We start from the raw sequence: 71,728 nt of genomic DNA on the forward strand, positions 1-71,728 counted from the left end.
CGTCAACACTGCTTTGTGCTCTGGAGACACAGGTGCCACCAAGGCAAGGGGCTCTTGTGAGGCTTGTAGTTTAAAGGTAAAGGAGGGGGTTGGAGAGGGGGTCAGATTTGAAAGACGGTGTGCACAGATGGTATCTAAGACAGAGAAGGGAGTGCAGGGAAAAGAGTGGAGCCTTGGAACACCCGAACTGGCCAGGGGAAGTATCTCACTCAAGTGTCTCTCTACCTGGCCATGGATGATTAGTTTATAGAGGGCTAGAAAGGCCCCACGCCTTTACCTTCATTTTAGGTGTCTCTGCAGGGCCACCTCAGGTTCAGGGCTTTCTGCTCCACAGGCTGAGGCCTCTGTTGAGACTAGATCAGCATCTCACCGTCTCTGCCCAGGCTTGCTGGTTTCACAAGGCTACTCTCTCTACCTAATCTGTGTTTCCAGGGGATCCTACTTAAAACGAGAGCGGTTGCACTTAGCAGATGCTCAATAGATAATTTTTGAATGTGTCCATGCTGCTGCTTCTTGCTGTCAAGCTTTACACACACACTCTACCCAGAGTCCTTTGAGGCCCTGTATACAGCAAACACCCAATAAATGCCCTGGTGGTAAGCACTGGAGAGAGAGGAGCTAGCGCTAGGGGGCACACAACAAACTTGGAAGGTCTTCCAGCTCGTCTCCGCTGCAGCCAGCGGGTGGAAGCGCCACCGGCCACCCGCCACCCGCCTCCCTGGACTAAGGCAGACTGTTGCGGGCGGGGCGGTCACTGATCCATCCGCTCTGCAGAAGGGTTACTTTTTTAAATGCCAAAATGGCGGAATTTTTTAAGATTTATTTTCCCCCGCTTTATAGCCAATTTTTTTAAAATCATATTTTCTGCCAAAAAATACTGAAAATCGATGGCGGCGGAAAGTTTGCCAAATGGCCTATGTAAACCCCAAACTCGCCCTCCACACCCTCTCATTAACGAAAACTCTTAAATGATTACATCTCTCTGGCAGGCCGAGCCTCTGCCCTCCCCGCGGCTCTGGATGCAGAGTGCAGCGCCCGTGGGCTCGCTCGCCCGGCATCCGGCATCCCGCAGTCCCCACCTGCAACGCCCGGCCCTGGTCTGAGAAGCCCACCACCCAGCCCGCAGCCGGTGCGACCGGCGCTGGGGAAGGACCTGGGGCGGCGCCCGCAGGACCCAGCACTCGCTGTGCCTCCCGGGACGAAGGTGTGACGTCCTGGGAGCACCCAGCCGGAGCCCACGACCATGCTTACCTGCAAGACTAGCGGGTGCCGCCCGCACCCAGCCACTGTGGGAGCCCGGCGCGGCGCGCGCCTGCGCACACGAGGGGGGGAGGCGGACCCCTTCCCTGCAGAGCGCGACGCCGAGCTCCTTAGCCCGAGGGTCTGCGCGGCCAGGCGCCCAGGTGGCAGTCTTTGACTTCGGTCGGAGCCCTGGGGGTGCAGGTTTAAATGCCTCTTTCCCCAGGAACCCGCTGGCTGTGCTGGAGAAGTGGGTGGGGATCCTAAGACTATCCTCAGAATCACGGAGTCGGGAGAAGCAGCCAGCCTGAGGACCTCCAGCTGAGTGGTCTGTACTAGGCAAGGCTCACCCCTGCAGACACTCGGGTTCCACATTTGGAGAGGGGGACTTCGGGAGTTTCGGGAAACTGTCCTAGGACATGTGAAAAGCGCGCACAGACGAGAGCAAGGAAGCCCGGCTGCCTTGGGCTTGCCTGGCATGAAGAACTCGAGCCGCGCCAGCTTCTGGGTGACCCTTGGCCACTGGCTGATGATGTGACCTGGAACATCACTGTACCTCCTGGGCTTCCATTCAACATTGGGAGACTATCATGCCGTATTTTAGAGTTCGATAATGGTTCCTTTTGTGTTGATTAGAGCAAATCATTGTTCCTCTGTGGCTTCCATTTCCTTAACTGATGTTTGGGTTCTACCAGACTTTTACTGGTGCCTATCCTACTCTGACATGGCGATATCAGAGACTTGACTCAGAAGTTTAAGCGACCTCACGCTCTAGGTGGAAGAAACCCCACCAGTTTTCAGTATCCCCAGTACCTAGCAGAGTGGGTACTAGTGTCTTCTGATTGACTATGTGAAAGAAGTCAACTCTTCCCTGCCTCAGTTCCTTCTTACACATTAATTTTATTCCCTTATTTTGCAGAAAAGGGAACAGGTCTATCTGACTCCTAGGTGGTAGCCATCAGCCAAATCTTCAGACTCTTAGTCCAGATGAAAAAATAGTTTATTTAAAAGGTAAATTCTCCCCATTGCTATGATTTAGTTTAAATTTATGTAGATTTTAACTTTTTACGTGCGTTCTGCCTTGTCTCAACGGTTTTAATCCCATTTTGTGTTTTTAGAGACAAGATTAGTCAGAAAAAGGATGGAGGTTGCCATAACCATTAATGCCTCTTTATACACACCAACACACACACACCTCTCAGTTTAATCTCTATCCACTTTGATAATTTAAGATTCCAAAATGGCTAGTGGTATACCTATTTGAACACATGGTTTCTCAATTACAAATCCATCTTTTAGTGATTCAAACAGATGCACCGAATTTGAGCAGGTGGGGCCCAGAAACAGCTCATAGAGAATTCAGTAGCTCTTATTTTTTTTTTTTTTTTCCATTTAAGTATCTAGTGGTTTTAATACCTGACTTGTTCATTCTAACACCTTCAGGGATGGAGGACCCCTTCCAAGCTGATGTGATAGACAGCTCTGGCCCTATGCTCAGTTTACAGGACCAGCCTGTTTTTAGGAGTGAGAAAGTCCAATACTTGCTTCATATTCCACTCCCTTCCCAAGAGTGGGCCCAGATGGTGCTGGCATACAGAAGTATGGAGGAAACTGCTCTCTGGAAGCAGCCCATACTTCCTGTTTCTATCAGAGTGTAATTTACTGATCCAGTAGCCCAGGGATCTCAGTATAGCAGGATTTTGTTTGCCCTTTGTGTGTGAAAACATCTGCTTCCACCGACAAGACAGACTATGCAAACTGGGAACCCTTCCAACACAGATACCCCAAAGGACTGCATAAAGATACACCACAGGACTTGGAGAGGTGTCTCAGTGGTTTAGAGCTCTTGTTGCTCTTGCTTAGGTATGTACTCAAATATCTGTAACTTCAGTTCCAAAGGATCTGATGTCATCTCACCTCTGAAGTCACAAGGCATGGTGCGCATGCATACATAAATACCTTACATACATTTCAGCAGAACATTCATACACATAAACTAAAAGCAAGCAAACACACAAGGATGGGAAGTAAATTTACTGATCCTGTTACAGGAAGTCGTCAGGAGCAGCACAGGGGGAAGGAAGTTGGCCCTGGCATTCCTCTTGTCTTAGAGGTAGTTTTTGGGGTAGGGCAGGGACCAGCTGCCAGTCTTGGGTTTTATCATTCACTTTGACTGTAGATTGGACAAGAGCCCTGGAGGTATTGTGGACTTGGAACTGAATTGTCCTGTCCTGTCTAACAACCAGACACTGGCCTAGGCAGTGGTGGTGCATGCCTTTAATCCCAGCATTCAGATAGCACCAGGTATATCACTGAGTTTGAGGCCAGCCCGGTCTACAGAGTAAGTTCCAGGACAGCTAGGGCTATACCGGGAAACCACTCACTTCACAATGGGGGCTCCTCTGAATTTGTCCTTCATTTCCCATGCTGGAGGGCGCAGTCATTCCAACTGCCTCCTTTTCCGTCTGGCTTGTTCTAAGTCTTTTCTCCTAAGCTTCTTGAGTTCCAGGAACTGTTAGCCCAAAGGTTAGTCATCTTATGCCAGAACCTAATTGCCCACTCATTGATTTCTGAGGTGATAGCAGTAACTCCACAGAACTACCCCACGTATGACTGGGGCTGGCTGCTTGATGATGCATAGTTCTTTCCCTGAACTGTCCTTCTGAAGTAGTCCTCAAGCTGTCAGCATCCTGAAGGGACTTAGGACACGGCCCCCCAAAAGTCACAAAGCTCTCTATGACCAAGCCACATCACAAGACCTCCTCCCCTTTAAATGTCATATTAACAGTTTCACTAATGTAATTCTGCCTCCCAAGTAGCTGGGATTGCAGGTATGAGTAACAAGCTCATCTGAGCCACTCTTAGGACTCTTACTGGTCTTTGGGAACCAGGAATCAGGACTGTGGCAACTACCCTCACTAGACTACACAGCTCTAGGAAAATACATTTGGGTTGGGGGTCAGATATCATTTTTCTTCATTTGGATGCACAGTGCTTGGTGGAGACAAATCATCCATGCAGAATCAAATCCCTAAGTTCTTATCATATGCACGGTAACTCTATGTTCATCCTTTCCTTGAAAAAGTATTGTGTGTATATGACACGAGTGCATGTATACATGTGCACGGCTCATGAATGGAGGTCAGTAAAATTTTGGGAGTCGGTTCTTTTCTTCCACCATGGGTCCCAGGATCAAACTCCTGATGCCATGCTTGTGCAACAAAAGCTTTTACCTGCTGTGCCATTTCCCTAGGCCTACCCTCTTGGCAGTCATACTGAAGCTAGAAAACTAATGCAAAATTGGTCCTGGGCAAGTCATTCACTTGTAGAATTAAAAGCGACAAAACACCATTAGCAGACCTGTCAAGTAGGAAGAACAGCACCTGCGCTGACTGAGACACCAATACAATTTGAGACTATCAGGGCACAAAGGCATATTCCTGTAGACCTGGTGACTCTGGGCTCCCCTGGGCAACGTAACAAGGCACCATATTGTTAAGGGGCTACCTTCAGACATGTTATGTCTGTGTTCTTGTATATGCCTGGGGCCCATGGAGGCCACAAGAGGGGCCCCTGGGGACTGGAGCTAAAATTGTGAGGTAGCATGTGGATGCTGGGACTTGAACCTGGGTCCTCTGGAAGGGCATCTCTCAGCTCTCAGCTGCTAAGCCATCTCTCTAGCTCTGAGATTGCTTTCTTTGTTTCAATTAAGACAGAGGGAGACTGGCCTGTTTGGATTGGACTGGTTTTTACCTGATTTCTTGAAGTCAGCCAAATAACTGACTGGGTTAGTAACTTTACCAGGAAAAGCTCCTCCACTTTTATAATGTTTACAACAGTCTGTTTTGTGTGAGCATACATATGCTCACATATCCAGAAGACAGCTTGCAGTTCTCCCATTAGACCAGACCAGTACCAAGGATTGAACTTAGGTTGTGTCAGACTTGGTGGCAATGTGCTTTTACATGTTGAGCCATCTCTTGGACTCGGATTTTGGTCAATTCTTTTGCGACCTAGTGCTTGAGCTCAATTCTAAACAAAGGCCTGTCAGCTTTTACAAGGAAGGAGAGCTCCAGATTTTGGCTCAGGAGACCACCCTCAGAATGAAGATGCTGCATCACATTTTTTGAACCCCCAGGGCATGGAAGCCTGGGATTTAAGCTGGATGTCTTAGTAGTGCAGGCTACCTGAAAGAACAGAAGGCCAAAAGAAACAAAAATTTCAGTATGTACTCAGGTCCTTTAAAAATGTACAAGGGGGTGCTGAAGAGATGAGATGGCCCAATGTTTAAAAGCACCTGGCTGCTCTTCCAGAGGTCCTGAGTTCAATTCCTAGCAACCACATGATAGCTCACAAATATCTATAATGTGATCCGATGCCCTCTTCTGCCATGGAGGTGTACATGCAGATAGGACACTCATATATACAATATTAAAAAAAATAAATAAAAAAGGACAAGGCTCCACATACTCAGGATAGGTAATGAAGTGGAGTAGACTCAAACATTCAGCTACAGGACATGGTGACAATGCAAGCTTAACTTCATCCAGTCCTGCAATCTCAAGCCCCACTGCTACTAATGAAACGGCCCTGGGCTCTTCATATGAGGTCATAAGCATTCTCAGAGCTCATCTGCCTTTCCAATGATACCTCCCACAAAACAGGCATTCAAAAATTTTTTGAGACAGGGTTTCGCTATGTAGAGACCTGGCTGTCCTAAAACTCACTTTGTAGAGTAGGCTAGCCTTAACTCAGATATCCACCTGCCTCTGCCTCTGGAGTGCTAGGGGTAAAAGTGTGTGCCACCATGCCCTGCTTTTTATCTAATTTTAAAATTCCCATTTTGTCCAGGAACTAGCACAGTGAAGTATACATCAGTAGAGATAAACCACTGAGGGGAAGATGAACAAGACTTTCCTTCTCCCTGTCCATCTTGTTTGCACATGGACTAGCAGTAAATATGAACATATGACCTGCCACTTAGCATAACAGTCCAATTACATAAAGACCTCATTTAGGAAACTTTGGAATTTTTTTTTCTTACACTCTGGTTAGCTCCAACTTCCTAAGCTGAGCCTTGCCCCCACTTAAGCCTTAGGCAATGATCCCAACGTTCAGTTACACTGACAACTATATTGCTTGTTTTTTATGCCTTTCAAGGGTCAAAGCACAGTAGTCACCAAACAGTAACTTGGGAGGGAAAGAAATGTGTACTGCTAAGGGAATCCAATACCTCTTCAGAATACTACCAAGTCCAGGAGATGGCTCAGTCAATTCTTGCTGCCAATTCTGATCAATTTGAGTTCAATTTCCAGAACTCATAGCAGGAGAGGACTTCTGAAAGCAATGTCTGGCATCACATACATACCAGCCAGATTGTTATTGGTTACGCAGCACTTTCCTCAAATTTGGATGTGGCTCCATTTAACGAGCTTCTTGCAGTGTCAGGTACTGAACCTAGGGGCTTGTGTGTGCTCTGCCAATACTACAGCTGTAAATATTCCTGGCCTGAGTGTGACTCAATGAAACTTCATTGAACTTATAGGCAGGTGCCACCACACTCAGCCCCAGGTATTGGGGCCAATGGAACTTGATGAGGAAATGACTGGAGCATGTGGCAATGGTCTGTGATGGCAGAGTTGTATTTTGAAGTGCTGGGTATCAAACCCATGGCTTCACACAGGCAAGGAAAGTGCTCTAACACTTAAATGCCCCTCAGGTCCATAACATTTTATTATAACCTATTAGAGGAACTCAACTGAGTGTAACCACAACTCCATAAAACTAGTTTGTGTCAAAATATAATAATCTCAGTACTCTTGACTCTTGAGGCGGTAGGACTGCTGAGTTGTAGGACAGCCCTGAATGCAGTGGTTACAAAAGGGACAAGGCAGGTGTAATAGTAAACGCCAGTATTACTGCCTAAAGGCCAAAAGTCCAGTCATCCTTATCTATAGTTGTTGAGATTATACAGACCAAACTAAAATAGGAACAAAAATTACCGTGAATAGTAATTGAACTTGGTAATTACTTGGTAATTGAACTCAAATTATTTTATACTTCAAGTAGTTTTCCTCAGACAAGGCATCTTGCTAACTATTACTGGCTGGCCTCGAATTTCTAGCAATCTCCTGCCTCAGTCTTCCATGCTAAACTTAATAAGAGTGTACCATACTACAAGCAGCCCGTTAGCTTGTGAGCTGCATGCCAATGAGGACTGAATCCACAGCTGTGCACATGCTAACACCAAGTGCTCAACCTGAGCTACTATGTTACGACGCCCCAGATTAATCCTGCAAACACAAGAAAGCCAAACTCCATAACAGGTTCCCCAACCACGTATCTGAAATCAGATCAACCACAGGCGAAGTTTCGAAGGACAAGATTAAGCAATGTGAACACAATGGTACTGAAAGATAACCTTGCAAAGCTTAAAGTGCCCTAATGTCCAGGATTAAAAACATTAGGTTAAAAGCTTTACAAAGTATTTGAAACTTCCTAATTTGAGAAATTGTGTTGAAAATGTTAACCACAGATACAAATGGACATGTTCATGAATAGTTACTAAATAAAGTCACATGAATAAGTTAGTAACACAAGACAAACCATCTACTGTTAGTCCCCAATTCCTGCTTTCTAGAGGTAAATGACTACTTATCAATGGCTAGCCAATGGTTAACTCCAATTAAAAAAAAAAAAAAAAAGAAAGAAAAGCCCCACCTGCCAACTATTTGGTGCCAAGGGACAACACAATAAATTCAGAACAAGTCTTTCCCTTGGTAAGCATTTTATTGAGATAAAGCATAAAATAGGTTAACAAAGTAGAAAAAAAGAATATTCAAGATGAAAGCAATGTTAACAGGAGGAGTGGGAACATAAAGGCTGAAGTAGGCAGGACTCAAACTGGCCATAAAGGCACTGTGGCATATCAAGAAACGCTATCATGTCCAATGGGACTCAAGATGTTCCCCACTTCTCTTGTGCTCTTTTATCGGTTGGTGCTGTTGATACTCCACCCAGGGCATCCACCAATGTGTGCAGGATGGGATTCTAAGATTCTGCGCATTAGTTGGCAGGGAACTGAATTCAATTGTCAGTAAGGAACTAAACATTTTGTCAGTCAATTCTGCTAAGGCCAATGCTTTAAATGCAGTAGTTTGTTTAGTGCATTTAATAACTAGGGTCTACAGGTATGAAATACCTGTAGATTTTTAGTAAAATGGCCTTTGTCCCCACTAGAAAAATTATAAGGGTGTTGGTATTTACCTATTCATTACATACTGAAAGTCAAATCTGTTAGCCTTTCCCCTTTAAAAGGCTGTGGCTCAGAAAGCTTTTAGTTTTCCCTGAAAACAAGAGAACTTTGGTCAAACCCAATTCTTAAAGAGCCATCACTTCTGGTATTGAACAGGCAAAATAGTAACTACAACCAGACACAATTTTCTTTAAATTCTGAAATGTACACTGGAAAAATAAAACTATTTCTTATCAACATCTAAACAAAGCATCAAAGAAAAGATGACTAAAGCAGCAGCTTTATTTGACACTATATTCTTAAAGTTAGTCTTTTAAGATTTTCTAACAGCATAAATTTCTTGAAAACACCCCCCCCTTTCCCTGTTCCCAAGTATTCCCAGTACTGACACCTAACCTAGGCCCTTGAATCTCCATTTTTCCACTCAGCCTTGTTTTATTGCATGTCCTCTAATTATTTAGTCCTACAAACCAAACCTATAAGACTATCATCTATTATAATCCAACCTTTGCTAGGTTATGTAGTGACAGCTGAGGAAGGTATTAAACTTAAGCCAATCCATCTACACCTTGAATAAAGAATGAGGTTAAGCATTTAGGATGAAATGACTTTAAAAATGTCTGAACAATGAAAGGGTTGTTAAGGTAATTCACTTATTGATTGCAGTCTCAACTAACTGGGCTTTTGGATGTATGGAAACTGCAAATTCAGTTATTCCTACAAGTTTGCACTATTTATTCTAACTTGGTTTCCACAGTATTCATAATGCCTTACTTATAAAGCACAAAGCATTTTAGTTTATCCATGTCACTGTTATTCAGACCAACCACAAATGCCCCACTGATAAAAGGGGACTGACTGTTGGGAAGAATTTTAACCAGCAAATACTTAACCAAATTAAGTCTGCTAAGCACCTGTTAAATATAATCATCTTTTAGCAGAAAATGAAGCACGCATGCTTTTCCACTTTGAATAAGATAACTAAATTTCTAATAAAAGAAAGGCTACTTCTGTTTTCTTTTAAACATTAAGGACCACCAAACCATACGCTAACACTAACCACGCTGACCCCTCCAGAACACAGGAAAACAAGATCCCAAGTACTAGGACCTACTTCTTGAGCTCAAATTGTAATCCTTTAGTTTCTTTTATTTAAAAACCTACTACTCAGACAAAAATCTTGTGGCATTAACTACAAAGTCCCTTTTACTATTAACTCAAGTTATTAAAGGGGTAGAAAAAAACTTTGGTAGATTTGATTAACAGCACAAAATAAAGTTATCCAAACTGAATAATTTATTGCTGGTCTGTGGCTTGCCTTGTTTTACACTTAAGTAGAATTTACACTGTCTCAACAAATGGCAGGTATCAACACTTACAGGGCCTTAGTAGTGACCTATTCAATAAGGCAATCATCTTGGTAGCAAACTTTTATTTAAATCTTACATAACTCAAGCTTTATAAAAAGCTAACATAATTGAAAATTTGGGTTTTCCCTCTTTTAAAGCCTGCAGTATCCAAAGCTTAAAACAGTTAATTAAAAAATAAGCAAACAAAACAACAAAACCCTGCAGCAGATCCTGCTGTAATACTTTAAAAAAATCTAAATGAGCTTAATCTTTACAAAAGTTATTTTAGCTCAAAAGCTGTAAAATCAAAATTATCTTAATTCTACAAAGAAGGGAGGGGGCTTCATACCACCATTTTAGAACCTCATCTTTTTCTCATTAAATTTGGCCACAAATCAAATTCCTGTGTTCCCTTTTCAGGAAATCCTCTTGAGGAAGAGGCCAAGTACAAACTTGGAAGAGTAACTGCCTAAGCAAGTAGGAAAGTGTTCCATTATAGTGTGCAAAGAACGTAGAGTTCAGGGTTAATCTCTGGAACTTGATCTGGACCTTGAACGAGATCTAGAACGGGACCTTGAAGCTCTTTTTGGCGGAGGGGACACAGAACGAGCCTTTGAGGGTGGAGCAGGCAGAGGTGAATGGGATCGAGACTGGCTCCGGGATCTGGATTTTGACTTTATATCTCCTTTTCCATTTTCTTTGGGGGACCGAGAACGTGACCTACTTCGGGACTTCCCATACTCATCCTTAGATCTGCTTCTTGAGTGTGAATGGGAACCCCGATCAGACTTGGGCTTAGATTTGCTCTTTGATCTGGACTTCCTGCCTTTCGAGCGGGACCGGGATCGACCTTTGCTCCGCGACCTAGATCTGTACAAAAAAAGTCAGATTTCTTTCAGTATCTTGTCAGAAAACCCATGTACTCCACCAAGAGGTAAAATTAAGAACTAAGAGTCCCACTACCACATTATTTACCTGGAGCGACTTTTTGAGATGCTTCGAGATCTACTGCGGCTGCTCCTGCGACTCCTACTCCGTGATCTTCTTCTAGACCGTGATCTAAAAACAATAGACATTGACATCTGAATCTCTTCAGGAATGTGTTTGAACTACTCAGCTATGGTTGGAGTATCTGCTTACTATAACCAAGCTGTAAGTACAATTAGGCAACAACTGAAAACTACAAGCTACCCCCAGCCCCTCATGTTACCTGGATCTACTTCCAGAGTAAGAGCGCCTATGGCTTGTTCGTGGCTTATCTTCAATAAGCCTAATATTTCTGCCATTTATTTCTGTGCCATCCAGTTTATCCAAAGCACGCTTCATGTCAGAGTAGGATCTAAATTCAATTACACCCTCATTTGTGCGTTCTTTGTGAGCATCTGCATATGTCACCTCTCCTGCTTGCCGCATGAAATCCTAAAAACAGTAAGACTGATAAGCCCCAGAAATCTAAAGCAAGACCATGTAGCACTAACTCTTAAGGAAAATAACTGCCATCTGTCAATTTAAACCCCAGGTACATACCTTTAAGTCTTGCCAACTGCAACGACTGGACAGATTTTCTACAATAAGCCTGTATTCTGTACGAACAGGTGGTCCGTATTTGTCTCTGCCTGAAGTTCTCCGACTGCTGTATCCACCTCCACCACCTTTATCACATGGAGGAAGTAATTAGATGCGTTGCAATGACAGGGATGACGTTTTTGAAAGTTAGTACAAACATAGCAACGTCTATTACTGGAGTAGGACTTTGCTATTATACCGCTAAACCCTCAATACATTTGTGATTTGCCACAAATTAAATTAAGGGCAAGTCAAATAGACTAAATCCAACTAACCCTCTCCTACAATCTGTTAGAGAGTGACTGCTCCTTTATTCAATTTACCTCGCTAAGTTTTATTTTACAGAACATTGTAAAATATAAAACTTAACTGATTACATGCATTTCTACATTTTACAAAAATTTTTACTAGTTACACTAAGTACTTACATCACAGTGTGAGGTTTTTGGTGGTGGTTTGGCCACAAAACACGCAAGGTAACAGTCACCTAGTTCAGATTAACCAGTTTTGTCTAACCCTTGGAATCCTCACCATCACCCTGCGTCTAATGGCAAAAGGCTGCTGTCGTCATGGCTTCCGGTAAGGTCAGCCAAAGGGTCATAGGGCAAGGGTCACACAATGTATGGAAAAGCCAAGGCCAATCAGGAAAGGCAGTCATCTTAGCCTCAGTGGACACAGCCTCAGCCCCATTGGTCACTTTCAAATTGAAACATCAAGGACTTGTTAAAAAGTTTGAATTCAACATGCAACAATTTCAACATTAAACATTTCATATAACCAAAATCCCCCAACCCCCTCCCAGTCACATGCCCCAACTAGTCCAAATACAGCATAAAGCTTATTTAGATTTATGTTGTGGTATTATACCACATTACTTAGTTTAAAACGACATTTTCTTTGGCCCCCGCCGGATCTCCCATCTTCCTAAGACTTATACTTCAAGCTCCTCCCTTTCCCCGCCCCCTGCCCCACCTCCGCCCCTGCCTTCCTTCAAACTTCCTCAATGCTAGCTAAAGCACTGACAGGTAAGCAAGGGGTAAGACTACAAATACAACCAACCCTCGCTTTCAGCGTTGGCAGAAGCCGTGTCAGTGCCAACGAGGGCCAACTGAAGCCACCCCTTCCAAACTTAAGCCAACCGGCCACCCGACCCGTTCCCCGCGCTCCGGTGTCCCACGGCTACCCGGGCATGCGTGGAGGCAGAGGGGCCCAGGAACACCCAGAGCCGACTAACCCCGGTCTCCGCGCCTGCCCGGGCTGGGGAGGTCCCACCCTACCCGCCCGGGTGACTGCCCCCCCCCCGCCTCCCCCCAGGTACCTAGGACGCGGAGCGCGCGGGGGTAGGACTCACTGCGGCTTCCGTAGCTGTAGCCATCGCGGTCGCGGCGCGGGCCCCGGGCGTGCTCTACGATCACGCGCTCGCCGCACAGCTCCTTGCTGTTCAGCTCGTAAACGGCGTCGTCCGCGTCGCGGGAGTCCTCGAACTCCACGAAACCGTACCTGCGGAGGGGCGGAGCGCGGGCCGCGCGCCGGCGGGCGTGTCGTTAGCCGGCGCCGCGCGCTCCCGCGGCCTCCCCCGCGCGCGCTCGAGGCGCCGCCGCCATTTTGGAGGCCCTGCCACGCGGCGCCGCGGCCTTGGGCCGACCCCGGGCCTGGCGGGCTCCCTCCGCCGCGGGGCGCGGTCGCCCGGACCCCGACTCACCCATTCTTGAGGTCGATTTCGAGGAGGCGGCCGTAGCCGCTGAAAAAGCGCTGGATGTCCTTCTCGCGGACGTTGTAGCTCAGGCGTCCTATGTAGACGCGCGGCATGGCCGTGGCGGGCGGTCCCCCGGAGGCTGGCGGCGGCGCGGCGGGCTGCGGGGCAGGGCTGCGGTGCGGGTGCGGGGACGGCGGGAGCCCGAACACGCGCCTCACACCGCAGCGGCGGCCGAGTCAGCCACACAATGGTGCGCGCGCGCGCCGGCCTGCGCTATAAGCGTCCGGGGGCGGGGCGCGGCGCGTGACGTCGGCGCGCAGCACGTTTCCTCCCCGCGCCGCGGACCGCCCCGGAGAGGCCGCGGGGGGCTGCGGCGCGTGCGGCGCTCGCTGCAAGCTGGGGTCGCTCCCGTCTGTGCTCCCTGGCGCCCGGCACCCGTCTCCGCGCACGGCCGAGACCGGGCCCCTTGGACCAGTGCTTTTTTAATAAGACGGCCTCGCGCCCCAGGCGCCCGAGAACGAGTCCTATTTCTCATTGGTCCTCAGGGCTGTCAGTCTGGGCCGTCTCGGTCTCTGATTGGCTCAGAAAAGAGGGTGCACCTAGCCTGCAGCGGTTGGCTCCCGCCGGTTTCGGTGGGAGCGTGTTCTTCGGAGTCTTCGGAGGCTTAGCTTCCCGGCGGCCTGCGACCTGGCCCCGAGGGCGCAGTGACCCTCGCGGGAGGTGCCGCGCCGCGTCCCGGTGACATCCTTCCCTGTGCTCTGACAGCTCCGAATCCCGCGCTCGCCGCGGCTGCTCACAAAGGGAGCGCGACAGGGCCCCACGCACCCAACAGGCGGATGCTCGGAGAGCCGAGTCCAGTCTGGCGGTCCTCCAGGAGCCGCGAGCCCCTTTCCTGCCCATCCGACCCTTAACCTGGTTGTCTCGGAAGGCACGGCGTTTACGGAGCAGCAATACACACGTAGGCGTTCTTGGAGGTGACGCCGAACGCTCTAGAGCCAGATAAACAGAACAACCCTCCCACCCCCAGGAGTAAGCTTAATTGACTTAGCAAGGAGCATGCCTTGCGGGGGGACTCAGGAATTTGCTTCAGTATGGCAGAGGAGTGGCTAGGAAGGAAAGGAAACTGAAAGCTGAGTGGGGTGTGACGGAAGCTGGGAGAAAAGGCTGTCCACCTGCACTCGAGGAACGTGTGTTCTGCCGCAGAGCACCCAAGACTGGCAAGAGGCGGTTCTGTCCTCTCGGGGCAGACCGGAAATGTAGATTGTAGCGAACAGGTCGTCCTTAAAGTTAGTCGTATAAACAATATGGGCTTTGAAAAAAAATTCGTGCAACATGGAATGAATTCAGCACATAACACTTTTCTCTTATCAAATTGTCAATTTAAAAAAAATTGTTAATATTTATTTGTGGGCTGCTGAGATGACTGAGGCAGGTAAAGATGCTTGTTGCCAAGCCCAAGGACCCGAGTTTGATTCTAGAGACCCACACGGTAGAAGGAAAGAAAAGAACACGATTCTTGCAAGTTGTCCTCCGACCTCCACGTGCTTGTCAATGCCCTCAATAAGTAACTAAACGTGATAACATTTTAAAATTACTGTTATAGCAAATATAGACACAAATAGGTATAAACACATAATATATTTATTACATATACGGCTTCCACACTAATTATTCGCCATTCATCCTATTAACATATTCTGTTCCCCTCTTCTACGTAGTTCCCTTTCTACTCATTACATCAACAGCACTGTGGGGAGGCTTGTTGCCGACCTAACTTGTACTTTGGAAGAACAGCATAAGGTGAAATGTAAAGCTGGCAAGCGTGCAACATGAGAGTTTATTATTTCTCTTTCAGTGGGTTGGGGGAGGGAGAAGACAGACAAGCCAGGTATGGCTGCTGATGTCTGAAAGGACCTTGGGAGCTGAGGTAGGAGGATTGCTTTGGGTTCTAGATTTGGCTACAGGGTGAGACATTATCTTTAAAAACAACAGGGAACGGAAGAGTCCATTGGGAAGGTGCTTACTGTGCGAGCTTGAGAAGCTGAGTTTGATCCCTTCCTGAATAATGGCACCTGAGGTGACCTTTGGCATCCACACTTGATGCACATGTACACAGTGAACTCACATGTACACTTTTGCGCACATACACAAAACCAAAAATGCCCAAATGAAAATCAGAGTTGGGTAGAGATTCTTTACTGGGTTTCCTGTATCTGCAGCCTTTGGATGCCCTAATATGGACCATCAGAGCCTCCATAATGAGGAGAGCAGGGTCTTATAATGAGAGCAGGTTCCTACAGGTCCACCTCCGACCCCTTTTGATTGTTTTGCTGTGTGGAATCCCAACTAACACAGCCACTCTAGAGTGTTCGTGTGGGACGGAGTGACTGTAGCAGGAGCTGCTCTGGACATACAGTTCCGACCTGGAAGGTGTCTGTGATAGAGTGAAGAGGAATCGTCAGTTAGGTAGGCCTCTGAAGTTTGCCTGACTGGGAGCTTTGGGTACGCGTTCCTAAGCCATTCCAAACCCTAGTTTAAAAACATCTGAACCAGGTGTGGTGCTGCACACCTGTAATGCCAGAAGGATCAGACTTCCTAGCAAAAGGATCAGTCTACTTAGCAAGGTGCTGGGGATATGGTTCAACGGTTGAGAGTGCATTCTGTTCTTGCAGAACACTTGGGCTCCATTTTTAGAATGAAAGTCAAATGTCTCACATTGCCTATAACTCTAGCTCCAGGGGGATCCATTGCTTCTGGCCTCTGCATACAAAGGTACATAACTCTACACACACACACACATACACACACACACACACACACACACACACACTCTTAGATAAAAATAAATATTAAAAAAAAAATCTTCAAATGTGCTCCAGCACTTGGAAGACAGAAGCAGGGGGATTTCTGTGATTTCAAGGCCAGCCTGGTCTACATAGTTCCAGGTCATCGAGGACTACACACTGAAACTCTGTCTCACGCAAACAAACAAACAAATATCCCCAGATAAAATAAAAAATTCAAAACCTCTGTACAAGAGTTCCTCAGCCTCCACACTGCTGGCATTTGGGCCAGATCATCTTATTTTATTTCTTTTGTCGTGGGCTGTGCTTTGAGTTATGGGACTTTGAGCAGCCTCCCTGAGCTCTGCCCATGCAGTGCCAGCAGCATACTCCCACTCCAGTGTGAGGGAAAAAAACACAAAGACTCAAGCCTTCAGATAGTAACAGATGCTGCTGAGGGACAGAATTGCCCCCGTAAGACCAGGTTCTGACGTGAGAGGGCTGCACCTGCCTCCCTTATGTTTGTTCGGTTAAGGATTAACTGGAGTATAAGATGTTACTAGACATCAAGGTTGTCATGCCTAAAGCAGACGTATGATGAACTAGTTAAATATCTGACATTACCTGAGTGATATGCCGAGGGCATTTAATGGTTACAGTGCAAGCATACAGTTTTTGTCATACCAAACACACAAATCTGGACCTACATGACCCAAGCCCATACCTGGCAACATGCTTGCAGTATGAACTTGTAGATAGACTCTGTCAGTGCTGCATGGGAAAGTGTGGAGGACTACATAGACACGTCTGTGAGGTGTTACAAGGTAGATGAAAACTCCAAGGAGGACGAGCTGCACATGTTCTGATTGGTTTTTGTATACAGTTTGTGTGATACTGGGGACCCGAATCCAGGGCTTTTTTTTTTTTTTGTATATGAGACAAATGCTCTTCCACCAAGCCCTACCCGCAGCCCTCAACTCCTTTATACCCCCCTATTCCTGCCAAGACAGGGTTTCACTATGTAGCCCTGGCTGGCTTGGAGCTAGCTCTGTAGACCAGGGTGACCTCAAACTCAGAGATCCACCTGCCTCTGCCTCCCGAGTGCTGGAAGTAAAGGCGTGCGCTGCCGCTGCCACCACCACCACCACCTGTCTCTTCAGACTGTAGAAATCTTTCCCCTTTTACTGTGTCTGCTTTTTAAGGCTGCTGTAGCAACATATCAGCTTGAAGCATTACAAATGTGTTATCTTCACTCATGAAGCTCAGAAGTCTGTACTGGTTTCCTGGCAAAAACAAAGGAGACAGTAAGACCTTCTCTTCTAGAGGCAGACTCTATTCCTTTTGCCTTCTCCAGTGTCTAGAGGTTATTTGCATTCTTGTGCTTGCGGTTCCTTCTGTCACAAGCCATTAACTTGGTGGGATCACATTTGTCACTTGGACTCCAATCCCTGCTTCTAATACCACATGTCTCTCTCTGAGCCAGTTACCTTCCAGCCTCTATGTGGACCCTGGTGGTGACATTGGCTCTGTAGTAGGGTTGTGTTTTGTTTTGTTTTGTTTTCCTCCTGGCCCCAAGATTCCAGAATAATGACCCATAAGACTCAATACAAATACCTAGGCCATATAGCTAGTCTTCTCTGACTAGCTTGTAACTTAAAATAGCCCATTTACACTAATTACATTCTGCCACATGTCTGTTTACCTCTGCTCAGGTACCATGCATCTGTCCTCCTCACATCTTCCTGGGTGAATCTCATGTGTTTGGCTCTATCCAGAATCCTTTTTGGCTGCCAGATGTCCCACCTTCTATTATACCCTTTCCTATAGGCCATAGGTTCTTTTTAAATTGACAGGCAACACATCCAGGCAATACACAAGATATCCTTTCTACAACTCCTCTTTTTAGTCTAATAAAGGCTCTTTTTCTTATATAATAACCTATATACAACAAGAACAATTATGAAACAATTATGAAATCTATCAGGTAAGAATTACATTCATAATGTCCAGTCCATTTCTATTTGTTAACTTAAGAGAAAGTACTCTACTATCTATCCTATCTTGGTGTTTTCAGAGTTCTGTACCTACATCATTTTTTATCCTTACTTGCATTACCAGTTTAAAAACTTTTTTTGGATATAAGACATTTTCTTAAATCCTAAACAATTTAAGCTTTATTGTAAGACTATAGCCATCTAGTGTTTAACCCATGAGAGATTTGAGACAGTATAAATATAACCTGAGCCAGGAAGTGCAGGAAAGCAGTTTCTGATACTATAAAATCAACAGACAGCTGGCTGCCTGGACAGTCCCCAAAATTTCTCTGTAATATCGGAGCAATGTTAGATTATTGACTTATAAGATGTTCTTTGCTTTAAGAGTAGATTTAAAAATCTACCCTTTTATCCTATTATTCCTATATGATATTCCTATATTTCCCCCTTTTCTTCTCCACTGCTTTTCCCTTATCTAAGAAAGGATAGGGAAAAGAAAAGAAGTCCTTGTGTGTAAGCTTCTATATCTTGTCTTCTCCCTGATCAAGACCTTCTTAATAACTTGTAACCAACTCCTTTTAATGACAAGCATCCATCACCCAATAGAATGACCAAAACCTACCCACCTTAACTTAAGGGAATGGATGCTGCTCTCTTGGAATTACTCCCTGATGATTTGATTCCTTTTTTGTTGGGGAGGGGGATTCCAAGATAATTGGAAAATTGGTTAAAAACGTTGCTGTAACATTTGTTGTCCAGTCTCTAAATGCTGTGAAAATGCAGGCTTAACTGGTGTCCTGTTTGGAACAGTCTGAAAGGTTGGACCAATTGGGATCAGCAGCTTTTTTGAAGCTGTCCTGGAAGCAAGCTTTGATGAAACAACAACTGAAGCAATCTGAGGCTGGATCAAGCAGGATGCTGGAATAAATGTGTTTCAGCATCTCAGCATCCTGGAGGATGAGTCTTGTCAAGGCCATCTCCATTCTATTGGTGTTTGGTCCTTTTATTCTGTAAACATATAAACCCTCACAAGTCAGATACAGTTCTGCAATTACATATGTATGGAATGTACAAGGTGCACAGATTAATTAAATATGGATTCTCTGCTCTTTGTTTGAGCAGGTGAAAGACACCTGTTTTTCTTTATAAGCTAGTTTGAACTGTATAACCAAACTGCAATATGAATCTTCATCCATGTCACATGAAAGAATGGCATGTACTAAAAAGTCATGAGGACTCTGTAGCCAAGAAGATTTATTGGCTATGCATAGACATTTAAGTCTCAGCCTCTTAGAGCTGTTGCCATGGAAGGATCATCATATACAGTACCTGCCTTGTTGGTCCTGCTGACCTCCCTCTTCCTGTCTGCAGCTAAGAACTTCAGGGGGTCTCCCCTTGTCAAATCTGATTTTCAACAATTTGGATGAAAGATATTTTCCTGTTGGAACAAATGCAAAATTTCCTTCCCAATCCAACATACCTCCTTTTTTCCATTCTGGAATTAGTACTTCTATAGGTTAATCTAATTTAGCAGTCTTTTCTAAAACCCAGTGATTTTTAACAGCTGCACTACCTACCTCATTGACTTTTAAAAAATTCAACAAAGCACCATTTACTATATCTCTGGGATATTCCTCATCCCTCTTCTGTTCTATCAGCACCTCTCTTACATTCTTGTTAGATCTCTCCACAATTGCTTGACCTACAGGATTGTAAGTTATATCTAACATTTTCTACGCCACATTGTCCAAAACGTTGTTGTATACATATGTTGAAGCATATGTATTCATATACATAGTGAATACATATGTTGAAGCATCATTAGCTTCCATCTGTAAAGGCATTTCTAAGATGGCCACCACTTCCAATAAATGTGCAACCTCAGAATCACCCTTCTCAGAAGTCAAGGTAAAAGCCCATTGGAATTCTGAATATGTATCAATAGTATGATGCATCAACATGTGTACATATGTTTACACACCCTACAAAATGAAACACATATGACATTGACCTAAGATAGCATCAAACATAATCTGTACTCTCAACTCAGAATACAGACCTTCACCTAGTAATTGATCCCTGATCCTTGACAATATAAATATTACATCCAGTCTGATGTGTTGGTTTATAACTGAGGCCTTTTTTTTTTTTAAATCTACCATCTCTGTGGACTTCAATTTTAATTCTTTAAGCCTTTGAAGAATTCTCTCATCAGGAACTACCTCATTTGATGTTATTGTAAGTTCCAGGTGAGATTCCTCTGAAGGTTCCATATTTTGATTCAGATAATTCTCCAACCTCTGTTCTATGGTCTCCAATCCACCAATCCATTATTCAGTCTCCTCTTCAAGTTTGTCCCATCTGATCCCTTCCAAAGAGGATGCACAAAACTGTAATTGTAACTGAAAAAAGTATTTGTATGTTAATAGAAACAAACTCAAACGGAATACAGATGCCCCGTGTCACTGTGTCTTCCTTTATTAATAATACAGAAAATATTTTTTTTTCAACTCTATTCCTAAGGACTTTACTTTCCTATTTTCAAGTGAATTATCTTTTCAGCGATTTTTTAAAAAATACCCGGCTTTCCTTCTTTTTTTATTGTTTTTCAAACTTAATACCTTTTCAGTTCAGATATTCGGGGCGTCTCAGTTTGTACTTCACACTGCCTCACCCCTTCAGCTAGCTTGTAGCATTGGCCGCTGGCTCTGGACCCCTTGGTTTGGTGCCTTTCTCCGCCCAGAGGCGGCTGTAGGCTTTTCCAGTGTGGACCCGCATTGAAAATCTGCAGAGGAGCGTCACATGTCCATGGGTCCATTGGGATGTGTGCGTGGGAGGGGATTTTCCAACTTGTGCCTGTGATCACTGTTGGTGCTGCTCAGACTCACCGCCCAGGAGGGAGGAGGGGTAAGGGTTTGAAGGAATGCCCTCTCTCCTCCCCTTTCCCTTCCGCCAAAATGCATATGAATAGAAAATTCAGGTTTGTCGAGGAAGCCAGGGAACACCCAGACATTTCTGAGAGGGTAAATTTTTACAGTCACTTTGGAAAAAGCTGCTTTAATTTGGAAGTGGCCATTCCACGACCGAGCCGTTCCACACTCGACAGAAATGCGTTCACAAGTTTGCAAGGGAATACAGCATGGTGGGTAAAAACCACGGAGATGCAGCCTTCTAACCCTGTCCCCAACCCCCCGCGCCCCTGTAGAGTGGAGGATTGGAGTGTGGAATAGTCACCACCACACAGCAGGAAGGCTGAGCCACAATGACGCAGATCGTATAAGGAAGGCAGAGAGGAGACAGCCCCGTCCCTCCCACCCCCCACAGTGTTAACTCCACAGATGCACAAACGAGAAACTGCAGGACTGATCCAAGGTGCTGGAGGTGGCGGAGGAGGGGCCAGAAGAGGCCAACAGGGCTCCTGGGGTCCTGGTCCAGGTTGAACGAGCTGAGTGCCGATTACACAAGTTCAGCTCACGGACATTCGTTACTTGATGTCTTATGCTTTGAGCATTTTACATTATTTTGTGTGCGTGTGTGTGTTTTAATGGAAAACTTAAAAAAAGTATAAGCTCAAGAGAAATTGCCGTCTGGATGTGTTGGCTCGTGCCTATGATCCCAGCTCCTTGGAGGCTGAGAGAGTCAGGGTCACCAGAAGTTCGAGACCAGCCGGGACTACACAGTGAGTTTCAGGCAGCTGCACACAGAGTAGGACTGGAAAGAAAAGAAAAGAAAACAAAAAACGAATGTACAGAAGTATCCGATTATTTGTGATGGAGCCCTTTGGGTTGTCCGGGGACCAAATCTTACCGGGGGGCGGGAAGGTTGTTTATGGTGTCTGATCACCAATGTCAATTTATTTGACCCAATCATTTGGTTTGTTTTGTATTCCAGTTAGAACCGTAGGCTGACTCTGAGAATGTGCCTTTGTCGCCACCAGGTGGCTGTAATAGTGATTGCAGTGGCGGAGGAATGACAAGGGTTTCAAGGTAAGTTTGGAAGTTCTGAACTTGAAATCTAGTTGTCAGAGCTCATATTGCCCCGAGGATTTCATGCCATTACTTGGAAATTCATTTCTGGCCATTTTTCATTGTCTGTGAGTTAATTCTTTATGTAAATAAACCACTGTCTCCAATTCTTACCTCTGTCAGTGTGCCCAAAGCTGTACAAATAAATACTCTGTTTCCCACAAACAATCTTCCAGATAGTTTGCGGTCAGCACTCAGACCCTCTTTTAAATGTCCTTTCTTGTTTTCCATTGTCCTCCAAGGATGATTTCAAGTCCACTTGTCACCTTGGCTACCGTCACATCTCTGATGTGACCCTCAGACCTCAACTCTCCTACACGCATATGGTATGACTGTAGCTGCTGTAGCCATTCTGTCCACTTCTCTGGGCCACTAATCAGCATAGGTAGTGGCTGGTGGCAAACTCTTCCCTTGATCCCAACAGGGATCAAGATGCCCCCAGAGTAGCTGACGGTAGCCCAGAAGCCTCATTTTAAGGTTGTAGCTGATTAGGTGACAGGGTTAGAAGCAGCTACTTGTGGGTAATAGACACTCAGGATTGTTGTTCAGGTGCAGGGGTAGCACGCTGACAGAGAGGCGGAAGAAGAAACTCTTGTTGGTCACTTACATGAAGGCATGAGAGAAATGAGAACACTCCAACCAAAGGTGGCTTAGAGAAGGAAAGGGTTGATTGCACCATATGAGTTACAGTCCTTCACTGAGGGAAATCAAGAGAGGAACTCAAGGGCAGGCTTGCTTGCCTTCTCACGCAACACTGTTTCTTTGTGTGTGTGTAGGTCAGAAGACAACTCTCAGGAGTCGGTTCTCCCCTTCCACCATGTGGGCCCCAGACACGGAACTCAGGTCATCAGGCTTGACAGCAAGCCTTCCTACCCACCGGTCCAGTCTCTGGCCCCACAACATTATTTCAGATCAAGGAGCCCACTGCACAGTCAAGGAAGTACACAGCGGGAGCTACGGAAGATGCTGCTTGCTAGCCGGCTTGCAGGCTCATGCCTGGCTCGGTGCTTATACAGTCCAGGACCACCTGCTCAGGGAAGAGTACTTCCCATAGCAGGCTGGGCCCTTCCACATCTACTAACCATTAAGACAACCCCTCACAGACATATCAGTCCCTCAACGGAGACTCCCTCAACGGAGACTCCCTTCCTAGACGGCTCTAGGCTGTGTCAAGTGACAATTAAAGCTAACTAGGGCAGGAGGCAGCCACGTCGTGCTCTGTCTGACACCGTCTGCACCATCCTGTCTTTCTAGTTCTCACTCTCTGCAGCCCTTTCCCAAGGTTACAAAAGCAGTAGGCAGTTGCTGAGCACAGGAAACTCTCAGGTAGACCCGCCTGCAAATTGGGCAGGGAGCTCTAGGGATGGAGCGCCCTTGAATTATCTCCCACCCTGGGCAATGAGCAGATGTTAACGAAAGCTTGTACTGATGGGCTAGTAAGAATGACGGACCGGGGAAGGTTTTTTTTTCTCTCTCTTTCTCTCTTTGGTGGGTTGGGATGGGAAGGAAATGCCTCTCACTTTTTATTCTCGTCTGGTGCCTGTGTAGATATAACAGAAAATATTTACTGAAGGAAGATAGCAACACATGGCTATTGAAAGACACTTGCTCTGGAGTCCAAATCTACTCATTGTGTCCTTGATCTGTCCTCTGGGCTTAATAATAAGACTCACTGTGAAAGGTGGTGCAGGCATTTATGGAGACCACGGTTAAAGAGCACACATGATGAGAAGTACTTTCTAGAGAGAAGCATGAGTCAATTCTCTCTCTTCCTTGATTGTTTAACTCAATGGCCTTTAAACCTTAGTTTCTCTGCACAGAAGGCCATTTCTTACCTCTTCTAATTTGCACAAGCAGTTCTCTTTGGCCCCTCTGGGGCTGTGGGAAGAGGTCAGGGAGGGCACCAGGAGAAGAAGTATATGAAGAGGGTAAGGGGAGAGCCAAGCTCCCTGTTCTGAATTCAGGGCCAGGCTGGCAGTAACTGCAAACAATCAGACATTGCCCCAAGGGCTCTGAGTTGGCTGTAAAGAATTAATGATCAGGAAAGGTGTCTTCCAATTATTTTTGCACTCAAGGTGCATAGATTACAGACATTCAGTAGAGCCTATCTTGGATCCAAGCCGGCTCCCAGTGCTGGTTGGGAAATTACCCAGATGACATTCACGTCTGGAGAATGCTGGGAGTCAGGGTCTCTCCTGTTGGGGTATGCTCAGATCCCGCCTGTGTGCAGGTCTCCATGTTTGTCAAATAAAGCTGGCTTAGTTTCATTTTGGTGGTCAGTCCAAGAGACTGACCAGATCCTCTGTCCTTATTTGACTCCCTCAAAGCTTCCCTGGCTTCAGTAGGATTTGAGGCTGCAGAGCAGATGTAGCAAGAACATCAGTGGTAGCAGTGAGGTTACAGGGACAGCAGTCACCAATGCAGATGGGTCAGCTAAGAAGGCTTTGACTTTTCCACTAGGTTGGAAGATGTACTCGGCCTTCACAGAACCCCCTGGTACCCTCGGGTAGAATGTGACACCGAGGAAGTTGTCAGGCGGCTGATGTGAAAACAGTCAGGATCATGGACAGCCTCCAGGAAGCAAGTATGCAGTTTCCTCTTTGATGGCCAGCACTTTCTGGTTGTAGATGTTGTCATTGTTTATCCGCTGGTACCTGCTGTGTGATCAGCTCAGAGGAAAAGAAGGGGTATTTGCCAGCTTGGCTTCACTGGTTCCTACTCTGTCTCTATTAGCTGCATATCACTCCGAATTTCAGTTGTGCCACTGGAGATGTTAGTGGCGAGGCCTGGAAGGCTGGAAGAATGTTCCGGGCTGGGACAGTGACTTCACCCGGGCAATGACATCATTGTGAACAACGGCTGGCACCAGAATGACCGGCAGCGCGTCTCTGATTTCAGTGAGGTCCTCCTTGGTGAACAAATGCTCACCTGTTCCCCAATACAGGGCAACAGCTTCTCCGGAGCTAGATTGTTTGCCAGATGCTCTGTGCTGACATTGTACACCTTGGCTGTGCTGGTTAATCTCAACTGCCAACTGACAGGATCAAGAATCACCCATGAGGTAAAGAAGCCTCTGGGCATATCTCTGGTTGGCTGTATAGATTAAGGTTAGCTTCTGAGAACATCCACGAGGGTTATCTTGATCACGTTAATTGATGTGGGAAGGCCTGCCTGTTGTGGGTGGAACCATTCCCTCTGCTTGGGTTCTGGAATGTATAAAAAGGAGGAATTGAGCTGAGTACATACATTCATTCCTCTCTGCCTCTTGGCTACAGATACATTATGACCAGCTTCCTTAAGCTCCTGCTGCTGTGGCTTCCCATTGCAGTAGACTGTAAGCTGCCACGGTGAGTCAAACCCTTTCTCGACTGGGTTGCTTTTGTTAGGATACTTCATCATAGCCACAGAAATATAACCAGCACCATGGTGTTCTTCCCCCATGAGCACCGCAGCCTTCCCTGTAGTGACATGTAGATTTACTGCGCCTGTCAGGAACCCACACCGTCTGCTCCAACAGTGAAGCATTTTGGGATAACCATCCACAGGTTGGGTGATCTTAAGGAAGTAGTTGTATTTCCAGCTTCTGCCCTGCCCCCATCATTGTTAAACCCTGAGTGGAAATTATGATGTGTTAGGGATTGCCAAGCAGGGTTTAAAGATGATGTCAGGTTAATTAGGGCGCTGTGCAAGAGGTGGATTATTTACACACACACACACCCCACCCCCGGGAAGAGGGTCAGGAAAGTCAAGAACAGATTTATGTTCTGGTTTGGATCATTCTGGAATTATGTCCTGAGACTAGGATTCAAGCACATTCAATGATCTGGGAGGTGTCCCAAGAAACCCTTGGTGGGGAAGGGAATTGAGATCCGGAAGCGACCCAGCATGCTCGTGTTTTTCAAGCCACTTGCACTGTGGGTAACTGAAATCTCACCTGGGGACTCTGGGAAATGCATCTTGAAACTATGTCTAGAAATTACCCCATACAAGGGACAAAAAAGCAGAGCTGCTAATATATGCTGGTCCCTGGTTGAGGACAGTTTTAGCTATGTTCATCTTCTTGCCCTTCCAATCTTGTTCACTTGGTGGCCAAGAAAATCCTCACACAGGAAATGTGCTGTTGACAGCTGGTGTGCCCAGGAAACGGCAAGGAATCGGAGCTGAGCCAGGACAGTCTGTCAGGCCATGGCTTGAAGGTCAACTCTTTTCCAGGCACTGAGCACCTGTGATCTTATTTTATCTACATGTGTATCTAAGGCTGAATCTTGGTTGATCCTCTCCCTAGACCTATTCCTCAGCACTGAGACTGGGTAGGTTAACTCAATGTTTTACCTCAGGGCAAAATTTAAGAGGGCCTCAAAACAAATACAGAAACCCCACCGACAACCTGGCAATCAAACAGATTTTAATGCAATATGAAAAAAGAAAAGAAACAATACGAAAAAAAAATCCATGATGAACAAAGCATTAAAAGTTTTAATCAACAGGATCAGTAACCTTGCTGAGCTGAACCATGTTGGAGCCTGAGGCGGAAGGAAAAATCAGTTCTACTGATTGTGTTCCTGATGGATTGTTTTGTACTCCATCTAATTTTTAAAAAGTTATTGCATTAGAACATTGTCTTGATTACTAACCTTTCCCCCACACCCTCGTGTCTTAGTCTGATTTCTTTTGCTATGGGGGAATTTACCCACACACTGGACAGAGGTTTATTTAGTTGGCCATCCTGGGGACCAAGGTCAAGAGCACAGCATCCCCGTCTGGCAAGGGCCTTCCTGCTGCTTGTGACTGTCTGCGGAGTCCTGAGGTGGCACAGGGTGTCATAAAGTGAAGGAGCTCATGAGAGACAGCTAAATGAGGTACATTCTTGCAGTGACCAGCCCACTTGTCTGGCGAGCTACCCATAGCCTCCCTTTGGCAGCCAGGAGTGGCCTCTTGCCCTGTCCCACAAGTTCAGATGTGTTCACTCACACCAGGCTCCCAGCAGACATCAGTGGCTACTTCTTTGACCCTCTTTCCTCCATGTCTCCGAGTCCTCCCACATCTGTGCACATGCTGGTTCCAACACAGAATCTTTCATTCCCATTGTGCTTGTCAAATGACAATTTACTTTTTATTAAGCTCTTCCTTGCTGCCATTTCTCTGCACCGTGGCTATCGGTACCACATGGCACACTCTTAGAGCCTCAGCCATGTGGAATGCCCTCTGACCTTTCTTTATTCCTTTCCTAGTGGTGTTTCTGTTTTCTTACCTTCCCATGTTGGCATACTAAGGGGTGTCCCCAAGGGATTCAGGCAGATGGCTTTCTCCTGGTCACACTTTCCCACTATCTGTTTCCTTTGCTCTACCATCTTCTCTTGTGGGCTACTCCTGATCTCACCAAATCCCACCTCATGATTCCTTACTAGAAATTCTAGGCTCATACCTCAAAGCTCTGCCCTTGATTTTTTTTTTTTTTTCAAGACAGGGATTCTCTGTGTAGCATTGGCTGTCCTGGACTCACTTTGTAGACCATGTTGGCCTTGAACTCACAGAGATCTGTCTGCCTCTTCCTCTGAGAGTGCTGCTGAGATCACAGGAGTGTTCCACCATGCCTGGAAGGTTTTTAGAACCAAGAACCTCATTCTGTGTCCCCAGCTAGGCCAGGCTTTTTTTCTTTTTAAACAAAACAAAACAAAACAAAACAAAACAAAACAAAACAAAACAGGGTTTCTCTGTGTGGTCCTAGCTGTCCTGGAACTCCTTCTGTAGACCAGGCTGGCCTCGAACGCAGAGATCCACCTGCCTCTGCCTCCCCAGTGCTGGGATTAAAATCGTGTGCCACCATCACCCAGCATTAGGCCAGCTCTTAAAGCCACTCTCTCCAGATAGATTCCATGCTAGACTATTGCCTCTTGATTTTAGGGGGGTTGCCCACACTTCTTTCTAAGTAATAAATATCTTTAACATGGAAAGGGGTTGGGGCTCAGGAGACAAATTTAAGGACTTGAGGTCGATTCCCAGCATTCACAGCAAAGGCTAGTCAAGGTGATGCAGGTCTGTAATCCCAGTGCTGCAAGGTGGAGACTGGAGAATCCCTGGTACTCACTGGTCGGCCAGTTTAGCTGAATCCGTGAGCTCCAGGTTCAGTGAGAGATCAAGTATCAAAATATAAGGTGGAGAGTGAGTGCAGAATATATGTGACATTTCTTTCTGGCCACCCACTGTGCATGCATGCATGTGAATGAGAACACACACACAGACACACAGACACAGACACACACACAGACACACAGACACAGACACACACACAGACACACAGACACACACAGATACACATGGTCACGGACACAGACACTCACACAAACAACAGATCAAGGGCTGATGAGAAGGGACACAGACCAGGATAGGGATGGAAAATGGGGGAAGCTGTTTGATAGTTCCAGAAACATGTCTCGGGGCGGGAGTGACGGCTCAGCAGTTAGGTGTGTGTCTGCTTTTGCAGAGGACTCAGGTACAGTGTATCACATTGGGCAGCTCACAACCTTTGATAGCTTCAGCTTTTTTTTTTTTTTTTAATTCTTCAATGAGTCATTTGAAGGGGGAAGACCCAGCTGGGAGTGGTGGTGCAGGCCTTTAATCCCAGGACTTGGGGAAAGCAGAAGCAGGAGGATCTCTGTGAGTTCGAGGCCAAGCTTCATCTATAAAGTGAGTCCAAAATGGCCAAGGCAACACAGAGAAACCCTGTCTGGAAAAAGAAAACAAACAAACAAACAAACAAAAACCAAAAACCACCGTCAACAATGACAAAAAACCCAACCCAAAACAAACCAAACAAAAAAATTAGGAAGACCCACTTTAAATCTGGGCCTCCCTTTACGGCAGCCTTTCTAAAGGGCATGAAAGAAGGAAGCTCCTTCCCTTTGCCTTCTTGTCCTTATTCTCTTTAGCAAGTTCATTCCTTCACTGGCATTAGAGTCTATATTTCAGGATCCTGACATATATTGAAGAGCATCTGAGACATCCAGCCTCATGGACCGAACAAATACTGGATCCTTGGACTTTTCTTCAGAGACAGCCATTGTCAGAGTAGTCAGAGCATAACCTGTAAGCTGCTCCAATAAACTCCAGGTATAAATATATTCGTTCTATCAGTTCCATTTTTCTAGAGAATGGTGACAAATACTGAGCGGATAACTGAGTGGAGCTGTTTCTCAATCCATGCAGCAAAGCTCATCCAGATGCCTGGTATCTTGGAATCTTGGCTCAGCACAGGGGTTTAGGGAAGTGGGTGGGGAGCAGGGGAGAGCCCAGAAATGCATCTACCTCCAGCCTCTCTCTTCCCTCCATTTACTCACGTGGCCATTTTGTGTGTGTGAGTGAGCATATGTGTGTGTATGGCCACATGTGTGTGGGAACCAGTGCTTGCATTCTTGCGTGTGTGTTCACATGTATGAGGACGTGTGTGTACAAGCCAGAGGTTGATTTTGAGTGTCCTCTTCAGTCACTCTCCACCTTATTTTTTGAGGCAGGGTGTCTCACTGAACCTGGAGTTCACTGATTGGGAGCCAGGCTGGCCAACAAGCTTGGGTTTCTGCCTCCTTGCCCTCGGAGCCTCCTCCCCAGTCCCCACAATGGCACTGTTATGGTTAGAAGCCAGCAGCCTCTTCCTGTCTGTGGAGTCTTCACCTGTCCTGACAGTTACTTTGAGCTGATGTTTCCTCTTCTTTCTCTTTGTGTGACGAGCTTCTCACTCACCAGGTAATAGCTCACATGCCCCCTTTTCAGAGAGGCCCTCCCTGGCCATCCTTTCTAAAGAGGATACTTACTGATTTCCTTCATAGCATCAATTGCACGTTGTGATTATCCATTTATCTGTTTGTTTGTTTATTTATTTATATCTGAGCAAAGTCTCATGTAGCTCGCTCCAGCCTTAAGATCCTCCTGTAGCTGAGGTTGGCTTTGAATTCTGATCCTCCTGCTGCACTACTGGGCTAAGTGCTGGGATTATGGGTATGCACCACCCCCTGAAGATTAATCCACATCTTCATTTGTTTTTCTGTCCTCTCCACCAGACTGTACACGCTACAAGGTAAGTTATTTTTGTTCTGTTAGTTACTCTATTCCCAGAACCTAGAATAGTGCTGGCACATAGTTCATGCTTCGTAAATGTTTGTGGAATGGCATGATCTTCACTTCTTTTTGTTATTATTATTGTCATTATTATTTGTGTGCACACTCCACAGTGCTTGTGTGGAGCTCAGAGAATAACTTTTAGGGGTTGTTTCTCTCTTCCACCGTGGGTGTAGGCATTAAATTTGGGTTGTTAGGCCCGCTCAGCAAGCACTTTTGTCCACTGAGCCATTTTGTGAGTCCCATTTTATTATTTATTAGCACATGATGCCTGTACACACAATAGGTTTCATTGTGACATTTGGTACACAGTAATGCATACCATGCACTATGATCCTTATCCATTTCACAGACAGCCCGAGAGGACATCTGACCGAGCCCTTTTGGGAATAGTTTTTGGGGCTATGTCTCCGCAATCTTTAGAAGCATCTGGGGTTAGAATCTCCAAAGTATAAAGACTCCAGGCTGTGAAGTGTGGACTCACAGACCTCAGCAAGGATAATTCTAGCATCCTCCTCCTCTTTATCTTTTTTTTTCCTTTCTTCTCCTGTTTTTTCTTCTTCTCTTCCTCCCCTCCTCTTTTTTCTTCTGCTTTTTCTTTCTTCTCCTCCCTTCTCCTCTTCTTTCTTTTCCTCCTCCGTTCTCCTCCTCTTCCTCCCCCTCCTCCTCCATTCTCCTCTACTTCCTTCTCCTTCTCATTCTCCTTCTTCTTTTTTAGTGACTCTGCCTGCATCCATGGAGGACCAGGGGTATACCCTTGTGATGGCTGATGCTGACCGTCAACTTCACAGGATCTACAATCATTTAGATGATAAGCCTGCAGAGATGCCTGTGATTTACCTGGATGAGGCTAGCTCCAGGTCATGCCTTCGAGGGATTATCTAGATTAGGTTGAGGTGGGAAGACTCACCTTAGCTTTGGGCAGCGCCATTCCGTGGGCTGCGGTCCTGGCCTGAATAAAGAGGAGAAAGCCAGCTGGAGCAGCAGCACGTATCCATGGCAGAGTGACCAGATGCCTCAAGCTCCAACCACTATCCTTCCTTAGTGAAATTGCTTTTGTTGCAGTACCGAGGAATGGGACTAAGACAGAAGTGGTCTCTCGGAACTGGTAAACCGAGTGGACATGCGCGGGGTCGTCTCTGCAGTTAAGGCTTGCTACGGTTTCTCCTCTTGAGTGGAAATAGCAGCAACGCAGCGCTTTCAGCCTTGCACTTTGGACATTTGGGGTTGGGTAATTCTGTGCTGGGTAGTGCGAACATCCTGCGTGTTCTAGGGTGCTTGGCAGCATCTACCCACTAGATGCCAGTAGCAAACCCAGTTTTGAACCATAAGGTCTTTAGACTTCACCAAATGTTTTCAGGTGGCAAAGCCACGTCTTCCCCCACCCGTCCCTGGACACAACTCCAACAATATATACCTTATATCATTGTTGGAAGTGTGAGTGAGACAGGCCATGTGGGGTGCTTATGATTATAATAGTACTCTATTCCAGTACTTAAGATGAACGAATAAAAATCACTGTTATTAGTATCATCACACTGAAGGCCATAGGGATTTGGAGTGGTGAGGGGTCCGTCCACACAGGGTGCAGGCAAGTCCAGGAAAAGTCGCCCTGGTAACATTGGTGTGCAGCAGTTACCACACTTCTAGGTGATAATGATGGTTCCATTTTCAGGAAACCTGCAAACAAGTTGTTAAATGTAGCTGTCCTTGAACTTGGCAGCAGCAACATGGGAACATTCACACTTGGAGAACTGGCAAAGGCAGAGAGCAGAGCTGGAGTTTCAGAAGCTGCCTGCCTAATGTAGTGCTCTCCCACCCCCCTTTCCCACTTCTCCTCCCCCTTCCCCTTCTTCTCCTTCTTCTCTCTCTCTCTCTCTCTCTCTCTCTTTTTGTTCCTGAGACAGAGTCTTATGTAGCTCAGGTTGGCTATGAACAACTGATGCTCTTGCCTCAACCTCCTGATTACAGGTGTGCACAGCCATGCCTGGCTGATGTGCTTCTTAATGCATGAAATGAGAAGCTGCAGGGGGAGGTCTATTGACTGTCGGAGTTTTGGAACTGGAGTTACAGGCAGTTGTGAGCTGCCATGTGCGTGCTGGGAATTGAACCCGGGTCGTTAGGAAGAGCAGACAGTGCTCTTAACCACTGAGCCATCTCTCCAGCTCCTGGCTATTGGAGTTTTGAAATGATGATAAACATGATGATCCCTGGGAACATTAGCATGTACTAGGAACTGAAAATTGTCATGTACTGTTTGTGTTTGTTGAGAGCCAACTCTGAGGACAAGATGGATCCTCTTGTCTCAGACTCAAGTCTCAAGTGTCCTCAGAGACTCCTTTTCCTGGGGCAGGCTGGCCCTCTGACCTTGTAACAGGGAGGAAGGAGGACAACAAACAGCTATGGGTACTAAAATCATTGCACCCTTGAGAACAGCTAGAGGACAGACCATTTACAACAGAGGTTACTGTTGTTTGTCCCACGATATAAAAGGGTCTCCAGTGGGGGAAGAGAAGCTGGGGAATCTCATCTGTGGAGAGAGCACACCTCCTGGAAATCTCCACCCTGGGGGCTCTAGAATGTCTGTGTCTGCAGGGATGCCTGAGTGGTTTCTGCTGGACGCTAAATGTTTCGATATTTCTCTGCTGTTTGCTGTTTGTTCTTGATACATGATCAATACACTCCCTCATTCAAATCTCAACGTATGGCTAACATAGGTCATTTCCAGACAGAACAGACTGGGAGAGTGTATCAAAATCACAGGTACTTGTTTGCCATCCACATTCAGATTGGATGGAAATGTTGAATTTCTCTTTGAAGTAGCAGAAAACATTTAAAACGAACTTATGACCCTTCCCCCCTCAAATTCTATGAATGGACCTTAGGTAAGAGTTTTTGTTCTTTGGGTCAGCAAGATGGCTCATTTGCTAAAGGTTCCATCCTTGGGATCTACATGGCGGGAGGGGAGACCCGAGTCCTAAAGGTTGTCCTCTGATCTCCACACATATCCTGTAGCACAGGTGTACACATGTGCTCCCTCTCACCAATAAATAAATTAAAAAAAGTGTTATCTTAAGGAAAAATAATTTTTGCTCTGCTCTGGGCCTGGTGAGGCAGGCCTATAATTCTAAGAACTTGGCAGGCTGTGAGGCAGGAGGAGGCAAGTTCAAAGCCTGTCTGGGCTACAGAGTGAGTCCAAGTTTAACCAGGGTGACAGAGTGAGACTGGATCTCAAAAAAAGAAAACAGAAAAAGAGGGAAAAGTAAGAAGAGGGCTGGGCGATCTAGCTCAGTGGTAGAGTGCTTGCCTAGCTTGTTCCAGGGCTGGCAGACTCCTTTGATGTGGAAATCAGACAGTCACTGCTTGGATGGCAAGTTGTAAGTGACTTATGGGGGCAAAGAGTAGTTTTCTCACATGTGTTGGGAATAAAATAAAAGGGTGCATTGATTTATTGAGTGCTGGGGATCACATCCAGGGCCCGTGCATTCCAGACCAGCAGTGCCCCCCCCTCTATCCCCCAAGAGATGTGTTTAAAGTGCTGTGAGACCAACTTCTGTGCACACTTTGGGCAGAAGGTACTTCATTGCATCTCTCAGTGTCTGTAGAGAGCTCTGCCTTTGAACAGCTAAGGTTGGTGACAGATCAAATACAAGATGGCTCATCTTCATTTTCAGTTTGTCCGGATAAAATATTTGCAATGTGTACACGGGGCAGAACAAATAGAATTATGACTCACTTTTCACAAATTGTGTCAAGCATTCTACATGCTTCCATGCCTGATTTTCCACTCCATTTTCAACTCAAAATGCTTTCTTTCTCTTCCTTTGAGACAGTAGGCCATGGGTCCCAGTAGGGATGGGGCATTGTGTCCTCCTCCCGTTACCTTCCCCAAGGCACAGCAAGCGAGGAACCACTTTCTTTCTCTTCCTTAGCCTGGAAGCGTCTTTATTCCCTGGCACAGGACATTTTTCCAGCTCATTAGAATCTGGAGCTAAGATAAAGGAGGGCAGAGCCATTAGGTAGCAATTTATATGTAAATGTGTAAGTTACCAAAGAAGGAGATTTGGCTCTTGTTCTTTAGCAAACAGTCAAGTTGGGACCTTCTGGAAAGCTTGACTCAGCGTCTTCAGTCCACACAGGGGCTTGGCAAACGGCAAGACCCCTCCGCTAAGTCCAAGGTATATCTCCTCGACTTCACTCAAAAGGAGACTGTCAGTTGCTTAATTACCACAGCAAGATATTCTATGAGAGGGAACTCAAGGAAGGAAGAAAGGCTTTACTTGGGCTCATAGTTCCAGTGTGCCATCCATTGATTATAGTAGGCTAGGGGTGGGAGTTAGGGTGGGTTGGGTGGGAGTTGGAAGCAGGGGTTTGGAGCACGTTGGCAGGAGTTTGAGGCGACTGATGGCTTTGTATCTTCAGTCAGGAGGCAGGGAGAGATGACTGCTGCTCATTACCCTCCTTTAATTTTGTTCATCCTAGGGTCCCAGCCCTAGAATGTTTCTTTTGGGGTTAAGGTGAGTCTTCTTACCTTAATTAAACCTAATCTAGATGATCCCTCACAGATGTGCCCTGGGATGGCCTCATCTAGAAGATTCCGGTGTGCCCTGGGCCGGGATCAGCTAGATAGTTCCTCAGAGAGGTGCAAGAGGCTTGTCTCCTAGGTGATTATTGCCTATCCTTAGAGGAATTTTAATTCAGAACCTGGATGCTCTGGCAAAAGATCACCTTAAAGACCTAGGTCTGTTCGGGAATACAAACAAACCTTTATTCCAGGAGACAGAGGCAAGCAGATCTGAGTTCAAGGACAGCCTGGTATAGAGCAAGTCTCAGGTAAAGAAAAGATTAGATCCAGGCATGGTGCTACACGCCTTTAATCCCAAACAATGAAGGTAAAGTTAGTTTGTAAAAGAAAGCACCCGTTTTTGAACTTGATGTCTGAGTGGCAACGCCCAGCTCTCAGAAGAGAGGAAAGGGAAGTAAGTTAAGAGGAATTGGAGAGAGAGAGAGAGAGAGAAAGAGAGAGAGAGAGAGAAAGGGAATTTACTGGGAGAGTTTTACAGAGAGAGAGGTTAAAGGCAGGATGAGCCAGAGAATGAGAAGGAGCCAGAAGATTAGAGCAGATTGCTGCAGTTAATTTGAGGCCAAGCAGAGCAATAGAGCAATTCTGGACCTGAGAGAGAAGCCAGATTGAATAAGTTAGCTGGGAGAGGAGTTTGAGCCAGAACAGCTGAGTAGATCAGAGCTCAGTGAGAACAAGAAAGGCTGAGCTTATTCAGCAGTAAGTCTCAGAGGCTGAAAACATTCTAGGCCTAGGTTAGATTGTACAGAGGCTAGAAGCTTCCAGGACTAGGCCCAGGTTAGCAGATGGAGGCAGCAAACCTCAAGACAACAACTGAATCAGGAGAATAAAAGTTCTTTTCACACCTATCACGTTGATAATACTAACCATCAGGGTCTCAAGCTCAAGGTAGCACAATGAATAATGTGCTGGCCGGGCCAGGACTTAAGGCCCCTAGGCGACACTTCGTGGGATGTGGCCCACAAATGGAGAAAGCCCTCAGCCCAAGCCACAGCCTCACACTCTTCTTCTTCCTTTAGGAAGTTTCTAGCCAGTTCAGGATGGCAAAAGACTCCTGTGTCTTGATCTTCAGTGAGCCTTCTCCTCTGTATTCTTTATTTATTTTTTGACTGTATTCTTTATACACCAAGACTTAGGGCAACTAAAGGAAGAGAGAGTTTATTTCAGCTTATGGTTCCAGAGAGATGGCGGTAGAAGCAGCCAGTGCAAGTGCCTTTACAGGCTGAGCCATCTCACCAGCCCATCAATTTAACTTTTGAGTGTGGTGAAGGGGGGTGGGGGGGTTGAGGATACCTTTTATTTATTATTTTTTTCCATATCAGATCTCTAGTTGTTCCTGAACCATTTGTCGGAAACAGCAAATTCCTGTTTTGGATTTTTTTGGATTTATTGGGTGATTGGATTGCCTTTGTTAAATATCTAATCTCTTGAGGGGCAGCATCTGCTTCTAGTCCTCTGTTCTAGTCTATCTGTGGAGTTTTCTCTCCTTACTCCATGGCTGTAATTAATGCCGCAGTCGCTGCAGGGTCATGGAGAAATCGTCAGACAAGGTCGCCCACAAATGTGTCCTTTCCCAAGGTCATTTCGTATATTTGCATTTCTATGTACATTTTAGTACCAATTTGACAAAACCTACAAAATAGTTGGACTAAGTATGGCTGGAAGGTTTTAAACCTGCAGGTGACTGACGTAAAAACAAAACAAAACAAAAAACAACAAGACACTGAATATTCCAGTTAGGAGCTCAGTATATCTCTCCATTTATTTAGAGGGTCTCTAATTCTCTGTAATATCTTATGGGTTTTAATGTAGTTTTATTCTCAATAGAGGGAATGCCATTTGTTACATTCATTTTTAAGCATCGCATGGTTTCTGACAATATATTAAATGAAGTTGTTTTTCTTATTTCACTTTCCAATTTTTTCACCATTAGAATACAAAACATGACTGATTTTGGTATATTGTTATTGTAGTTACAAGTTTTCTTTTTTACTTATGAGTTTTCAAAGATGTTTTAGAGGTACCTTAAGATTTTCTGTGTAAACAGTCATTTCATCTATGTACAAATACTATTTTAATTTTTCTGACCCACTTGCCATTTACTTCTTCCCTCTACGACATCCCTGGATGAGTTCTCAATACAATGCCAAACAGAAGTGGGGAAAGTGAATAGACCTGCCTCATTTCAAAATTCAGCAGGAAAACTTTTAATTTATTTTTATTTTTAAAAACTTTGTATCGATTCTTTGTGAGTTTCACAACATCTCTCCATTCCCTCATATTTACCTTCCCAATCTCCCCACAAAAGAAACACACACACATACACAAACACACACACACACACACACACAAAAAAAAAAAAAAAAAACAAAATAAAACCAAAAGTAAACAAAACAAAACTAAGCATAGAAAACATGTCATCATGGAAGCTGTAGTCACAGTGTGTCCCACAGTATATCCACACGCCTTTACTTGGAAATGCTCATTGCAACGAGTCATTGGTCTGGTTCGAGGTCTCTGGCTTCTGTCACACCGTAAATATTGGATCCTCACCAGGACTTGTCCCAGTTATCCTGCTGTTGCCCTGTGTCATGGAGATCCTGCAGCTTTGGACCAGCAGCACCAGCCCTTTCACATGCTTCAACAGTTTACGGATGATGTAGATTTTGGGGTGGGCCAACTCAAAGCCTTGGATCTAGGTCTCGGTGGTAACTGAGCTGCTCAGTCCTCTGGCTCACCCTTATATGCAGCACCAGGATAAGCTCTCCATCACTGTTCCAGCTACGCTACCCATTGCCACCGTCAGCAGGAGACAGGGGCCGCTCTCATGCCCTGGGGCAGCCAGCTCACCTGTACACAAGCCTCCAGAACTAGCTTCACTGTGTTGCCCAATTGAGGGACGGGGCTTACTTTGCTACCAGTGAGGGGCCAATGAAGGGCAGTGAGGGGCAGGGATAGCTCTCCTGCCTTGGGAGGTGTCGAGGGGAGAAGGGGTGAGGAGCAAGGGGGTGGAGCAGGTAAGCTTTTGATATTTTTACTTGTAAGTATAATGTTAACTGTCACCTTTGATGATGTCATTAATCAGATCAAGAATGTCTCCTTTTAATTTTGTCTTGATGGAAGGTTCTCTTTCTTTTTTGAGATAGGGACATACTATTATATTCAGGCTAGCTTCAAATTCCTGGGCTCAAGCAATTCTCCTACCTCAGCCTCCTAAGTAGCTGGGAAATGGTGTTTGTAGAATAACCCATGAGAGAAAGTTACAGGCCACCATGAATATGGGGACAAATAAAAGTTCTTTATTTAAGGTGGTGACCAAGAATAGGCTCCTGCCACAAAGAACTTTTAATCCTGAATCTCAGGGATACAGCATTTACAAATGAAACATTCTCAATGACATCATCTCCAGGTGTAGGCCAGGGGAACCTTGAAACATTGGCTTTATGTTTAGTGATTGTTTTGGTTATACATTTCTGCCATGGTCAGGGTCATGGACAGTCCTGAATGTGTTAACCAGGTGGACATGACTGTCCAGGGTGTTAAGATCTGAAAAAAACAGAAAGATTGGTTCAATATGGTATTCCTTTGGTCACTTCATCTGGCCATCTTTTCTTTTCCTCCAGCTTTTGTTTATAAATAACTAACTATTGATTTCATTTCTAAATTATTTTCCTATTCTTTTTTTAAAAAAAGATTTTGTTTTTAAATTTAAAATTATGTGTTTCTATGTAGAAATGTGAGTGCCCATGGAGCCAGAGGAGGACATCGGATTCCCTGGAGCTAGAGCTACAGCGAAGGTGGTTGTGAGCCACCTGACATGGGTGCTGGTATTGGAACGTGGATCTCTGCAAGAGCTTCATCAGCTCTTAGACACCGAGCCATCTCTTGAGCCCCTGATTTTCCTATTTCTAGGAAAATGAATGTATGATTTTTAAAATATCTGCTAGTATGGGGGTTCTTTTTCCCCTGGTGCTAGGGGTTGAACTCAGGCCCTTGCATGTCCTAGGCAGACACTCTGTCAGTGAGCTGTACTACCAAATTGCCAGTCTGTTAATAAGACCAATGACATCACTTTGGCTTTTTGTCAGTTAGATCTACCTTGAATCCCATGGTATATCTGACTTGGTCATGATGCATTTTAACTTTGTAGGTTATTGATTTCTATTTGACAAATTCTATAGGATTTTTTTCCATTGATGGTCATAAAGAACATTGGCTTAGAAATTTATTTTTAAAACTTCACTGTTGGTCTTGTTATCAAGGTATGTTGTCTCACAAAATGGGTTGGGTAACTTTTTTTTTTTTTCATTTTGTGAATTTGTATGTTAACTATTTCTTAATGAGAACCATTCTTGAAACCACATAGAGTTCTCTTCGTGGGAAGCTGGCTCTGTTTGTGTGAAGTTATTTCAATTATTGTTATTATTCTTTTAATAGCTATGATGTTCATAAGGCTTCATAGAAGTCAGATTTCCATCAATATAGTAAAATATCCGAGAGGAGCTGCTTATGAAGAAAAGAGGTTTATTTAGTTCACTGTTGGCGAGCTCCAATGGCAGGCTCAGAAAGGGTTGCCCTTGCCTGCATGGCATCATGGTGGAAAACGATGACAGGAACACATGCAAAAAGCAGATCCGATCTCTACACAGCAAGCAGAGAGAGCTGGTGTCGCTGGGTGTCGCTGGGTGTCGCTGGGTGTCGCTGGGTGCGTGCTTTAGAAAAATCTATGCCCCACCTCGTCAAGGTTTTACAACCTTCCCAGTACTGCCTACAGACCCACGGTTTTAATCACCTGAATCTTGGGGAAGGGGAATACACAAAAATAAATCCCACTCAAAGCAGGCTCTCCTGTCTTTCCTGATGTTGGGGATCTGTGCTCTTTCTCTTTTTGATTAGTTGAGATTAGGGTGATTTATTTGCTACAGTACTGAGAATTGAACCAGGGGTCTTTCCTATGCTGCCCGTTCTCTACTTTAAGTAACAGTCTCTGCCTTTTTTCCTCACATTTTGAGCTGGTGTGTGTGTGTGTGGGGGGTCTCACCAAATCACACAGGCTAGCTTTACTCACTCTGTTGCCCAGCCAGGCTTGAACTTGCAGTTCTCCTGCGTCAGCCTCCAGAGTACCTGGGAAGGTCTCTGCACCATTAGGTCTAGCTATTAGATTTATCCATCTCTTCAAAGAACCCAACTCTGGCTTTGTTAACTTTCCTCTATGTCTTCTATTTTGCTTCTGCTCTTGCTTTAATAATCTCTATTCTCTTGATTTTAGATTTGCTTTATTCTTTTTCTAGCTTTATTCGAGTTGGTGGGACGTTAGGTCGCTCATTTTATGCCTATTTTACTTCCTAGTGTGGACACCTAACAGGTGGAGTCTCTAAACAGCTGTATCTCACAGATATCTGATACACTGTGACTTTACCATTCATATAAACAGCCTGACATTCTTCCCTGAGATTTCATTTACCCAATGATTCTGTATACTTGTCTTTTAATATTGGTGACAGACCTTTTTTTTTTTTTTTTGTGGGTGTGATTAAAAATCCTAGAGAAAACAACTTCAGGGAGGCAGGGCTTATTTTGGCTCACTGTTTCAGAAGCGCCCTTCCTGGGTCAGCTTTGCTGGGGCTTCTGAGCCTTCTAGGGCAGAACAGTACTGTGGAGGACTGAGCATGCTCACATCATAGCTTCCAGGAAGGAGGGTGAGAAGCGGCCAGGAAGATTCAGCCCGGGGGACACACTCCCGGAGACCCACTTCCTCCAACTACACTCCAGCTTCCGAAGTTTCCGGTACCTCTCAAAATAGTAGCACCAACTGACAAAGCTGGCCTCAGCGCTGGACCGTGAGGGGGGCAGTTCGTATTTAAACACTTTCCATCTATTCCCCACCCCCCACTATTCGCTATCGATATTTAGTTTAGCTCCGTAGAGATCAGAACATATTCTTTGCATGATTCCAACTGAACGTCTGGAGACTTCTTTTGTGGCCTAGAATATGGTCCTTCCTGTGAATATGTCATGAGCTTTTGAAGCAAACATGCATTTTGCTGTTTAGTACTCTGTAAGTTTATATTAGATCAAAGCGGTTTATGGCATTGTCTAATCTTCTACATCTTTAATGATTTTGTTAAATTTACTTATCTCGTCAGTTGTTGAGAGAGGCGCCCTACAGTTTGTCAGTTGTGGTTCTATTGATTTTGAAATTAGGATTTCTTTTTTTATGTCTTTCTGATAAAAATGAACAGCCAGGTGTGGTGGTGCATGCCTGTAATCCCAGCTTTTGGGGAGACAGAAGCAGGCAGATCTCTATGAGTTCAAGGCTAGCCTGGTCTACAAAGTGAGTCCTGGACAGTCAAGGCTACAGAGAGAAACCCTGCCTCAAAAACAAACAAACAAACAAACAAACAAACAAAAACTAGCTGATTATCATGAAATATACCTATTTTATTTTTTATTATTTAATTAACTAGCTGTTTTTGGTGTGTGGAGGGAGCTAGACTGTATGGCCTAACCCAGTAGTCCTTCTGCCAGAGCCTACCAAGGGGTGGGATTAATGAACCACCCTCCACCTCCCTGACACAAAACTGGAGTTGATTAAGAAAAAGTTTTGATGGAGCCCAGGTTTTAAGCAAGGGGGCATTTAGGAGAAGGATACTACACACCCAAGACCCTGAAGTGTCATAACAACAGCTGGCTGCTGTTTCCTGTTTAAAAATTATTTAATATCTCCTGTGTGTGTGTGTGTGTGTGTGTGTGTGTGTGAGAGAGAGAGAGAGAGAGAGAGAGAGAGAGAGAGAGAGTGTAGCACGTGCAGCATGTGCCATGGTACATGTGGAGGTCAGTGGTCAGAGAACAAATCTGTGGCGTTGGTTCACTCTTTCACTTGTGTGGGTTCTGAGGATTGGACTCAGGTTCTCGGACTTGAGCAGAAAGTGCCTTTACCTGCTGAGCCGTCTCACTGCTTCCCACTCCTTTCTTCCTTCCTTCCTTTTTTCTTCTCCTCCCTCCTTCCTCCTTCCACTTCTTTCTTTCTTTCTTTCTTTCTTTCTTTCTTTCTTTCTTTCTTTCTTTCTTTCTTTCTTTCTTTCTTTCTTCCTTTCTTCCTTTCTTCCTTTCTTTCTCCTTTTTCTTTTTGAGTCTCGTGTGGTCAAAGCTGAGCTCCGTGTCTCTGGCTAAGATCTCTAGGAACTCCTGTTTCTTCTGCTTCTACTTTCCAAGTGCTGGGCCTGCAGGCACTTGATAAGTTCTTTGAAGGGTTCCAAATGACTCCCTTTTATCTTTTTATTTATTTCTTTTTATTTTCTGTGTATGGGTGTTTTGTCTGCATGTATGTCTTGGACCACGTGCTTGCATGCAGGGCCACAGAGGCCATCAGATCCCCTTGAGCCTGAAGTTACAAGTGGTTGTGAACCACTGTGTGGATGCCGGGAGTTGAGCACAGGTGCCCTTAGCTGCTGAGCCGTCTCTCCAGCCCCCTTTTTCTTTTATTTTTTTCTTTTATTTTTTTCTCAAATGTTTTTTAACCTTTGCTTTTTATTTTACGTAAATGAGTGTTCTGCCTACTGTGGGTCTATATACTGTTTGTATGTTGGACCCTCTGGAACTGGAGTTAGAGGCAGTTGTGGGTTGCCACCGGGTGCTGGGGGTTAAACCCCCATGTCCTCTGGAAGAGCAGCCAGTTGCTCCTCATCCCTGAACCATGTCTTCAGCCTTTATGTTTCTTTTGAAAAATCAGAGCCTAGGGTGGTTTCTGAGGTGTAATGAAAACAAGTCCAGGTTGAAACAATGAACCCAAAGACCACAGAGTAGAAGATCACAGTGGACTGAAGACATGCTTTGAAGGTTCCTAATAAGGTTCCTAATCTTAACTGTGAGATTTCCCAGAAAGAATCTGGGAAAAGACTAAGGTTAAATTTTAAAGAAGGTTTTGACATTTAAAAATGTCCATTTGGGCCTGGCGTGGTGGCTCACACCTTTAATCCCATCACTCAGGAGGCAGAGGCAGGCGGATGTCTGTGAGTTCAAGGCCAGCCTGGTCTACAAAGGGAGTCCAGGACAGCTAGGACTACACAGAGAAACCCTCTCTCGAAAAACAAAACAAAAGTTCATTTGGTTATTTTCAGTAGTTCTTATCTGTTGAAATTTCTCATTCATTCAACAACAGCAATGTGTGTATGCACAAGCGTGTGCCCATAGGGGGATCAGAGGGAACCTTCAGAAGTTAATTATCTCTGTTTGTGTGTTTCTCAGCAGGCTGCTTTGTTCCTGCAATGCTAGCCTAGCTGGCCTCCAAGCTTCCTGGTGAGTCTCCTGTCTCCGCCTCTCATATCGCCATAGGAATGCCGGTATTACAGATTCGACCCACCGTATTCCTCTTTTTAAGTGGGTTCCAGGGATCGAACTCAGGTTTGTGCCCCAAGCCCTCTTATTCACTTAGCTGACCCATCTTCTCTTCCAAATCACTGTGAACGGAGGGGGCATTTGCCTCAAACTTATTCATGCGGGTTAGAATTCTGAGACGTAGTGATGTGATGGAAGGCACAGATGATTTATTGTGAAATGACGTCTGTGCCAAGAAATGCGACAGAGCAGGGCTGGGCAGGAGGAGCCACCGCATAATGACACGTTTTTTAAGACTACTCCTGCTTGAGTGCCAACTGCTGGTGGAGCTCGGAGCAGCAGTTCCCCAGGAAAGGAAGGCCCCAGCTTGCAGAATTGGCTCAGCTCCTGCATTGCTCTCTTGTTCGGAGACTTGAAGCCACCCAGAGAAAATGGGGCTGGAAAATAGCTGTCGGGTCCCTTTCCCCTTAGCTGGCACAGCAGCTTTGAAACATGTGAACCCGGCTAGGCTGAACTACATTTCACAGATTGCCTTACCCATAGATTTCCTGTTGGAGTGAGCCGCATGGGAGGTTCTTGTGGGAGATTTGGAGGGCAGAGGTGAAGCGGAAACCATTTGTTTCACACGAGGCATCTTATCTGCAGGCTCACCTTTGAGTTCTTGCATATCCGTGGTGTCTCTCCTCCATCTACCGTGTGAATGACTTTTAGCTAGGCAGCCCCTTTATTCTCCACGGACAGGACACACTCTTCAAATCTTTCCTTAGTTCAGGGACTGTTCTCCTGTCATGTATTTGATTAGTGTCTGTCTTCTGATTTTATTTTATCTCCACCTGGAACATCTGTTCATTGCGTATAAGGACTCCCCAATCTTTCTGCTCAATCTTTCATCTTTCCCCTCATGACTTTTACTATCTTTCTTATCTGAGCTTTAAGATATTTGTACTTGATTTTCCAGGCTTCTGGTTCAGGGCTCAACAACGCCATCATTGCATCTTTGTCTTGTCCTTAATTTAGTTTTTTTTTAAATTTCTTTCTTTCTTTCTTTCTTTCTTTCTTTCTTTCTTTCTTTCTTTCTTTCTTTCTTTCTTTCTTTCTTTCTTTCTTTGATGGGCATTGGAACTTAAGGCCTCCTTTTTTTTTTTTTTTTTTTTTAATTTAGGTGTTGCTCTGCCCACTTCATGGTACAGTTCTTTTCAGTGAGCACGCGCTGTCTGTCCTGTCTCACCCTCCTTTGGCATCCCTCTGCTGAGATGGTGCCATTTGCAGCCTGCTCCCTAGGTTTTAGATCACTACCTAATGCCTGGTGTGCAGAGAGCTAGTCTTTGCAGAGAAGTGTTTGCAAGGAGGGAGTTTGTTCAAAAGGAGAAGGCAGGGGTCCTGCTCTCAAACAGGCCTTGTCAAGGATAGAATTTAGGGATGTTTTGGGGACAAAGAAAGACGCTGGCCTAGAGGTATGGGGAAAGGTGATTGGAGGCAGAGTAGGGTTGAGTGGAGGCGCTCTGCGCATGACCGCGTTCAGAAGGTGGCACGTTTAGGGGCTGGGTGTGGAGTTTGGGGCATTCTGACTTGACATTCGCCTGTCAGACACCCGCGCAGTTCCAGGGGGAAGGGCTGGTGGTCTCATCTAGTTTGAGCTAGGCTGGGCCTCCACATTCCTGACAAACGTCTTCACAGTCCTTACAAAGGTGACGGTGCGGCAGAGGGGTTCTTTTCCGGTCCACAGGGCTCTCTTACTTATTCAGCTGAGTGACAATTCTTTTAAAAGTTTAAAGCTTAAGCAGTGAGTAAAGGAAGGAAACTGAGGCACATGAGGCTGCAGGGCTGGTCAGGCTTTTTCTGCCTCAGGAATGGCCAGGAAGCATCCTTAGAGACCAGCAGACCTTTCCTTCCGCCTTCCACCCCTCCCTCTTCCTCCTTCTCTCTTTCTGTCTCCCTGTCTCTGTTTCTCTTTCGTCCCATATTCTGACTTAGGTAACCCAGGTTTCCCTTGAACTTGTGATCCTCTTTCTCTCAGCCTCCTACGTGCTGGGTTTTTGTGTCATACCCAGCTCCAGATTGGATAATTGCTATTGACCTGTCTTTAAGCTCGTCAACGGTTTGTTTGTTTGTTTGTTTATTCATTTAAGTGTTAAACTTACCCAGTGCACTAAAAAGGTCAGTTTCAAAGTTTTTTGGTAAATTAGAATTGTCGATTTGTTTATTTTCTGTAAGTTTTTTTTTTTTTTTTTTGTTAGTTGAAATCTCTTATTTGTTCATTGGTAAGGCATATTTTCTCTTTTTATAATTGACAGTAATGCATGTGCCATAGAGCTTGTGTGGAGCTCAAAAGACAACTTTTGGAAGTTGGTTCTTTCCTTTCACATTCTTTTTTTTCTTGAAGTAGGGCCTCTCTTGTGATTTCTGCCATACTGTGTTTTCCGGACTAGCTGGGACCTAAGGCTTTCAAAGGACTGCCAGTGCCAAGGTGCCCAGAGGAGGCCTTTCTGCTCTTCTCTCCACACAATCCCAGACTTGCTGGTGGGTCATTAAGACCATGTTAGCAACTTTTCAGATTTCTAACAGCTGGGAAGGCTCCGCAGCCTCCTGCAGGGCCAGTGGCTCTGGAAAGCCCAGCTTTTTGCTGGAAGTGCTTTCTGCAGAAACCAAGTCTCAAAGGCAACAGCCTGGAACTAGATAGAAGAAGATGGGAAAAATGGAGTCTAGTCCCAATCTGCCATGCTCAGCATATTTTCATCAAAGTAGTTACCTAAATGTTAAAAACTTCCTGCAGTGAGCATGAGTCAAATGTGTTTTTTTTTTTTTAATTGCATTTACAGCCTCATGTTGAGCAATGAGAACATTTTGTACACAATGTTCTGTCTGCATGTGCACCTGCAAGCCAGCAGAGGGCACCGGATCTCATAATAGATGGTTGTGAGCCACCATGTGGTTGTTGGGAATTGAATTCAGGACCTCAGGAAGAGCAACCAACACTCTTAACCTCTGAACCATCTCTCCAGCCCCATGAGTCAAAGATTTAACTAACCCATGAGTGAGCAAAACCTCCTCTCCCTACTCCTCCCTTTTCCTCCTCCCCCCTTCTTCTCTCTCTTTCTTTCTTTCTCTCTCTCTTGGCCTTGAACTGGAGATCCTCTTGTCTCAGCCTCCTAAGTGATGGGTTTATACGTGTGTCATCTCTCCCAGCTCCAGATTGCTACTGTCCTATCTTTAAGCTCGTTGACTGTTCCTTTTATTTCTTTTCATTTACGTGCTTGTTAAACTTACCCGGTGCACTAAAAAGGTCAGTTTTCAAGTTTTCTAATAAGTACTGGAATCATAGGTATGTGTCACCACACCTAGTTGATGCAGTGCTGGGGATCGAACCAGGGCTCTGTGCACCCTAGACAAGCATGCTACCAACCCGCCCTCTCTCCCCCTCTCTTTTTAATTTAGGAAAACATGCCAAAAGCAGCTTCACAAGCATCTCAGCCCTCATTTTATAGAACACAACATTTCCCTGAAGCTACTAGCAGAATCACTTCTGCCAGCCACCAGCTCTGTAGGAGGAATGAATCTATAATCACCTCTCTATGGGAATGAGGTCGATTTCAATGACTATCTAATAAGGGCTAAATTCAGCATTAAAAAATCCCAGGATCTCAAGGAGTCCTAGAGGCAATTGGCAAAGAAAATTTGATCTGATGGAAACAGACCTTTCATTTATTTATTTATTTTTTTAAAGGAGGCTTTCTTATTTTTACACTCCCAACACAAAACTCCATTTTAAAAACTGTAGGATTTATCAACAAATCTCTATTTAAGGCATTGAATGTACAACTGACTATGCGGCTGGTAGAGCCTTGGTATTACCACACATTCTGAGACCTTCCAATTTAGTGAAAAGGTCTGAATCAGTTGGAAAGGATGGTTATGTAACTCTGACACGCTTAATTACCTTCAACGAGAAGTAAGCTGAGAGATTCATTTACCTTCCAAGTCTGGGGATGTCATGTGACAAGATGATAGAGGAAGCTTATCATTAGATCAGCTTCTCAGAATTAATCACCACCTCTTGTGACGTCAATAATGTCAGTCCTGTTTGTTGGGGGTGGGAGGACGTTGGGCATAGTTCTGATGCTGGCCCTCAAGATCTGGTTACTCCCTTTGTGTAAACCTGCCCAAGATATACCTGATTGGTTGATTAAATGGCTTAGACCTGTGCAGGGCAGAATGGGGTAGGAGTGGCAAGGTTCCTGGGCTTTTGAGGATGGGAGAATCACAGGAGACAGATGGACAGGAAGAGAGGAGGAAGGAGGACACCGCAATAGCTTAGCGTGAAGAAGAAACCATGTGGGCTGGGAGAAAGAACTCCAAGAACGGTGTGGATGGAAAAACCACCAAATAAAAGCAAGTATTTATAAGATTATGGATGGAAGGTAGCGAGGATAAAGATGGTTAAGGCGGATGGCATTGGATGGGGGCTGGGGGCTGGATGGTGAGGTTATTGAGACAGTGTAGGTGAAAGTAAGTAAGGCAATCATAAACTCTAACGGGTGTCCTTGTCTTATTATTTGTAGTAGTGGGTTAGATAATACTTCTGTATTATCTAGGGCCAATAATATACATTATATGGTCCAACACTCATTTTTTTATTTACAGCAACGGGTGTGTGTGTGTCTTGAACTTTTCTGTCATTGTCTGCTGCCTGCTGGTGTTTGTACATTGGATGAAACAAACTTAGTCTTTCTACTCTGAGGAATGGATGTGGAGATTGAGGCTTGGGGAGCCTTGGTCAAGGTTTCAGGGCTGAATACATCTCTCTGTGACTTCTGTTGGTGAGCACCAGAGCAATGTCTTGAAGAAGGCGGACAGTGAAGGATACCTGCCTTCTATAACCTCCAGCCGTCACACACATCTGCACACATGCATTAGCATGCATGTATACATGTGAGTCTTTATGACTACTTCTTTTTTCAATGTATGCCCATGTGCTTGGCCTGCAATCATTCTAACATTAGTGAGAGGAGATAGGAGTGCCATTCAGTCTAGAGCATTTGCCCAACATTCATGAGGCTTTGGGTTACAAAAACAAAAACAAAAAACATAAATACAAGTGAAGAGACTGAACACACTATTCTCTGATGCATTTGAGATTTGTTTCCTGTAGCAATGCCAGAAGTTGACTGGTCTCTGTCATAGTTTCTGTCAACTTGACACAAACATAGATATGTACAGAAAGAAAGAATCTCAGTTGAGGAACTGCCTCTATCAGACTGTTCTGTGGGGACATTTTCTTGATGGCTGATTGGCTCAGTCCACTGTGGGCTGTACCAACCCTGGGTGGGTGGGCCCGGGCTGTATAAGAAAGGTAGCTGAAGAAGCCAGAGGGAGCAGGCCAGTCAGAAATGTTCCATTCTTTGTGTTCCCTGCTTCAGTTTCTGCTTTAGCTTGCCTTGATGCTGTAACCCATAAGTCAAATAAATCCTTTTCTCCCCAAGTCACGTGTGGTTGTGTGTTTGTCGTAGCAGCAGAGAAGCAAACCAGGACGGCCTTTTATGTTATGTACCAGATTCCAAGCACTGTCTATAACTCTTCCATTAATCCCTTCCAGCCGTATGTTGTACAGTTTCTATACGACAGGAAAACTGTGGCCTAGGAGTGAAAAATTCTGGGCAGAAATTCCAATAGTCCCTCTGTTCCCAACATCTTTAGAATCTTAGCAAATTTTTCTTGGTACTCCAAAGGCCAAAACTAAGGCCTAGTAAGTTTTTTAAAAAGGTATGTATGTATGTATGTATGCATGCATTTGTGTTGTGTGTGTGTGCCAGTGCCTTTAGGAGCCGGAAGAGGATGCTGGATCCCCTGGAGCTGGAGTTACAGACAGTTGTAAGCTACTTAGTGCTTGAAACGGAACTGGTGTCCTCTGGAAGAGCCGTGAACCCTCTCAGCTGCTGAGCCATTTCTCCAACCCAACATAGTCTTGTTCTTTAAGCAGTTAGGCCCCCCAAAAAACTTGTATTTGTGTCCTAAAAGGTCAGCAGTCATTGAAAGATCAACTCACTTAAGTTAAAAAAATATTTATATTCCATGTCAAACAACTAGAGCCGCATCTGACCGGTCGCGTGTCCTCATAGCTCTTCCGCGCTTAGAGTTTGCTGATTAGCTTCACACAGCTTTTGTGGGTGATCTTGGTTCTCATCTTGACTACATCTGTAAGCCCAAGCTGCTGGGCCCTCCAGTTTTCCTTGATCAGAGTATCTGAAGCAGGAAGACTCCTCCTAGGTTCAGGCCACACCTGCTGGTGGCAGCCCTCGTAGAAAGACACACAAGGAGAACATTTCCCTTTTTGTGTGCTTGCCTTCGCTCTCGGCAAGTTCAACGATCCTGTCGATGCGGCCGCTATTAAACTTAAATTCTTCTGGATTGCAATGCAGGCTGAAAACCAGTAGTTCTCCAGGAATCCTCCTGACTCCAGCCCCAGGATGGGCTTATAGACACAGCCAGCTGTGCGAACTGGCCACCACCAGATCCTTGGTCTTTCTGACACATACACACACATACACCCCCCCTCCCCACCCATGTGCATGCATGCACACATGTACACACTCATTCTACCACACTTACTAATACTTTGACCTTGTTTCTTATTTCTGTAGTCACTGAAAATCCATCTGGGCAAAAGCAGCATTGCACCAGTGAGGCTAGAACACTGACCTCCCCGAGCTGTGGCGTGTAGGCACTTGACACATACAGCTCTGCCTTCTCCCCAAGAGCGTGCTGCACAGCCCGGTGCTGCTTTCCCTGGGTCAAAGTTTTTGGGATCCAACTACTTGAAAAGTCTTAAGTCCGTTTGGGCTGTCACAATAAAATATCTTCGACTAAGTGGCTTTAAGCAATGAATGGACTAGGGGCTGGGGAGATGGCTCAGGCAGTAAAGCCTTGAAAATAAGAAGACCTGAGTTTGACCTCCAGAATTTGGGGATGCGGGGGATCGAGGCATGGTTGCATGCACTTGTAATCTCACTATTGAGGAGGTAGAGACAGGAGGTCCTCTGGGGTCCGCTATGGTCTGCTGACCATTCAGCTTAGCTCAATTGCTGAGCTCCAGGCCAGGGAGAGACCCTGTCTCAAAAGAGGTGGATGATGCCCTGAAAGATAACACCTAAAGTTGTTCTCCATAAGCTCTGATCTCCACACACACACCCATGCACACACAAGCACACACACATATGCACATAAAATCCCCAGACAATGAGTTATTAATTATTCATTTATAGTGTAGACGTCCTGACCATTGAGCCAGCAAGGCTGGAATCTAGGAAGGGCTTTCTTCCTGGTTTGTGCAAAGCCGCCTTCCATCATGAGTCTCTTACATGGAGACAGAATGACCTTTCCTCCCCTCCCCTTCTCGTAAGGTCATCGATCCCAGCAGGAGGCCTCACCCTTGTGACATTGTCCAGTCACAGCTCTTTCCACAGGAGTACCTCTGAATGTGATCCCGTTGATGGTGAGGGCTTCAGCATAGGAACGAGGGGGACAGACATAGTGGGTATAGGTGTCTCAGTACAGCACCTGGGAACTGTGAGTCTCCAGGGGAAGGTGGGAAGGAAGGAATGGGTGCCGGCGCCTCAGCAGTGCAGGTTCCGAGCTGCTGCGTGTTCACCTCAGCCACATATGTGCTGGCTCCTTCCAAAACAGGGTCATTCAGCCAGCAGATATCTGAGAGCTGACACCTTGTGCCAGCCACTGTGCTGGGCTGAGCAGGGAAGGAACGAAGATGAAATGGCGCTAGGGATTGTTTTTCAACCTTCTCATCAGCTGGGAAAAATCACTGTGAATCAGATGTAGGAGAAGGAGGCACCAAATGCAGCCTAGAGAGAGGCTTGTGGTGGTGGCGGTGGTGTTGGCAGTGGTGGTGTTGATGTTGGCAGTGGCGGCAGTGGTAGGGCTGATGCTCTGATCTTCCCAGTGTCTGGGATTACAGACATCTGCCCACCACCATGACTGGTTCTCTGGTCCTCATGCATGCTAGGCAAACACTCCACTAGCTGAACTGTATCTCCACCCAACTTTTGGAAAGTTGGTTCGGGGAAAGAAGGAAGTCAGTCCTTCTGGAATCACATGTTTTAGCTGGAGAACAGACAGAGTGGGTTTCAACAGGCATTTTGCCAACTCGGAAGGCTGCCTCAGACAGAGATGGCCTGGGATGACACATTTGGGGTAGGGACCTGCTGAGCTTCCTGTCTTTTCAGAAATGTCAGGAAGAGACCTATTTCAGAGAAAGACCAAGCCCCTTGGGTCTTGAGTGTCTGCAGAGGCTTGGCTTTATGAAGCTGTGTTTTTGTCCTTGACTGAGTCACACTTGTCTGGGCACTGACTTGGTGTGGCCATGCCTGTCACTTTTCTTGAGACATTGCTCTTTGTTTTAGGCTTACACTTTTGGAAGACTGATTCTTAGGGTTCACAGTAAATCTGTTTGCCTTGAGATTTCAATTTGACATCCTGCAAAGGTCAAAGGTAAGGAGAAAAGGTAGGTGGGATGGAGGGAGATATCTGACCTCCTCCTTCAAACTGCCAGAGTGACTTCTGCACAGGGCACACTTTGCCTTTGAACAGGCAATTTTGGGGTGACCTTCAAAATGAAGGAAGCTTTCCTTCTCACCTTAGGCAGACTTCAACTCAGGATCTAGGATGTCATGTGCTTATGACTGATAAGATAAAACTTTCCTTAAACCAGTGGCTTTTTTGGGTTCTCTCTCTCAGTTTTTCAAGACAGGGTTTCTCTGTGTAGACTTGACTCTCTTTGAACTAGCTCTGTAGACTAGGATGGCCTTGAACTCACAAAGATCTGCCTGCCTCTGCCTCCTGAGTTCTGGGGTTAAGGCATGCACCACCACACCCGGTTGGCTTTTGGGTTCTTGTATCTGGAATTCATGGGCTCTGGAGGATGAATTTCAGAGAAGAGGTTTGCTATAGAGTCATAGATAGGAGCTTGAGAGATAGAAGGCAGAGATTCTGAATGGCAGAAGCGGGTCCTGAGGATGGGGTACCATCAAGGTGTTAGTCTGGGGTCTTTTAAAAGGCTGTGGCTTACACTGGAGTGAGGAATGCAGAGGCGGATGGGATGGTTACCCCAGTTGTTTCCACCAGGTGTCCAGGAACCTCCTCTCAGTTTCCACCAAGCCCTCATGTATGTCCTCCAGGCAAGGATGTGTAAGAAGTAACCAGGATCCAGAGATCAGGATCGTCTCCTGGCGTTCCTGCCTCCAGAAAGGGCTTCTCACACCTCCTGCTTTGCGGTCCCCCTCCCACCCGGCCACTTTCTATCTCTTGCTCTCTTCATTTTTCCTGCTTTCTGCTGTCTACTGCTCTTGGGAGAAAGCCCAGGGTCCACACTGTCTGTGGCAAGGCTTCTGACTAACTCACCGGCCCCATCTTTGCAGAGGCCCCTTGTTCTGATCATCCTGAGTGATATATATACATCTCCAAGGGCAAGGCCTTCCATGCCTTCAGGCCTGTGCATATGCTCTTCCCTCTGCCTGGCTCTCTCTTCCTTGTCTACCTGCTAAACCCTGCTCTTCCACAATACGGGTCTGTCCTCTGCCTTGCCGTGGAGGGCTTTGTGCTGCAGCCGTTTATTTGGATTGCAGTTGTGTCGTTTGGCAGTTCCACAGGGGCTCAGTGGGGTGCTGTCTTGAGCCTAGTCTGGTCTTGCTCATAGGTCTGCAGGGTTCCGGTGGGCCTGATATGTGTCTGAGGGTTGCCCGGGGCCGGCTGCTCTTTGATGGTGGGGATGCGTCTCCCCTCACATGTCCTGAGTGGTTTCCTTCCTCCAGCAAGCCACTTCGGACTCTTTCCCCTTGACCAATACCAAGTACTGAAAAAGAGAACAAACCCTGCTTTCCAAACCCAAGCGGTTTACCCAACCTTGCGAGACCCTGTGTTGCTAACATCCTATTGGCTGAGGCAAACCACATGACTCGGCCTAAGCATCCGAGTGGGAGCTGGGAGGAAAGACCTTGGCAGGTGTCAACCATGGGAGCTAAAACAGAGAGGGCAGAATTTGATGTCTGTACAACTGTCCAAAGTTGGACACCGTGTCTTTATGCCCCACTAGATTGTGGTCTTCTTGAGGCCTTGGCTTGAGATGCCTCAGTTTCCCTAGAGCATGCGCACAGTATTTTATTTAACTTGGGCCTCAGTGGTTATTAGGTTAACTTGGTTTTGAGCACCAGGTAATGGCCAGAGAACCTCTAATGCCGCTGGTGGCAGGTCTGGGGAAGAGGGGAAGGAGGGAGGGAAGAGGCAATCATTTGCATTTTTTTTTCTATTTTTTTTTTTGGCTCAGCACCCTGGGGTTTCGATTCGTCTCAGGGACGATGATCTGATTCAGCCACAGTCTGGTCTCCACCTTTAAATGTTGGAAGCTGCATAAATCAGCACATTTCCCCCAAAGCAGAGTCTATATCCAGCCTGCCAGGCTGCTCGCCATAATTAGGCCTCCAGCAACGATTGTCTCTGCTGCCTGGGTTGTGTTGGCACCTCCCAGGGAAAGGGGAGGGGTGTTATGACGTCTGTGGAACCTTAAAAAGGAGAGGTCTTGGGCACAGAATGCAAGCAACTGGTCAGGACGGGGTCTTCTTCCCTTCCCAGTTCCGGCATGCATTGCCTACCATCTCACATCTCCTTCTCCTCCCCAGTTCCTTCATGCCCTCCCCCATGACCTCCCTCTGGAGGGCAGCACACGCTGGAGACAGCTCACCTCAGACAGGGAAGACTCTACTGAAGGTTAGCAAGCCTGTATGCAGATTGAGGGCCATTTAGACAGGGAGTTCCTAGGTCCTCATCTGGGTGTGTGTGGCTGTGTAAAGGCACATGCTCTTGGCCTTTCAGCTTCCTGGCTGTTTGGGAAGAGGCGTGACCACAGCAAAGTCAGGAACGGGCCTCTAAATCTGCTTTCTTTAGCCCAAGGGATTTTCCTGGATATAAGTAGTACTGAGAAGCAGAGGTTTCTGGGAGTCCGGCCACGTCGTTCTGTCTGCAGGATTGGATGGACCCTCCAGGCTCCCAGGAGTCACCTGAGCGGATTCGGGTCTGTTTGGAATTCTGGCAATAGCAGTAACCTGTTCTCACATGGGGCATTCCTCTATTGAAATGAAACCCTAGATCCAGAGGTAGGAGACTGCCTTGTCCTACATACCTCACTGTGGTTGACTGAGCAGGGCTTGACTTCTAGGGTAGGCTCTCCGTGTGTGTTCCTGCGTGGCCGTCCTTTGTAGGATTTTCATCTAGTTTGTATGTGCACGCGTGCGTGAGTGTGTGTGTATCTAGTATAGTGATTGTGTACAAATGTATGTATTTCCGCAGGTGTGCGCACCTGTGCCTGTCCATTCAGGTGCCAGATCTCGATGTTGGGTGTCTTCCTCGTTCACTCGCCATCCTACTTTTTGAGACAGGGTTTGTCTGTGTCTGTACCTGGAGCTCACTGATTGGCTAGCAAATGCTCAGAGATTCTCCTATCTCTTCCTCCCATGCTGTGATTACAGGCGTGTGCCACCCACACTTTTTTTTTTCAATGTGGGTGTAGGGATCCGACCTCAGGCCCTCATGCTTACACTGCAAGTACCTTACACACTGAGCTACCTCATCACCTCCCTTTTTATGTGTATGTTCTGACAGAGGTCAACCCTAGGGCCTCATGGGTGCTAGCTGAGTGTTCTACCACTGAGCTACACCCTCAGCCTTACAGTAGATCTTAATGGTATCTATCAGCCTGTCCCTCGTGCTTACAGTTGTTTGAACACTCTCCCGACGTAGAGTTGGGTTGTTTCCAGGTTCTGTGGCTGTTGTGGACAATGTAGCTATGGGCATCCTTGTACTGTGCTATGATTCATATCTTGGACTGAATTCTGGCTCTGGTGTCCGTTGCTAAGCCTCACTGAGCCTCTGTTTTCCCTTTGATGTGACAGGGCCAGTAAAATCGCTTACATGAGACGTCGGTAAGTGAATATGTGAACAGGTGTGGAAGTGGTGGTGGAGGTGAGGTGACAGTCGTGTTCTTTGTTGGGTGCTCTGTTTTACACACAGGAAGGACTTCAGTGAGCTTGTTGCTTAGAGGCTGCATGTCTGCATCTCACACATCCAGGGCCTCTAGCTAGTTCTAGCCATTTTAGGCTTATGTGAGCTCACCTGTGCCTGCTATTCTGCCTGTACTCACCCTCAACCGACTACAAAGAAAAATAACTATGATTTTCCTGACGGCTCCCACATTTGTATCCCTAGCTGTGATCTTTACAGTGAGTTCCAAACTCAGATTCATCCTTTTTGCTGTGTTTTCAAGCTATTTGCAGGACTCTCTCAGTTCCCACACTCAAGGAGACAGACACAGGAGGATCTTGAGTTTGAGCCTAGCCTGGGCTACATAGCAAGGCCCTGGCTCTTAAACCTCCATCTCCCTACACATCCCACATCTACCTAAAATCTCTCTTTTTTCTTTTCTTTTCTTTCTTTCTTTGTTTTTTTTTGTTTTTTTTTTTTTTTTTTTTTTTTTTTTTTTTTTTTTTTTTTTTTTTTTGAGACAAGGTTTCTCTGTGTAGCCTTGGCTGTCCTAGACTCGTTTTGTAGACTAGGCTGGCCTTGAGCTCACGGAGATCTGCCCCACTCCACCTCCCTGAGTGCTAGGCTTATAGGCATGCACCGTCATGCTCAGCTAATCTCCTTTTATTATTATTCTTTTATTTTATTTTGTACCACAGGGATGTAAGCCACAAAGTCTATATTGTGGTATACATCAGGACAAATGATCAGGTTCCCCCCCACACACCAAAAATGTGTTGCAAGAAATTTGATGCCTTATAAATAGGGGTCCCAAAGTTCAGGGAGCGTAGAGGATAAGGTGCCAGCTCCAAACAGCCAGAGGGGGCTCTTTGGGGGTGATGACCTTGAGGGATGTCTCAAAGAAAACCATGTTAAGAGCAAATTGGAAGAGGAGCCACTAGAAGACCGAGGAAGCGTGCTTTCTGAGTGCAGTCAATTATCGGGGACTCCTGTGAATGACAGGAAGAGCAAGGGCTCCAGACTGTGGTTTGGGTGGAAATCCAGCATCCTCTGGCCCATACCCATGCTGGCACATCATGGAAGCATTTTATCTATCAGGCACCCACACAGATGGAGCGGCGAGTCACCGTGGCATTTCAAGTGCCATGCTAGGATGTCTAAAAGGAAAGCCACATCCCTCCTAGAGTGAAATTGCCAATAACCTGTGTTGCTGAGAACACAGCCAGCTTCATGGGCCCCAAATGAAAGACTGAATCCCGGGTGTTGCTTCCAAGTGCTGGGTGTAATGGTAATAAGATGCCAAGATTTTAAAGGCCCCCTTCTTGGGCAGAATGCCTCTCTATCCACAAATAGAAACTTGCTGAGAATTTAATTACGATCAGTGTACATAAAACTCACTGTTCCCAAGTAAACAAATATTAAGCAAGAGACTTTCCTTTCATGTCATACGCTCCTCAGGGAAGGGAGATGCAGGGCCGGGAGGGGTGGGTGCGATGATGTGGGGGTGTAGGGGACAAAGAATACATATGGAGCAGAAAATAGATTCCAGGTTGGGGAGGGGGAGGAGGGGAAAGGCAGGTGTACACAGTGTCAAGGGACGAGAGGAGTGGAGGCAGAGAGAAGACCCCCGCCCCCCTTTCCGGGTCCATTCTCTTTCAGTCCTGACACTCAACACTTACTCGAGCTGGACTGGGCCTGTCACGCCCAGCTGTCCCCCAGGATTCATGGCAGGTCCCACCAAGAACTCACTGTGGACTTGGCACCCGTCGTCTCCAGATGTACGAGTGCCTCCCTGGAGACAGCCGCCATTTTCTGTGTGAGGATTCCTCTAAGCCCTGGAGGCTCTGATGGGAATGTGGACTTGGGAGCGGGCAACGGTGGACAGAAGGTGGAGCTTAAGTTCTCTTTGGGCCGATGCTTTTGCCTCCAGCTGCTGATGCTGGGATTACAGGTATGCCCCACCGTGACTGGTTCATCCAAACTCAGGCCTTTGTGTGTGCTAGCCAAATGTTCTGCTTACTGAGCTGGAGATGTGTCTCCAGCCTTTTTAAAAATTTCACTTAAAAATAATTAATTTTAAAAGGCATCGCCACATGTATATATTATACTTGATTATTCCCCCCTTTGCCTCTATATATGTTCCATTTTCTCGCCCCTCCCCCTCCCATAACTCTTTTCTCTCTAGACACATTCAGTTCTGCTTTGCTGTCACCTCATGTGGGTGCCGGGACCTAACCTTTCATCCTCTGGAAGAGCAGTAAGTGCTTTTAACTGCTGATCCAGATCTCTAATGCCTTACATACACGACTTATTTATTTATTTATTTTTAACATTTATTCAGTGAGTATGTATATGCTTGTGGCCTTGTAACACAGCAGGATTGTGGAGGTCAGAGGTCAGCCTTCAGGAGTTGTTTTGCTCCTTCCACCATATGAACTCTGGGGATTGAATTCAGGTCATCAGGCTTGGTGGCAAGTGTACTTTCCTGCTGGGCCAGCAGGATGGCCCGTGTACATGATTTGATGTATCTAATGTAAAAAAATGCAGGCGCCGCACATGACAGATAACATGTGGTATTTGTCTGAGATTCATGTAACATGATTATCTCCAGCTGTAACCATTTTCCTGTAAACCACGTGTCTTTGTTCATTATGAGTGAGAAACAATTCCAGCGTGTACTCACACATACCAGTTTCCTTATCCACCCAGGTGGGTTCTGTAATTTGAACTTGGATTTCTGATGAGGCCTCAGTTCATTGGCTATTCATTCAATTGGTCACTGAACCTCTGTGGCCCTGGCACTTGAGCCTGGCCACCCAGAAACAAGGCACTGAAAGCTTTTGCCTGCCAGAACTCTGTAAGCCAGAAGGCAGGGATTGACATATGGCGGGACACTTTCTGTCTAGATAGATTGACCTCTCTGGTCAATGGGGCATGAGGGAGCTATGAGTTAATTCTGGATCACTGGGTTGTGGAGACAGTCGGAGGTCTCTACGGAGGAGACAGCGTGAGTAGAGCCTGGATCACGAAACTGTGAGCAAGGGTGTGGCAGCATGTAAAAGACCGTCATTCAGTGTTGCACTGAGGCTGCAGCTGGCACACACAGGCTGGAGAGCCTTTGGCTTCTAAGCTCTGGTCTATGCCATGGGTGGCACAGCTCTGCCTATAGACAGAGCAAAATTCCCATCTGACTTCTGCCACCTTTCACTGTGTGCTTCTCAGAAGGTGAATGGGCCCCACCTGTGCCCACCTGCTTGCCTGTCAGAGTTCCGCTGGCGACAGTGAGGTTCACGGCTCAGAGCAGACCTGTCAGTACTTTGCACGATGAAGTCCTGGTTACGCTGAAGAGAGTTCATGCCTACAGACTTCAGATCCCCTCACCAGGGCATCCTTGTCAAAGTGACATGATAGTGTTCTGGGCAGTGAGGGTCAGAGAGTGGACAACCTTCCGGCAAAGGGGTAGCCCAGCTGCCTGGAGAGTTACAGCAGTTCATCACCACCACCGTCCCCCTGCTTCCTGGGATCTAAAGATATTCATCTCTGCCTCTGGGGCACAGCAGTGGTGGGATGTTGTGTGATGGCACTCCCCCTCGTCCCCTGCCTGTGGAGAGTCTTACCGTTGGGATGGGGACAGCCTGGTGAGCACAGGGACAGGACTGTGTGGTGAAGCTCCAGACTTCTCACTTGCTTCAAGGCCCACATCTCACCCTTTTCAGATGCATCTGAAGCGACGTTCTCAGATAAACTGGAGACCTCCCAACTGCCCACCCACCCTGGTCTTGCTCTGCAGACAGGACCAGCAGATGGGCAGTGAGCCCTGCTCTGCAGGGAGCTGGAAGCGGCTCTGATTTCCTCAGACTTGGGAGAGAGAAGGGGCCAGAAAGAAAGGTTAGGACAGCCCTGCATTTGTGTAGATGAGGGAACCTGAGGCTCAGAAAGGGGCAGTTTGTTTACAGGGAGGCCTTTGTCTCCTTGCGTCAATTGAAAGCCCTCGCCTCATGTGTCAGCCAGGTACCCCTAATTCTGCCTTTAAGGAGCTTGGGTGCTCTCAATAATAATTTCTCCATCCATCCATCCATCCATCCATCCATCCATCCATCCATCTTTCAGTCGATCTAGTCTCTAGCAAAAAAAAAGCCATGAAATTGTCTGTATGCCAGACATGTTTAGGTGTTAGGGATTTGGAAGTGACAAATGGGGTGTGAATTTGGACCACTGTTGAGGCAGGGAGGTTTCTGGAATCACACAGCTGGTCTAATAAATTTCTTCTCTGTTTTCTCCCAAATCTCTGGCTTTCCTCATTCCTGCTGCTTTGTGTCCAAGGAGGCACCCTAAAGCAGAACGAGCTGGTTTCCTGGTCATAATCATCACCGATCATTATTGATCTCTATGAGCCTCAGTTTCCTTATTAGAAATAGGGACGAGAACAGATCATTGTGCAGATATCAGAGGCAGCTTGCACCAGTGACTATCAGACTGTATTACATCAGGGCTAGGACCCACCTCGTGGCTTCTAATGGTGTGACCTGACATTTGTATTTTGAACCCGTTCCCAGTGATGGTGGTATGACTTACCTGGAGGTGCCACAGGTGGAGAAGCACTGGGCTCCATTTGTGATGGTTCTCAGCCAAGGGGGGTTCTGAGGCACCCCATCAATACCTCCCTCCCTACGAAGATATTTGACACCATCTGGAGGTGGTTTTGTTTGTCATGACGTGTGTGTGTGTGTGTGTGTGTGTGTGAGAGAGAGAGAGAGAGAGACAGAGAGACAGAGAGAGAGAGAGAGACAGACAGAGATAGAGAGAGGCAGAGAGAGACAGGCAGAGAGACAGTGAGAGGTGCCCTGATATCTGGTGGGTAAAGGTAAGGGATGTTAGGCATCCTACAGTGAACAGGGCAGCCACAATATAGAACTTCAACCCCAAATGTTTCAGGAATGGTGAAGCTGAAAACTCCGGTCTATAAGTCTCTTGTCCTTTGTAGGTATAATACCAGTCATGTTGTTTCCCTTCCCTGAGCCTCACTGATTCAGAATTAGTTCTAAGAACTTCATACATATAAATATAAATGTTTACACATATAAACATTTTTTGAGAATTCTTTGAGAATTTTTTTAATTTTAATTTTTTAAAAGATTTCTTTCACTTTATGTATGTGAGTGCTCTGTTTTCATGCCCACCAGAAAAGGGAATCAGATCCAATTACAGATGGTTGTAACCCACCATGTGGCTGCTGGGAATTGAACTCAGGACCTCTAGGAAGAACAGCTAGTACTCTTAACCGCTGAGCCATCTCTCCAGCCCTTAATTTTACTTTTTATTTATTCATTTTACATCCTGGTTGTAGTCCCCTCTCTCCTTTCTTTCTAGTCCCACCCTCCCTCCCTGTTTTCTCTATCTCCCCTCCCCTACTTCTTAGGAAAGGGGACCCACTGTACCTACTCTTTCTAGCGTATCAACTCGCATCAGGACTCAACACATCCTCTTCCTCTGTGGCCTGGGAAGGCAGCCCTGCCAGGGGAAAGTGATCAAAACGCAGGCAACAGAGTCCATGTCAATGTCAGCTCCCATTCCCCTTACTAGGGAACGCATATGAGGACTGAGCTACCCACCACCTTCATCTGTGCAGGGAGCCTAGGTCCAGTCTATGCATGGTCCTTGGTTGGTGCTTCAGTCTCCACAGGCACTTTGGGCCTTGGTTAGTTGGCTCTTTTGATACTCTTGTGGCGCTTCTGTCACCTCTAGGTCCTTCTATCCTTCCCCCAACTCTTCCACAAGGCTCCCTGTGCTCTACCCAATGATTGGTTGTGGGTCTCAGCATCTGTTTCCATCAGCTGCTGGGTGGAGCAACTCAGAGGACAGCTGTTCTAGGCTCCCGTCTGTAAGCACAGCAGAGCATTGTTAATCATGTCAGGGGTTGGCTGTCTCCCATGGGGTGGGTCTCAGGTTAGTTCTAAGACCTTCTGCCACTCTAATATTCAACAGTTTGGTCAAACAAATGTATCCGAGCTGGGGAGATATGGCTCAGTTGGTAATCTGCTTGTTGTTCAAACATGAGGACCTAGGTTGGGATCTCTAGCACCCTTGTAAAAGCTGGGCCTGGCAGTGTGCATCTGCAATCTCAGCACTAGGGCAGTAGAGACAAGAGGATCCCTGGAGTTCATTGGCCAGAAAATCTAATTGAATTGATGAGCCTCAGTGAGAGACCATGACTCAAATATTAAGGTATGGGTGATTGAGAAAGACGTTCAGAGCCAGTCTCTGGTCTCTGCATGCATTCATGCACATATAGAACAACCCTGTACAGACATGTGCATTCCCATGCACACATACATATCGCACCTATAAATATAGAACACCCCTGTACAGATGTGTGCATCCCCTGCACATACATATAGCATACATACAGACACCACAAAAACATTTATTAATCACAAGCTATAGGCAAGATATGGTGGCATTTCCATGCAAGGCGTTCTCTTACATAAGATTCTGCACTTGGCAAGCAGTCTGAAAATGTGGTTTGGTTTTACATTGTAATGTGTAATGATTGCTTTTGCAATCTGCATAAACTGTACTATGTTTTTTTTTTTTTCCTGGTGGAATTGAGAAAAATGATGCCATGGCTTTTTATTTTTGTTTGTGTGTCATAAATACATGCACTAATGAGGGCTTCTGGGCACGAGCTCCCTAATTGGTGATGGTAACCATGAGCCCGTGCTCAAACCACCATAATCAAAATTTCACACTTGGCTAATTGAAGCCAACCTTTTGTTTGAGAATTAATAAAATATGTATTGCAATTAGTTGTGGTCAATAATTAACTGTATGTTGTTAATTGACAGTAGCAGATTGAGGAGGAAGGGGCAGAAGGATATTCGGCGAGGGACAGCAAGTTTTCCAGGGTAAATGTTTGGCTGCTCTCCTTGGTTTCTAAGCAGCTTCTAGAGAGAAAAGGCATCTCAGCTAGGAGGGCAGCTCTTTTCTGCTTGCCCAGGATTTTTTTTTAGCTGGGTTCACTTGTTTTATACCCTGGGAATAGGATATTTTTTAGTTCTGGGCAAACATGGATAATTGATTGCCCTGGTGGAGACAGAAAACTTATCAGCAAGAGATTTTTCAAAGGAGACCCAGGCAAGATGGAAAAGGAAACTGCTTCCTGTCTCGTATTTCTTGATCTGACTGTTTTACTCATGGCTAGATGAATGAGAATGTGACTGGGAGAATTAACAGGGAAGCTGGGGGTGGTGTTAGAGGGGACACATCAGCAAAAAGCTTATGTAAAAGTTCTGAGGAAGGACAAGGAAGTCACCACATAAAGGAGCTTGGTAATGCTGGAGCAGAGGCGACAAGGGCGTGGGTCGAGCTGTGTGAGGAAAAGCTAGAGAGCCTGAGGCTTTATTTTTAAAATGAAGTCATGGAAAAAGCACTGAAGGGCCTAAATGTAGGAATGATAAGATCAGAAAGTTTTTGTAGCACAGAGATCGTTCTGGCTGTTGGCATAATTACGAAGAATGGGCTTTCTGGGAGCAGGGAGAGCAGAGTGAAGCAGAGAAGCAAATCTCTTATGAGGCCAGTGTCACCGTCCAGGAGAGAGATGGGTGGAGGAGCAGGCATGGTGATGAGGAGTCTCAGAAGAACTGAGAAGAGAGTTTGAAGATTAATGAGTTAAGGAGAGGCCTTGGGAATGCATAGTTGGGTGACTGTGTGGTTTGAATGAGAATGCCCTCAAAAGGCTCATATGTTTGAATACTTGGTACCCAGTTGGTGGAACTGTTTGGGAGGGAGTAGGGGTGTGGTCTTGTTGGAGCAGGTGTATCACTGGGGGTGGGGGTGGGGGTGGGTGCTGAAGTTTCTAAAAACCTGTGCCATTCACGATTAGCTCTCTCTCTTCTTCTACTTGTGGATGAGGATGTAAGCTCTCAGTCCAGCTCCAGCTCCAGCACCATGCCTGCCTGCTGGCATGTTCCTCACCATGATGTCGGAGACTCTTAACTCCCTGACACCGTAAGATTCCAATAAACTCTCTAAGTTGCCTTGGTCATGGTATTTTGTCACACCAATGGAAAAACAGCTAAGATGTGTCAGAGGGGCTGCTGAGATGGCAAGTGAACCTGAGGAACTGAGATAGGGTGGCTGGCCCAGGAGATTGAGTGGCATACTGCAAATTAAGAATTTGATTTGCCACATTAAATCTGAGATATATAGAAGACCCCCAGCAGACCTAGAGAACGGCATTGGATATTGAAACCATATGCAGAGAGGGAGTGTTTACAGAGAGGGATGTATGGTATGGAAAAGACAGGAATGGAATGAGAAGATAGCCCCTCAGCTAAGCTTTGAATCTGGTGGTTTTTAATAGATCTTGAGAAAAGAATATATTTGTAATTAGCTTGTTATATGGAAGTTGATCCCTCAAAGGACCAATATAAAAGCAGAAAAATGAGACGTGGAAGTATTTTAATGTGGCCATTAAAATACACCCTTGAAGCCAGGGGTGGTGGTGCACACCTGTAATCCCAGCCCTTCAGGAGGCAGAGTCAGGCAGATCTCTGTGAGCTCGAGGCACGCCTGGACTACGAAGCAAGGCCAGGACAGTCAAGGCTACACAGAGAAACCCTGTCTCCAAAAACAACATAAAAAGCAAGAAACAAAAACAAACAAACAAAAAATTACACCCATGAATTCCTCCTAGCTTCTCACATGAAGTAGAGTCTATTAACCCACTCTAGAACCTGGATTGGCCTGCTTCTCTTGCCTGATTGACAGGATGTAGCAGAAGTGCAGTATTTTCTAGGGCTGCCTTTTCTCATGCTATGCTCTCGCCCTTATATATAGAGACCAGGCCAGACTATTACATGGTAAGAGCCCACATGGAAAGAAGGTCCTTACGAATAGGCATCACCAAGTCACTATACATGAGGCTTCAGGTTTTACGAGACCTGAGCTGAGTTCCAAGATGTCTGACCCCATGAGCGATCCTACACAGGACCAGAAGAACTGCCCAGCAGGGACCAGGCCAAACCACAGAATCAAGAGAAAATAAACACTGCTCTAGCAAGTTTCAGGATGTTTTGGTACACAGCAATAGACAATTGATTAAAAAAAGAAGAAAGCCAACGCTGTGAAAAGCAGTACTTCCATGAACACCTGAGCTTAACCCAAGAGTTTCGTAGATTTGCCCTGACCACCAATCTTCTGTTATATTGTTTGCCTGTTGCTGAAAGCCAAGTTATCACCCAACTCTTTATAGCTCCTCTTTTGGTTCAGGTTTTCTCAGAATGCTGCTGTCGAGGTGTTTTCTGGTTATATCATGGTCTCAGTGTACAGAAATAGAGGAGGGTCTACTTCTGAGAGTTCTCATGGGCATTAGTTTTCTGGGATTGTCACAATGAAAGGCCACTGGGAGGACTTTCACAACAAACATCTACTCCTGAACCGTTCTGGATGCAAGCTTCAGGATGTTGTCAGGATGATCCCTGGGCTGGGAGGGAGAATCAGTGCCACGTGTCACCCTAGATTCTGGCGATTCTTAATAACCGTGATAAATAACACGGTTCTTAGTGTTTGTTTATTTACAGGTATGACTCCTCTACTCTGCCTTTGTACTCACATGTGTGCATGTGTCTCTACCTCTGTTCCTTATGTGTCTCTGTGTGTGTGTGTGTGTGTCTTCTCTTTCCACAAGGACACCAGTCATATTGGATTAAGGGTTAATTTCTATATGACCTTGCATTGACTAACCTAATAATTTCATTTTCAAATGAGGTCATTCTCTAAAGGCATGGACTTTAGGAATTCACAGCTTTTTTTTTTTTTTTTTTTTTTTTTTTTTTTGGGTGGGACACCGTTCAACCTAGGACAGTTGACTGGAGGTGTTAGGTCCTCGTATGTAACCTGAACTCTTCCATACAATGGCTTCCAACATGGCAATTGGTTTCACAGGTCTGGCAAGAAAACCATGAGAGAGACCTAGTCAGTTGGTCTTTTTTTTTTGTAATGTAATCTCAAAGGGACATAAGTTTACTTCCCCTGCATTTTATTTATTAGAATTGAGACACAGGTCTAGCGCACTCCCAAGGGAGGAGATTACCCATGGTCCTAAACACTGGACCTGGCACTTTTGAACACAGATCTGTTTTGTCCACCAGACCTATTTTCCCCCGGTTGAGAGATGCTCCCAGAGGCTTTCTTAGTTATACTGCAGGAAGCCTCACATCTGGAAACCTTTCGGTGCCAGGCAAGCCGGCTCACCCTAGCACGAAGTCTGCTACTGTGGCACCACTGAATCAAGAAGCAATGCCATGTCACATTTAGAAGGCATGGAATTGTATACTTGAGTACCCTAATACTCAGTGTTTAGAGGTGGGGTCGGAGAAGATCTGACAACAGGGAGCCATTCAGTGCCACCAGACTGAGTCGGCTGTTCATGAAGCGGGTGCAATAGGCTTGCATCATTAAGGAGACAAAAAGCACAACAATGGGCAAAAGCTCAGGCTGTTGGTTGGTCAATTATCGGTATCTGGGAGGGGTATGCATTGATTTGAGAGAACAAAACATCAGAGAAAAACAACTTCTTTGCATGCTGAAGCAAGAGGCAAAGAGATGGTTCCTGTTCCAGGCAGAAGGGACAATGGACACGAGTCTGAATTTATGTGTACGCTTATTAAGGAAGGATGTGTTCTTGGTGAACATCTGAGACCCGCCAGGAGTGGCTGTGTTGCTATGGTTGCTAGTTGTCTCCCTGAGGGAGATGGGCTACTCTCTGCAGCCAGCTGCTTAAGAAGTCCCCAGGGAACAGAGGACAGAAGTCCTTTAGTGTTCTATTTTTTTTTTTTCCGGTTTTTGTTTGCTTGTTTGTTTGTTTTTTCCTGCTATGTCTTTTACTGCTTTGGGCAACGGATCTCAAATTTGAATGAGCATTAGAAGCACCTACAAGGCTTGTTGAAACACATATGGCTGGGGCCCAACTCGAGAGTGTCTGAAAAATTTCCAAGGTGATACTGATCCACCACACTTTGAGGAATGCTGGATACACACTGGAAGTCTATTTGCATTAGGTTGTAAGGCAGGACAGTCACAGAAACACCAGCCAAACACAAACAAAAACGGTGACAGGGCTTATAACCAGGGCCACCAAAGGAAGGGGAGTTCAAGGACAGCGTTGTTATATGAGACAAGGAGGGTCATTTAACAGACTGATGGAGGGGTTAGCCCACAGCCACAAGCAAACAGTTATGAATGCAGTGAAACGTATATGGATGTATGTTTGTGTAATTGCTTAATTCTGACTGTTTAAAAGTTTTTTGTTTTTTGTTTGAATGCATGCACATGTCTGTGCATTACATATTAAAGTGTGTTTGAGAACATAGAGGCTGGAGGATAGCCTCAGCTGTTTCTCAGGAACTGTGCTCTGAGATGGGGTCTTTGACTGGCCTGCAACTCACCAAGTGGACCCTACCGACTCACCTGTCTCTGCCTCCTTTGTATTGATATTATGAATGTGTACCACTATACCTGGCTTTAAAATTATTCTTATTTATGTATGTGTGTTTGTCATGTGTGTGCATGCCTGCAGAGGCCAGAAGTGGGCATCACATCCTCTGTAGCTGAAGTTACGGGAGCATTAGCCACCCTGCATGGGTACTAGGAACTCAGGTCTTCCAGAAGAGCAGTAGCAAACCCCTGAGCCATCTCTCCAGCCCGGCATCTGGCTTTTTAAAATGTAGGTTCTAGGAATTGAATGCAGGTTCTTGTGCTTGCAAGGACTGATTGACTGTGCTATCTCCCCAGCCTTGAAAATGTAAATTTTCACATTGAAAAGAATTAAACAATGGTGTACTTCTCCTGCTGTGGAGCGAACTAAAGTCCCGCCTCCCTCAGATTCCAGAAGCCAGGCTCGGGCTCTATGATCCCCAATTGTTTTTTGTAAACTGGGTCCTGTGTGAAAAAGGAAAAGATGGGCAGACAAAGGAAAGGCCAAACTGGGAATTCTTCAGAAGTGAACTTGGCCTCAGCACCTCAGGCAACTGCTATTCAACTTCAGACAAGGCAACTTCACCCCAGTAGAGTTTATAATAATCTCTCTGCTTACAGAGTTCTGTAAATGCAGAGCGAAGCCCTTTCCAAGGAGCAGGCAGAGCCTGAAAACAGCAGACATGCTTCTTCACAGGACAGCAAACAGCCAGCACAGTGTGGACTCAGTTACTTAAGTATCACAGTGCTGCATAGCCATATGTCTGTGGCAGGTTTCTTGCCCTTGGCTCTACACTGACATTTGGGTATCAAGAATCTTTGCAATGGGCAGAGGGGCTTTGTAGATGATTAATGCCATGCCTGGACTCTGCCCACCAAAGGCCAGCAACACACCTTCCGGTGTAACAGTCATATATATATATATGACACTCATATATATATCATATATATATACACACTCATAGCTATCTATCTATATATCTATCTCCAGTCATCTATATATTTATCTGCCCAGTTCCCCCTGGGGGACAACACTGCAGTCAGTCAAAATCTTGGTGCAGTGAGAGATTTTAAAGTGTGTTCTCTAAAAAGAGAGAAGTTTTGTCTCTGGGTGCTGTGATTTGAGAATTGCTATTATTTTTCATTAGCTTGTTCTGCATTTCTGAATGCGGAGTTTACAAAGTATACACATTAAGGTGCTGAATAAAACATGAATGAGCAGTGTTTTGTTTGTATTGATTTTGTGGCTGAGCAGAGCTGCTCTGTTCCAGTCTGTGACTCTGGGATCACAGGAAGAGAGAGAGAGAGAGAGAGAGAGAGAGAGAGAGAGAGAGAGAGAGAGACTTATTCAAACTCCTTTTGTGTGTGTCTGCCTTTGGCACCTGTGAATTCCCCATAAAGGACCGCCTCTTCTCCCTCCTTCAAAACCTCACTCCTCCAGGAGAGAAGAATTAGTGTTCAGGCCCTCTCCCAGGGCAAAGGGAGTGGGGTGGTCTTTGTGTGAAGTTGGTTTCAGCTTCACAACTTTATTTCTAAAGAGCAGACGGGCGATGCGTTGACAGGAGTCAACCAAAATGTCACCCATTAGTAAGGAATCCACCTGAGCGGCTGTGTTTATAGCAAAAGAAGTCTGAAAGACCCCCAAAGCGCCAAATCATCATGTTTATAGTGAGCTCCGAAATGGGTAAGAAATGCTCTATTGAGTCTGATTTCTCCATTATCCCATTGCATTTAGAGTTTTAAAAAGGATCAAAATTCCATTTTTTTTTTTTTCCTGAAGAAAGGGAGCGCAGAACCACAGATTTCATTACCAACTTAAAACAAATTGAGCAAAAAATTATGGGGAAAGTCCCTCCCACCTCCTTCCATACCCAGAAAGGCCTCCTTTAAAAAGCGGCACACATCTGCACACTTAAGTACCTTCTGCTGGGGTCTAAGGAAGCCGGCTCTGGAATACGGGTGAGTTCATTGACTCTGCTTCACTTTCAGAAGCTGAATAAGAAATGAAGACGTACCCTCCACTTAGTTTAAGGTTGGAAAAAGCCAGATGCATCTGCCAAGAAAGTTTGCATGGGGCATTGAGAGCTCCTCAGAGGCAGATGTAGAGTACAGCGTTGAGCTGGAGCCAAGCCAGGCACTGGGGCAGCTTTTGGATTTTCTCTTCAAATAAATTAAAAAAAAAAAAAAGACAACAAAACACCAGAATCTCAAGCTTTCCACTTAGCTGTTTAAAAATCATTCCCTGCACTCTTATTCTCAGCATTAAAAAATACTTGTTTGCATGAGAAAGGTTGCTTTTAAGTGCCATAGCCACGAGGCACATTCAAATTTATTTCCATTCATTTCCCTTCAATTAATGAAATAAGAATTTCACGTCCCACTCAGCTCAGCCGTGTGTTAAGAGTGGCCAGCCCCATGAGCCTACTGGCTTTCCCACCATACTAGACAGTACAGAGCTAAGGGGATTGGGAAAACAAGCGCCAAGAAAGAGACACAGTCAGGTGACCTCCTGCTCTCTGACCCTCAGAAGTGTTGCTGTTGACACATGGTAGATTTCTTCTCATCTTCGTACATTTTAAATAAGAAGAAAAACATTTTCTCTGATTCTCTCTCTCTTCCTGTGTGTGTGTGTGTGTGTGTGTGTGTGTGTGGCCTTCTGCCTTAGTTTTTGAATCTAGAATGCACTGATTGGCTATACTGGCTGGTCAGAGAGCCCCTGGGATCCTCCTATCTCTTTCCCTCCTCCTAGCACCCAGGGTACAGCCATGTGCCACCATGCTTGGGTTTTTACTGGGTCATGAGAGATCGGTTTGCTCAGGAAGCACTGTACCGGCTCTGCTCAGCCCTCACCTGATATCTTATCAAGAGAATCTCCTCATCTTAAAAGATACTCTTTGAGAGTATGACTTGTAAGTTTTTCTTGTTTGGAAACTTGCTGTTAGGAAACTGAAGCAGAGTGAGCAAGCACAAGTCCCCCGGAAGCTTACTACTCGGTGATAAAGACTGACCATTTGGTGAGCATTTCTTTGGGTATAAATACACAGATGGGCTTATAAATAGAGTCAATTTTATTAGGGACATTTCCACTAGGGATACATTGTTCCTTTTACTGGCTGCCATTATTGCATGGCACGGATGCTATGTTTGACACCCCTTTGCTTCATTTGATCAATCTTCCCTCCTTTCTCTCCCCTTTCTTTCTTTTTCTCCCTCCCTCCCTTCATCTCTCCCTGCCTCCCTCTCTCTACCCCTTCTTCCTTCCTTCCTTCCTTCCTTCCTTCCTTCCTTCCTTCCTTCCTTCTTCCCTCCCTCCTTCCCTCCCTCCCTCCCTCCCCCTCCCTCCTTCCTTCCTTCTTCTGTCCCTGCCCACCCTTCCAGTTACAATGTGTGCATGCACGTGGGGAGCTGTCTACTTTGTGTTTTGAGAGAGGGTCCTTCACTGGCTTAGGGGATCCCACTGTCCTAGGTCTCTCATGTGCAAGCACACTAGGCTGGCTAGCCTGGGAGCCCCATTGATACACCTGTTCCTCCTTCCCCAGCGCTGAGATTACAAGGGGGTGCCACCAAGTCTAGCTTTTAAAAAGGTGGGTTTCGGGGGTCAGACTCAAGTCCTAATGCTTGCAAGGCAAGCGCTTTACTAACTAACCTATGTCTCCAGCCTCTCCTCTGAAAAGTTTTCCACTTCCTCCCTTTTCTTCCTCCATTCATCTCTTCCCCCTTTCTTTTTTTGTTCCCTTCCATTTAATGTGTATTTTCTATGTTGGTCGTATCCGCAGGGCAGGGGTTTCAGTGGTGAAGAGTGTATCCTGCCTTTAGGGGTCCATGGACCAGCAGGATAGGCGGGAAGATGCTGCGCAGGGGAAGAGACCGCATCTATCATCTGATCACAGTCTGGCAAGTGCCAGGAGGCACTGGCCGGTAGCCAGCGGAATGTGTTCAAGCTTGGGCTCTAGAGCCACCCAACATGGCTCAGACTGGCCTTTCTGTTTCCCCATGTGACCTGACCTGTGGAAAGGGCAGATGGCTGGGCCAGGAGGCGGATGTAACTGAAGGCAGTGACAGTCACTGGGTCCAGAGTTAGGGCCCTGATGGGTGCTGACATTGCTTTAGGCCACTGGTTTTCTGCCACGGACAGTGGTGTCCTCTGCAGGACTTTGGACAATACCTGCAAACATTTTTTCTTTGTTATAACTGAGAGGCATGTGCTGCTGGTGCCTGCATTTGGCGGGTAGAAGCCAGGGAACATCCTACAGTGGGTAAGATGCTCTCCACCACACAGAATGATGACTGACAATCCCCTTCACAAGTGAAAGTGCCAAGGTTGAGAATTCCTGTTCTAGAAGGTGCTGAGACTTACTTGGGATTGAGGGAACTGAACTCCACATAAGGAAGGTTCTTTAGGTAATAAAGGGAGAGAAGTGAGGGAGGGACAGCTATCTCTGAGGCTAGGAACGTCAGTGAGGAGGAGAGTGAGTCAGTGAGGAGGAGAGCTTCTCTACTGTACATTGGGACCTGGAGGTACACTTGTTGGAGCAGGGAGGAAGATGCAATTTCTGCTGGAGATGTCTGGAGAAAAGGGGATTCTGAGGGGCTGAGCACTTCATCTAAGGCGGGTATAGATGCTGAACTTTGGGGGAAGTAGTTAAGCCTAGTGAGGTTTCAGAGAGGACAGGGTGAAGTCTGGTGGAAGAGTGGAGGAAGAAGCCAGGGACAAGGACAACTATAGCGAATTCTGTTCTTCGTACCTCAAATAACATTCCAGTAGCTGGAGTGCGGCTGGAATATAAATCCAAATCTGTCCATCCACCTGCGGTGGGGTCTGGGGCACTAAAGATGTCCAATGGACAGCTGGTATCAGTATTGTAGCCAAGCTCTATAGGAAGCCTGTCTGGGGAGGTCCTGCAGCCTCATCTGGGGGTGGGGATCTGAGTTCCAGGCCCGGTCAGGAGGACTCCATATCTGGTGGACACTGGAGAATTCCAGGGCTTTGCCTGGGTTCTGGCACCCTGCTCTGGTGTGGATGATAGGGTGGTAGGAAGGCAGAGAGGGCAGTAAGCCTGAGCTTGTCCCTGCTTGCATCAGGTGAATACCAAAGATGATTCTCTTATGCTCTTGGGCCAGGGAGTTCTCCTTCAAACCCCAGCTCTGCCACTTACCTTCTGGGAACTTCCAAGCCATTGAATTGGTGTGAGTGTTAACCCCCTTCCCCCAGCAGAGTTGTCGAGAGGATTGAATAAGATCAGAAGAGTCACTATACTCCAAGACTGTAACGCACC

General features: G+C 45.9%; 1 protein-coding gene across 1 annotated transcript; it reads right to left on the reverse strand.

Annotated features, from left to right (window-relative positions):
• Positions 1–8,009: 8,009 nt before the first annotated feature.
• Positions 8,010–13,360, reverse strand: Srsf6 (serine and arginine rich splicing factor 6). The gene is made up of 6 exons (XM_021636307.2): positions 13,112–13,360; positions 12,761–12,909; positions 11,371–11,495; positions 11,054–11,262; positions 10,819–10,902; positions 8,010–10,713 (listed from the first exon to the last, which is right to left on the reverse strand). Exons 1-6 carry the CDS (start codon positions 13,216–13,218, stop codon positions 10,368–10,370), a joined length of 1,020 nt encoding a protein of 339 aa, XP_021491982.1. The 5' UTR covers positions 13,219–13,360; the 3' UTR covers positions 8,010–10,367.
• Positions 13,361–71,728: the final 58,368 nt, after the last annotated feature.

This window comes from Meriones unguiculatus, chromosome 4, assembly GCF_030254825.1.
Source record: "Meriones unguiculatus strain TT.TT164.6M chromosome 4, Bangor_MerUng_6.1, whole genome shotgun sequence".
Classification (NCBI taxonomy): Eukaryota; Metazoa; Chordata; class Mammalia; order Rodentia; family Muridae; genus Meriones; species Meriones unguiculatus.

What these genes read in the sequence shown, in the direction of transcription:
- Srsf6 (XM_021636307.2), bottom strand. Translation starts at nt 13,218, where the DNA reads ATGCCGCGCGTCTACATAGGACGCCTGAGCTACAACGTCCGCGAGAAG. An exon ending in GAAATCGACCTCAAGAATGG is followed by an intron (nt 12,910 to 13,111) that starts GTGAGTCGGGGT and finishes GCCCCTCCGCAG; the next exon opens with GTACGGTTTCGTGGAGTTCG. An exon ending in CTACAGCTACGGAAGCCGCA is followed by an intron (nt 11,496 to 12,760) that starts GTGAGTCCTACC and finishes CATGTGATAAAG; the next exon opens with GTGGTGGAGGTGGATACAGC.